Raw genomic sequence first — 69,883 nt, forward strand, 5'->3', positions numbered from 1 at the left:
TCCAGGAGGTTGCAAGCAACATGTTCACAAGTACTCACACGACTGGCTGTGTTCCCCGGAAAGCAGGTAATTGGCCAGAGGGGGAGTGTAGGTCAAACACTGTAGAACAGAGTTGAGGAAACACGTATTGCCCAGGTTGCAGAGTCCAGCTCCGACACCTTGCCCTTGCCGCCAAGCCACAGAAATCTTCTCGGGTGGGAAAAGAATCCTTTGTGGCGGAGCAATTCCATCGGCAATGACTGCAAGGAAATCAGATCGTAAAAGAGACTGCCTGCCTTTGTTTTAGGAACGCAGGTTTCAGAGGCAGCGTTCTGGAGAGCAGCCCCCACAAGAACCAGCTGCCCTGGAGAACACAAGTACATAGTAGAGACGGCCCACGAAGGCTGCCGCTCATGTTGGCTGGCCAGCGCACGGTTGGGGAAGAAGAGTTTATTCCTCTGCTTTGCTTTTTCTCATGGGCAACAATTACTACCCGGCCTTCAGGAACTGCTGCTGAGTCCCTTCCATCTCGAGGCGCTCATCCGGCAGTGCAATTATTCGGTTCTTTCTCCTCATCCTAACCTTAACCCTTACCCTTAGACTTGCAATTACATGGTAATAAAGGGAAGAACAAAGACCCCCAAAGAAGCCAGCAGCCCTCCCAGGATCAGGTCTTTTTCTAGGCAATGTAGTCTTCAAGTGTCGTGCACACCTGCAGAAGTCTCTGTATTACCAGAAAACTCCCCAGCATCCACCAGAGCCTGTCAACCTATCGAAAGTCAGCCTTGCAACAAACACTAGCCACTTCCGCTGCCTTCGGGGAGTCACAAAGTTACCCTTTACTCTTGAAGTCTTTACTCACAGGAGGAGCTCCTTTCTCGGCCAGCTCCTGCAGGTGGTACCCGACCCCAGCTTGCAGAGCGTGACTCCATTTTTGGCACATACAGTTCCAAGTGGAAAAGGAATGAGCCCAGCTATCCAGAAGGCTCGCTCAGCCCACGCTCGCTCCCGCCAGCGCGTCTGCGAGCACCCGGGCAGAGAGCGCGCGAGCAGCTGCTGCGCCGCCGCCCTCTCTGCCGGAGAGTGACCCCAGCCCTGCGGGCCATTGTGATGGCGGGCAGCTCGGCCAATGAGGAGGCTCATAGCAGTCGAGTGGGCCGGTCCTGATGTGGCACAGCCAATCGGATCGCAGAGTGTCTGTGATGGGCAGCTGCCGGGGGCAGCATGGCCCTGCCCCCTTTATGACGCGAGGCCGCAGCGGAGATGCGCTCCCCTGGCGCCAGGGACCGCCGGGCACCCTCCGCAGCCTGCGGCCGCTGCGCTGCCCCACTCGTGGCGGGGGCGGGGGCTGTGCTTCCGCCAGCACAGCTCACGCCTCCTTCCCAGGCAGAAGCAGCCTACTAAGAAAAAAAGGCATGCTGCTGACACCGTACCTGTTGGGCAGTTTGCGCTGGCATGTTCACGTTGGCGCGGGGTGTCTTCTGCCCTCTTCTGGTGTCCGCCACTCTGTCCCAAAGACTTGTAGAGCACACCACCTGCTGTCCTACAGGGCCCTTCTCAAGGAATTCTGTCAAGGACAGGAGGGAAAGCAATTGGCTGATTTTGCAATACTGGCACCAGAGAAACACAGCCCTTCAACAGCCCTTACGAGCAAGCCTGCGTGAAGACCTTGGAACTCCAGAAAACTTTTAAGTCATTCTGGGAGCTTCGGCACAAGCTCACCTGTCTCCAGGAATTAGCAGAAAAGCCTGACGCTACTACGCGTTAGTATTAGCGTGCGTCCTCATCATGGCGTGCATGCTTTGACTTTCTCCCTCCAGAAGGCTTTCCCAAGAACGGGGCTGCTCTCTCCTTTTGCCCTCTGTGACGAACTTAGTGCTGGAGAATTGACGCATGATAGAGTCTTCACTGAACTAATGAAAGCAGCTGATCGACAAATACTTAGTGGGGTACGCTTTGCTAAATTTCTTTGGCAACTTCTGTGCTATGCAATTAGCACTTATGCTGTAGCTGAATAATGTTAATAATAATAATAATAATACCCTTTAAAAGCAAAAATACCTGTATATTACTGAAGTCTCCATCTTTCAGCTACGCTCCCCAAACCTCTCCAATTAGCCATGCAAGACTTGAAGAAAATTATAGGTAGAGACATGGTTTGTCAGGGCTTTTTGCATTTTAATGAGCCCCATGGTGTATTTGGTGCTGAGTCCATGAACCTCAGCTACTGAGAGGAAAGTGAACAAAACATCGAAGAAGTCAAAGTCAGAAGTAAACCCCAAAGGTTCATAGAGCATTACCGGGTCCCACTGAGGGCCATTAGCAACAAAGGCTCCACAGGACCCGATTGGAGCAGAAAACTGTAATCACTGATTACAGGTAGGCAAAGGAAATACTCAGGTTGCTGTTTCTATTTTAAGATGGGATTGCTGTTTGTTGAAACTTTACATGTAGTCCATAACCTGCTACACATCATCTCTAGTCCCTTCTGCTATCACAATGCTTTTGGTAATTAAAGGTGGGAATTAAGAGCATCCATTGTCCTATGGGCTGGAGTAAGTCATTTCTCCTGCTCTGAGGAGGTGCCTAAAAGCCATGCTGTTTTCTGTAGTAGCATCACTGGGGCTTCCCATAGCCCACCAGTGTTCTCTTAGGCTCTTCCCAAGCCCTGTATTTTTTTTAGGTTATTCCTTAGCCTGCAATTTTATGTTAACGTTCCCCTTAAGCACTGTGCACAGCACAATTATCCGAGACCAACCGCATTAACAGAGTCCTCTTGCACGCACAGAGGCTTCTAAGAGATGGCTCAGAAGAAAAGAGAGAAAAGTCTGTTTGTCATCTGCGCACCCACCCATCAACATTCTTCACCAAGAAGTGCTGTAAATTCCCTTTTCTCTAAAGTGGGACTGAGTCAAAGGGGAGACACAGATCACCCCCCATATTTATTAGAACACCTCACTGCTGTGGGCACTGGGTCTGGGAGTGGTTTTAGGATTGTTTGGGGCTAGGGAACATCAGGCTGCTGTGCCACTGCTGGAGACATCCAGACCTCTGTGCAGCATATGTGCAGCTCCCCTGTGCCTGGGGAGATGTCAGAGGCAACGGAGGTCCCATCACCACATACCGCAGTGGGGAAGCCCATGGCTTTGGGGCAGCTGTACAGGAGGGAGCAGGGCTCAGCGGGGCTTTCAGTCAACTGGTGCCCGCGTTGGCTGGTGCCCACAGTCTGTGCCTGGGGGTGGGGGAGGCCTCCAGGTGCCTGGGAGCGTCATTCTTCTATCCGTCTTCTTGCTTGCCTAGCCACAGTTCTCAAGCAAATAACCTGGGGCTGCACTAATCGTACCTGACTCAAAGTGACCTTCAATCTGCTTGGTCCAGTGGTTTTAAACCTCCTCGTGACTTACCAGCACTCTCGGGCGTGCCTGCCACAGCAGGAGCCGTCCTTCCGCCGACACCATGCCACAACCCTGCTCCGGGGCCCGCCCGCCTCCCCACTCCTCCGGGCCACATCCGCAGGGGCGAGCGCACGCCCCAGCCCGTGCTGGGGAGGAACCAGGGCCCTAAAGGACCGGGCCGCCACGGAGCGAAAACGTCGACCCTGCTTGCCGCCATGCTGCTCCCTGCCACCGCGCATGCGCTGGCCGCGAACGGAGCGTGGCCGCAGCGGCGGCCCGGCGCTCGAGCACCGCGCATGCATTGGCTACAGACCAGATCGACTGGGAGGGGCGGGGGGGTGGGGAGAGCGAGGGGAGGGCAGCGGGAGCAGGAGCGAGGCGAGACCCGCAATGGCGCCCTCACATGCTCGTGGCACGGCACTGCAGCCAGACGCCTCACGCGTGTGAACCGCAGCCTGCCGCGGCCCCGCGGGTCTCCCACCGAGCGGTGAGCGCACCCAAGGTTACTCTGCCCGTGCCCGTGCCCGTGCTGGAGAGAGCGGCGGGGCTGAAGAGAATGCCTGCTTCTTAACACTACATTAGTATTAAGGAGTTTTACTCCCGATTTCGGTGACATCTCGACTGGGCGTGTGGATTGACTTGTGGCACACCGGGTAACGAATCCCTGATTTGGGACAACATTCCTAATGCAGCCTGGGATGCTGGCAGCCTTCTGCGCCACAAGGGCACATTGATGACTCCTGGCCACTTGCTCTCCCCCAGGACCCCCAGGTCTTTCTCTGCTGAGCTGCTTTCCAGCTGCTTAGCCCCTAGCCTGTAAGGTTGCTTTTTTTTTTTTAATTATTATTATTTTTTTAATTTAAGAAAGGAATGCCTTTACCTTCCCAGGGGTCTTGTTCAGAGCTCTTTGGTCTGGGGATCGGAGGTTCTCCCTTAGAATACCTCGGTGCCGGCTGGAGGTCCTGCGGTCCCGCAGATCTGTCGAGATTCAGAAGCAGAGTCCCACCTGGGTCGCCAAAACTGTCACCAAAATTGGGAGTAAAACTCCTTAACACCAATGTAGCATTAAGAAGCAGGCATTCTCTTTATTACGGCACCAGATGCATGGGGAAACACTCCTCCCAACATGCATGCTGTCTGTTGCATTAGCCAAAGTTTATATTGCTTTGTTGCATACATATGCATTAAATTTCCTGGAATGATTAAACATATTCATTCTATTTCCTGGAACTAATTATCATATTTACATAGTCATTACGCATGCGGTCTGAGTCTCCAGGAGGCTTCTATGGGGTTCACTGGTGGTCCCTGGTGGTCCGTAGTGGTTACTGAAGAGATGCCTTTTCCATGAACTCTGAGCTCCTTTTCCATATATGGTCTTGGCTTGGTTCATTTCTTTGCTTGAGAAAGCTGTCTTCCTCCTAACCTTGGTTTCACCTGGTTTCTGCAGGTTTCTCTGTACTCCTTTAGGATGCATCAGTTACAGTTGCGAGAATTGTGTCCTTGGGTGCACTCTTGTCTGAAGATCCTGGTAACAGTTCCCCCCTTTCCCACCCCCTTTTGAAAAGCTGCCTGAGGCCCCTGGTAACAGTTGCCTGAGAGCTGCCTCTTGTTCCACCCCTATTACATGATTGGTTAAATTATTTGCATATTGCTTACACTGCAATTCTCACTTCTGCATGCCCAGTGGGGAAGGGTCTCCCCACAATTAGGGGTCTTCAGCCTAGCGGGTGTGATTTTTAGTATTATAATGAGGATAGTAGACTTTAGGGTAGAGCTCGTTACTGTTTTTTGCTGACTGATTAGATATATACATATTTCCAGGATGTTCCTAACTTGAAGGATGAACATCGTTGCCAAACACTGATTAGGAGTTCCTCCCCTGCTCATTCTTGGCAACTTCAAGGATAGGTCATCTGGCCCTAAGTCTTAAACATTAAAATTCCTTCCAAAGTAAAAACTTGCGAGCTCAGTTAATAATTCTCCTAACTCAGATAACAATTCCCCCCTTTGAGACATGAGAAATATATATACATATCTTCGCAAGTCTCACCATTCAGTACTTACTTAAAGTATGAATAGCTAAATTTTTTACACAACTTAAAGTGATACATATTATAACGAGGATTATTGTTACAACAATTAGGGATTGTAATAAGCTAGCTAGCCAACCAGTCAGGGAGAATCTGGATTGAAGGATCTGAATTATCTTGTTTTTTTAATTTCCCCCACCAGTTACCGTCCAGAGGTCTCTTTCTCCACAGAGGACATAAGGTTAACATTCCCAAAGTCCCTTGTTTGATTTTACCTGCTACGCGCAGTTCAGTTGTCCAGTCTCCATCTTCGCTTACCCAAACTAAATGATCCATAGTAGGTAGGGCAAGTTTCTCACAATCGAGTCCATCTATCAGATCTTCAACGGTTCTCCCCGTCCAGGTATTCTTTATACTACTAGTCAGATTCCTGCACGTACACCCAAGCCTTAACGCTCGTGCGACCGGAGCCAAAACCTGTATTGATTTTTCAGTTGATTGGCAATCAAATATCCGGGTACAATTCCATTGGGGCATCCTGTTTACTTTCCCAGAATCAGTTACATCTCGTAATAATTTCAACTTGTCGTCAATTCCGCCTGTCTTTGTACCATTCCATGAAATGCACCAGGAAGTGGGTTGAACATGCGTCCACCTTCTGTCAACAGATTCCTTCCATATCAAAGGGAGGGTTTCACCCCAGGGGAAATTTTCACATCCCTCTTGTGGCTTTATAGTTAGAGTCTTTTCCCCTCTTTCTTCTACGTGGCAATATCCCATTTGTTTGGGTGTCCAATGTCCATGGCCTACCACCTTTGTTTTATTATATTTCATAATTAATACTCCCGTTTGGCTAACCATTGATGCCAAAGTTTCATTCAAGTCTATTGTTAAAACTCCCCAGTCTATCAGATTTTCAGCTGATTTAGGTAAGGGGAGACAGGCAGTAATACTACTTGAATTGTGAATTCTCCCAAATGACTGGATTCGTTTCAATACTAGGTTAGTATCTTCAGTTCGTAAGTGAATTAACAAGTACCAAAGGGGTATTACCTTCCCTCGGACTCCCATGTTTTGACTTCAGGTAATCAGTACATCGGCATAAACAAAACAGTGATGCTGAACAAAATAATCATCCTATTAACACTAGTACAACAAGTCCTTGTTTACAGTCTAGTTCAAAGTATGTTTCTGGTACAGCCAGACTGCACCGCATTAGTTAGCTTCTGGAAATCTTCAGTTTTAATGGACTTCCTCAGATATCCAGTTCCCTTTTGGAGCAAATTTTACTCGGGTATAGTGAATTCAGGAGTTCACACCTCGACCCTTAGCAGCAGTACAAGTAGTCAACAATACTAGATAAGGTCCCTTCCAGCGTTCCTTTCAAGGTTCATCCTTCCATGTTCAGATAAGAACCGTGTCTCCTGGCCGAAATGAATGCACCGGGGTGTCCAGAGGTACAGGAGCTCTTTCATTCAAATATCTCTCCTTGCAAAGTCACCACTGCATATCCGGCCTTCCGTTCTCCCCTTACTGCAAAGCTGCTTCCATCCGTAAACAGTTCCCATTCAGGATTTGTCAGGGGCTCCTCTTTCAGGTCAGGCCGGCTGGAATAAACTTGCTCAATAACCTGCCAACGCTCATGTTCCAATTTTCCTTCCTGGTTTGTCGGGAGCAATGTAGCAGGATTCAAAACGGAAGATACCTTTAAAGAACCATCATCCTGTTCAATGAAGGCGGCTTGGTATTGAATCAATCTACTTGGTGAAAGCCAGGGATGTCCTTTTTGTTCTAATACTGCTAAAACGGCATGAGGTACCTATACGGTGATGGGTTGTCCTAAGGGCAATTTCCGTGCCTCTTTAATCAATAATACTGTTGCACCGACTGCTCTGAGGCATGCTGGCCATCCTTTACTCACATCATCTGGTTGTTTAGAAAAGTAGGCTGCTGGTCTCTTCCATTCTCCCAAGGTCTGTGTCAGAACTCCTAATGCTGCATGTTGTTGCTCATGCACATCTAATGAGAAAGGCTTATTCAGCTTTGGCAAGCCCAATGCGGGCGCTCTCATTAATTCAGTCTTTATAGTGCCAAAACTTTTACGGCACTCAGGGGTCCATTCTAAGACCTCTCCAGGTCCCTTCATAGCATCGTACAATGGTTTAGCAGTCAGACTGAAATTCGGTATCCACAGCTGGCACCATCCGGCCATTCCTAGGAAGCCTCTCAATTCTCGTTTTGAGGTCGGCAGAGCAATTCTACATATGGCTTCTTTTCTTTCCATCCCCAATTTTCTTTTTCCTTGAGACATTTCAAAACCTAGATAAGTTACCGTAAGCTGCACCACCTGAGCTTTCTCCTGGACACCCAATATCTGGCTAATCCCAAGAAATTCAGCGGGTCTATAGTAGCCATTTTACATTCTCGTTTTCTCTCAGATCCCAATAGTATATCATCCACATACTGCAACAAAGTAACAGAAGGATTCCTACCTTGCCAGTCCTCCACTTCCTTAGCAAGTACATTACCCCGTGTTGTACTCCATACAGGATCAATCGTTGATATTGTTTAATCATTGCTTTCCCAGCACTGCTATTAGGATCCCATTCTGGTTCTGGTTTGGGCATGTGTCTTTCAGGCTTATTATCAACACTTTGCCATTCATTTTCCTCCCTAGCCTTTTCCAATATTAAACGTTTCTCCTCCGTGGAGAAGAAAGTATTTAGTAAGGCCTCGACATTGCTCCAATTTGGATTATGCGTAAGCATAATTGTTTCTAACAATTGATACGTTTTCTCGATAAGACCCTACAGATTGCTTCCAATTTAGCAAAGCTGAGGTTGTAAAAGGCACGTGCACAATGTCACATGCAGAACAACATTCCGGTCTCCGTTTCTTCTGCCCCTTTTCAGCCAAGACATATCTACCATTAGAGTCATTATCCATCAATTTACATTTTTTTTCTCGCCTCATAATCGTTTCGTAAAGTGAGAAACAAATCCACATATGGTACTTCATCTCATTTTCCCAACCTTCTACAAAACAACATTAACTGCAAAATAGTATTATAATTCAAAGTTCCATTTTCAGGCCATTTTCCTCATAATCTAATTTATACATGGGCCACCATTGGTTACAATACCGTTTCAATTGTATTTTCATTAGGAGATCCCCACCAATTTTTTTCCAGTTTTCCACGATGCATCCTAAGGGAGAACAAGGGGAGTATCTCAGTGAAGGAAGCCGACCCCATGGGATAATTATTTTCCAGAATTCCTTAACCAAGACTTCATACACTCGGCTATTTAGGAAGAGAGCCTCCTGCTTCTCCTTCCTCCGCGTCTATGGGTAGAAGCCAATTTATGCTACTGCTGCGGTCCTTCAATGGGGCGACTTATGTAGAGCTACAGAAACAAATTTTCCTACTCATCGATCTCCCCTTTGTTCCCTCTATCGATATCTCTCTTCCAGCGTTGCACCACTGTGTCGCTCACCGTCCAGCCGCGGAGCCCGAGCCACCGGAGTCCCCAATCAAAAGGTCGGTGCGCGCTGGAGTCCACGCAGCTCTTGGGCTCCCCGGCAAGCGCAGCGAGTCAAGCCGGGCAAGGCTAGTCCCACCTGGGTCGCCAGAAAATGTTGTCCCAAATCTGGAATTCGTTACCGGTGTGCAACAAGTCAAGCTACACACAGAGTCAAGATATCATTTTTTATGTCCAGATTGCGCAAAATGGGGTTCTAGGTGGTAAATCCACAAAGCTAGCACACCAAGTATTTCTCTCTTATTCTATTTATACAGTCTTTCTCAGCCAAAAGCTGCCTCTTAGCTAAGGCTTAAACATTAAAATTCCTTCTGAAGTAAAAATTCGCAAGCTCAGTTAATAATTCTCCTAACTCAGATAACACCATCAGATGTTCTACACATTGATAAGATCCCCTGCCCCTGCCCCTGCCCCGAGCCTTCTCTTCTCCAGGTTGAACAATTCCAGCTTGCTCAGCCTCTCGCCATATGACACATGCCCCAAGCCCTTAATCAGTCACCTTTGGTGGCTGGGCTCGCTCCACTAGGCCCATGCCTTTTTGTTCTGCTGGGAAGGCCGGAATGGGGCAAAGCACTCCAGAGGTGGCCTCATCAGTGCTGAGCACAGGGGAAGGAACACCTGCCTCGACCTGCAGCTCACACCCTTCCTGTTATCTGAATTAGGAGAAATTATTAATTGAACCTGCAAATTTTACTTTGGAAGGAATTTTAATGGTTAAGATTTAGGACCGGGGGACCTATCCTTCAAGTTGCCAAGAATGAGCAAGGAGGAATTCCTAGTCAGTGTCGGAGACGATGTTCCTCCTTCAAGTTCGGAACATCCTGGGAACATGTATATAGCTAATCAGTCAGCAAAAAAAGAATAACTAGCTCTGACTGAGAGTAATCTATCTTCATTATAATATCATTACAATGCTAAAAATCACACCCCTAGGTTGAAGACCCCTAATTGTGGGGAGACCCTTCCCCACTGGGCATGCAGAAGTGAGAATTGCAGTGTAAGTAATATGCAAATAATTTAACCAATCATGTAATAGGGGCGGAACAAGAGGCAGCTCTTGGCTGAGAAAAGCTGTATAAATGGAATGATAAAGAAATACCTGGTGTGCTAGCTTTGTGGATTTACCACCTAGCACCCGACTTCGCGCTATCTCAAAATAAAAACGGTATCTAGACTCTGTGTGTAGCTTGATTTTCTGCACACCGTGTAACGAATCCCCGACTGGGGACAACAGAACTAGCTGTATAACCGACATGAGAAAACATCACAGGACCTGGAACTCCCCATTGTCAAAAATGTGCTTTGGTATACATATTTCAGCTGCTGTGAGTACATTGCTTTCTTGACAAAACATGAGCAGAGGATAAAGCAGCAGTTGTGTGAACCTGGCCCCGCAGGAACAGCGGAAGGGAAGCCCTGAAGCAAGAGAGCAATCCCGGTTCCTGGGGGCAAACAACACAAACCTTTCCCTGCACTCCCATCTTTAAAGCACAGTGCAACCCCGTTCCTCTGGCATTTTCCACTTCACAGGACTCCAAGAGCCAAAACCTGCTTTCAGCAGCCCCCATTGCTGCTGCAGCCTTTGCCCGGGGAAGAATTTTTGGGTAAAGTCCATCAGATTCCAGCTCGGTTCTAGTCCTTGTTTTGTCTCCTGGTAAAATACTCTTTTGCAGAGAAAAGAGACAGTATACCCACAGAACGTGCATTTACATTAGAAACAATCCCATTTCAGCAAAGGGAGTTTTTCCTTTGCTGAAAAGCAAGGCCCAATGGTTTGCAAGGGCCCACTATCGTTCGGGTTTGGAGATCGTTTTGCCACTGAAATCGGGAGAAAAACTCCTTAACACCAACGGAGCATTAAGAAGCAGGCATTCTCTTTATTATGGTGCCGGGTGCACAGGGTAAAGCTCCACCCAACGTGCACACCGTGTGTCGCATCATCTAAAGTTTATATTGCTCTATCACATACATATGCATTAAATTTCCAGGAATGATTATACATATTCATTCTATTTCCTAGAACTAATTATTACATTTACATAATCATTACGCATGCGGTCTGAGTCTCTGGGGGGGGGGTCTTCTGTGGGGGTCTCTGGTGGTCTCTGGTGGTCCCTAGTGGTGTCAGAAGAGGTGTCACTCAGCGTCTTGCCATGAACTTTGCTCGATTTTTCCATACATGGTCTCAGCTTGGCTTGCTTCCTTGTTTGAGAAAAGCTGTCTTGGTCCTAATTTTGGCTCCAGCTGGCTTCTGCTGGTTTATCACAGAATCACAGAATCGCTGAGGTTGGAAGGGACCTCTGGAGATCATCTAGTCCAACCCCCCTGCTCAAGCAGGGTCACCTAGAGCACATTGCACAGGATTGCATCCAGGCACGTTTTGAATATCTCCAGAGAAGGAGACTCCACAACCTCTCTGGGCAACCTGTTCCAGTGCTCTGTGTCACCCTCACAGTGAAAAAGTTTTTCCTCATGTTAAGATGGAAGTGTCTGTGTTTCAGTTTGTGCCCGTTGCCTCGTGTCCTGTCGCTTGGCACCACTGAAAAGAGTCTGGTCCCATCCTCTCGACACCCTCCCTTCAGATACTTGTACACGTTGATAAGATCTCCTCTCAGCCTTCTCTTCTCCAAGCTAAACAGGCCAAGCTCTCTCAGCCTTTCCTCATAAGAGAGATGCTCCAGTCCCCTAATCATCTTTGTGGCCCTTCGCTGGACTTGCTCCAGTAGTGCCACATCCCTCTTGTACTGGGGAGCCCAGAACTGGACGCAGTACTCCAGATGGGGCCTCACCAGGGCTGAGTAGAGGGGGAGAATCACCTCCCTCGACCTGCTGGCAACACTCTTCCTGAGGCACCCCAGGATACCATTGGCCTTCTTGGCCACAAGGGCACATTGCTGCCTCATGCTTAACTTGGTGTCCACCAGCACTCCCAGGTCCTTCTCCGCAGAGCTGCTTTCCAGCAGGTCAACCCCCAACCTGGACTGGTGCATGGGGTTATTCTTCCCCAGGTGCAGGACCCTGCACTTGCCTTTGTTGAACTTCAGGAGGTTCCTCTCTGCCCACCTCTCCAACCTGTCCAGGTCTCTCTGAATGGCAGCACAGCCCTCTGGCGTATCAGCCACTCCTCCCAGTTTTGTATCGTCAGCAAACTTGCTGAGGGTGCACTCTGTCCCTTCATCCAGGTCATTGATGAAGAAGTTGAACAAGACTGGACCCAGGACTGACCCCTGGGGGACACAGCTAGCTACAGGCCTCCAACTAGACTCTGCGCCACTGATCACAACTCTCTGAGCTCTGCCATTCAGCCAGTTCTCAATCCACCTCACTGTCCACTCATCTAACCCACACTTCCTGAGCTTGTCTATGAGGATGCTATGGGAGACAGTGTCGAAAGCCTTGCTGAAGTCAAGGGAGACAACATCCACTGCTCTCCCCTCATCTACCCAGCCAGTCATTCCATCATAGAAGGCTATCAGGTTGGTTAGGCATGATTTCCCCTTGGTGAAGCCATGCTGACTACTCCTGATCACCTTCTTTTCCTCCACATGCTTGGAAATGGCCTCCAGGATGAGCTGCTCCATCACCTTTCCAGGGATGGAGGTGAGGCTGACTGGCCTGTAGTTCCCTGGGTCCTCCTTCTTGCCCTTTTTGAAGACTGGGGTGACACCGGCTTTCTTCCAGTCTTCAGGCACCTCTCCTCTTCTCCATGACCTTTCAAAGATGATGAAGAGTGGCTTAGCAATAATGTCCGCCAGCTCCCTCAGCGCTCGTGGGTGCATCCCATCAGGGCCCATGCATTTGTGGGTGTCAAGTTTGCTTAAATGATCTCTAACCCACTCCTCCTCCACCAAGGGAAAGTCATCCTTTCTCCAGACTTTCTCTCTTGCCTCCAGGATCTGGGGTTCCTGAGGGCTGGCCTGAGCAGTAAAGACTGAAGCAAAGGCGGCATTCAGTAACTCTGCCTTCTCTGTATCCTTCGTCACCCAGGCACCCACCCCATTCAGCAAAGGGCCCACATTTTCCCTAGTCTTCCTCTTGCTGCTGATGTATTTGAAGAAGCCCTTCTTGCTGTCCTTGACATCTCTAGCCAGATTTAATTCCAAACGGGCCTTAGCCTTCCTCGTCGCATCCCTGCATACTCTGACAACGTTCCTATATTCCTCCCAAGTGGCCTGTCCCTCTTTCCACTTTCTGTATACTTCCTTTATCTGTACTTTTTCAGAATGTATCAGTCCCAGCTGCACCTGTGTCCTTGGGTATGTTTATCTGAGGCTCCTGTTGAGACTCCTTCTTGTCTGAGCTGGTAACCGTTCCCCCATCCCCCCACCCCTTTGAGACTCTTTGTTGTCTGGGGCCTTTTGGTAACAATAGGACAGTACTGGTCATGTGGCTGCTGTTTGTGCTTGTGAGGTCACTTGTGCCTCAGGGCCTGAAGGCCAGTGCTGGTCATATGGGTGCAGTTTGTGGTTGTGAGGTCACTTGTGCCTGAGTGCCTGATAGGCCAGCGCTGGTGATGTGGGTGCAGTCTGTGGTTGTGAGGTCACTTGTGCCTCTCTGCCTGATAGACGAGTGCTGGTGGTGTGCCTGCAGTTTCTCATTATGAGGCAGAAGTGACCTCACAACCACTAACAGCAGCCACATGAACAACACTGGCCTATCAGGCACTGAGGCACAAGTGACCTCACAACCACTAACAGCAGCCACATGACCACCACTGGCCTATCAGGTCCTGAGGCACAAGTGACCTCACAACCACAAACTGCACCCACATGACCAGCACTGGCCTATCAGGCACCGAAGCAGAACTGTCCTCACAACCACAAACTGCAGACATGGGCCTAACCCTGGCCTATCAGGCACTGAGGCACAAGTGACCTCACAACCACTAACGGCAGCCACACGACCAGCACTGGCCTATCAGGCATTGAGGCACATGCGACCTCACAAGCACAAAAGCAGCAATGTGCTTGATGCAGTCTAATCAGGTACTGAAGCAACTTCACCTCACAAGTACAAAAATGAGCACTGTGGCTGCTCATGGCCTAGCAGATACTCAGGCCGAATGACTCCACAAACACAAACAGCAGCAATATGCATCGAGCTGGACTGTCAGGTGCTGAGGCTGAAGTGACCTCACAGGCAGCCACGAAGCCATATATCTATCTGCTCCTGGCCTCTTCGGAAATGAGGCACAACTGACCTAAACAAGCACAAACAGCAGCAATGTGCATGCTGATCGCCAGTCACATACTGATGCACAACTGACCGCAAAAGCACAAACAGCAGCAAGGGCCTGCTCACCCTTTAGGAGGCACTGAGACACAAGGGACCTCACCAGCATCACCAAAGCTATGGGCATGCTGTTGGCCTACCAGCTTCAGAGGCACAACTCACCTCACAAGCACAAATGGCATCAACGTGCCTGCTGCTGCCCTATCTGGGACCGAGTCACAAGGGAGCTGAAAAGTGCAAGCTCACCTGGGCCACTCTCACGTCCCTTGATTACGCTGTTATCACTCCATACAGAACAGTCTTCTGCAAACAGCTTTCATCTCCTGGCAAGACTCTCTCCAAATCATGGCACAGCGCCACTCTGTCACCCTGCACACAAATCACAAAAGGGAACAACTGGTCTTGCTTTTTCTTTAGTACCATCAAATCTGAGCTGGGAGCCTTTGCACTGCAGCACCTACACAATGACAGCAGGATGCCACTTCCATTTCCAGTGCATTTCTAGGTACAGAGACCAGCTGAGGGAGCAGCTCCATGGGAAAGGGGTTCTGACACTCTCAGATCAACTCAGCGCTGCAACAGCCATCAACCTGATGCCAGACCACTGCTGTGTCAGCTAGTCTACAAGCACACTGCCTCTGCCCCACAGAGCTGCCTCTTCTGCTAGATACAACCAAGTGCCAGCAAGAAGAGATGCCTGCAGGACACTCGCCACTTGCATGCTCCCCAGCCACTGCTTTGTTCCCTGCCTTCCCTTGGCTCCTCAACCCAGACACAGGCAAGCTCTTGCGATAACACCACAAGGTGACCAAGGCACTCTAGGCTCACAAGGCCTGTGCAAATGATCAGCACAAGATCAGGCACAGAGCTTGCTCCTTGCGCGATGCTGTTCTTTTCAGAGGGAAGGATCCTGCTTTCTTTGGGCACAGCAGGCTGCTGCTTTCCACCTCCATCCCCTCAGGAACCTCCAGCTAGGGATGGGCGGATGCAGATTCTGTTTAGTAATACAAAAGGTACACATACAATGTAGAATCATTTGAGAGTCCTGAAGGCCTCCTGAGCCCAAAGTAACCTCGGGTCCTTTCCTTTAGTTACTTGCACAAGGAGCCCCTCTGAAGGGGAAAAGGGTGCAGAGGCTTTGAAATGAGGCCCAAGCAATGAGACAGCCCCAGACTGGACGTCTGCTGAAATGACAGCTGTCCTGCCTGTGCAGGCTCTGCAGCAGCCATCTGGGCTCCACCGCTGGCTTCACAGAGCACTGAGGGCTGGGTGCCACGGGCAGCCTGGCCCTGGGCACATCTTACCCCTCGCAGAGCCAGCAGCCCAAGAGCTCTGAGACTTCCTCAGGTCAAGCTACTCACACTCACACAAGCACTCACACAAAGGCCCTCAAGACATGCTGGCATTTATTATAAGGGTCCTGCACTCGTCCTGTATGGCCCCACAACCTCATAGGAAAAGGAGGGGGCACAAGAGCATTTGCTGAGCGGGCTGGCAGTAACAGAAGTTGTGGGAGGAGGAACCTGCAGCACAGCAGAGGTACGAGGAGGTGAAGCCACACCCCAAGTCACCCATGGAAGCCAGGTGCATTTATGGAAGCCTTCGCATCCACACGTACCCTCAGCTCATTCACTTGCAGCTGCTTTCACAGAGGGCTCACAATGCTGGCAAAGATGTCGACAGGTACACGGACACATCCTGGCATCCCGCCTCCAGCCTCAGGGGCTCTACGACTGCACTGGGAGCCTCCATGAGTGGAGCAACCTAGAAAGAAAGAAAGAAAGAAAGAAAGAAAGAACCGGCGTGTTACTATCAGTCCTGCTGGTCTTACATAGTCGCGACAGCGGCAAATGTCTCCCCTCGATGCTGAGCTGTATTGGTGAGAGCACAGCCAGCAGGGCCACCGAGACGGTCTACCCCACTTTTTGGCACAGGGGAGACCATGTCTATATACCGGCTCCTGTCTGGGCCCTCCAGTTCTGCAAAGGCACTAACACACAGCAGGGAGTCCAGCACAGGGACACCAAGACGGTCAGCGGCTGGAGCGTGGGGCATACAAGGAGAGGCTGCGAGAGCTGGCTTTGTTCAGCCTAGACAAGAGAAGGCCAAGGGAAATCTTCATGCTGTGCACAGCTACCTTAAGGAGGGTACAGAGAAGACGGAGCTGGATTTTCTTGGAGGTGCACACTAATAGCATGAGAGGCAACCGGGACAAATTGCACAATGAGAAATTCTTCTTCGATGTTAAGAAGAAACCTTTTTCTCCGGGACAATGGCTGCACTGTGGCACAGGGATCCAGAGAGGCTTCTCAGATCTCCAAGATAATCAAAGACTGGAGATAATCAAAACTGCACTGCAAAAGGCCCAGAGGTACCTCCCCTACTGCGACCTGCTTTGACCAGGGCGTTGGATCCCTACCTCCACATGTCTCCCCCATTGCAGCCTCAAGGAATCTGCTAGTCTGAGACTCTTTCCAAAGGTGCCAGCGGCTCTGCAGCTGCCCCCTCCACTGCTGACCAAGGACAGCTGTCTCAGAGCCACCCATCGTCCTCAGAGGCCTGACTTCTTGTGACGTGGCCATCTCCCCTCTCTGCAAGGGTCTGCATAGACACAAACTGAAGAAATGCCTCCGACCGCTTTGATTAACTACCCATCTCTCTGAGGGATCGGAATGCATTAGGGTCTGAGATGGGAAGATGCAATGACGGTCCAGCTTCAACAGAAAGCCTTTAAGCAGGGAGAAGACAACTTTCTCCAGGGCAGTCAGTAAAATCCCAAAGACTCACGGAAGCATCAAGACCTTCAGAAACTCCAAGCTTGAACCGCAGCTAACAGAAACCACCAAACTGCGAGCATGCTCCAAGGAGGGAACACAGTCACCAACAATCCTCACCCACGTCTCCCAGAAGGACACTGTGATGGCATGCTGGGCTCTAGGAGCAGAGCACTGCTCTCTCCAGCCACCTCCTCCCATGCTGAGCAGCAAAGCACTGGCGCCACCACCTGGCTCCACCACAGGGCATCTCGCACTGCAACGTGCTGCTCACAGAGGCTTCGCAGTCAACACGTGCCTCTGCATCAGCAACACACAGGCCACAGCACTACACATGGCAGCACACAGCGCACCCCAAGCGCCCCACAACACACAAAGCCCAACTCTCCAGCCCCTCCATTCCCTTCTAGTCCTCCAAGGCCTTGCAACAGGCACTGCCTCTGAACAGCCACTCACAACCTGGGGCCTGCTCACTTCCTACCTCCAGGAAGCAGAGAACAAGTGCCCTCACAGCGGCTGATCAGGCCACCTCTTGCTTCTCGCTTGTGCCTCAACTTCTCTGAACAAGAAATCTCTTTGAAAACATAGCACATACCATTTTTGGCAGAGTGACATTCCTTCTGTCTCCTCCAACTGCCTTTGCACCCATTCTCCAATGACTGCGTATGCGGACAGAAAATCAGAGACCTCTAACGTGGTACACTTCCAAACGTGTCATAAAAGCAGGTGGACACCTCAAAGACAGAGATGGCATTCAGACCTTGCAGGAAAATCTCACAAGCTCCCTGTTCTTTTGACAGGGGCAATTTCTAAAGCACACACCCCCTGGCAATAAGAGATTACTAACACCACTGCTCACACCAGCACTAGATGAATTTAGCAGCTGAAAAAGGCTACTTGCACTCCCTAGCTGACCGGCAGGAGGCTGCAAGCTTCTACTTAGCAACAAGTGGAAAGGACAACTCCATGCCCGTGTTCACCACAGAACATCAGCCGCATTTTCAATAGAGCAGTACTAACTCATGATGAAGGAATGGAAGAAAATTTGTGTCAGATGATGTGAAACATCTACTCCTGCTTGATTGATTAGTTGCATTTCTGTATTGCTGTAGAGCTCTGCAGGGGTCAAGCCCTCCTCTGAGCACACACAACAAACCCAGAAGTGACCTCACCACCAGCATCCAAGCCATGTGTCTTCTCCTCACCTAGCAGCTGCTCACATAGAGGAGACCTCACAAGCGCATACTCCCACCACATACCTACTGCTGGCCTATGGGCTTCAGAGGCAGAAGTTTCCGCAAAGTAACTTCCCCAGCCATCAGCTACTGCTGGCCTACCAGGCACTCTGACAAAAGGGACCTCACAATCAACGCCCGTGCCTAACTGCCTGCTGCTGGCCTAGCAGGGACTCAGAAAGACAGGACCTCACACTCACCTTCACGGACATGTCTCTGTCACTGGCCTAGAAGCCTCTAAGACAGAAATTGCCTCACTAGAACTTCCCCAGCCATGAGACAAATCCTGCCTTAGCAGCAAGCACCTCATGCACAAATAAGCTCAAAAACACAGATCCCAGCCACGGACCTGCTGCTGCCCTATCAACTGCTCAGGCAGGAATGACCTCACAGTCACCTTTCCAGCCACATCTCTGCTGCTCTCCAATCAGTTCAGCAGTCAGAAGGGACCTCATAATCAACAGCCAAGCCTTGTTCCTCCAGCTGCCCTATCACGTACTCTGGCAGAAGTGACCTCATCAGCAATGGCCGACTCACGTGCCTCCTCCAGGCCTATCGGCAACTTTTACACAGAATTCATTTGACACTGGGGATTTTCTGGCATGGCTCTCATAGACACCCATGACCTCACTACCCACACCCTGACCATGTGCCTGTTGCCACCTGCAGCTCCCCATGCCCTCCCCCAAGGCTGAGCCACCTACTGAATGGCCACCCTCACTCACTTCGTGCTCCTCTCAATGCTCATAGTGCAGCAAAACACCCATTACGGACCAGTTTCTACCCCAAAAAAAGATGAGCTTTGGCCTAGGTGACACCTACACCTAGTCTAGGACACTTAGGAATGGCAGAAAGGCCTACCAGTAATTCTTAGCAACATTTTCTAGTGGCAGGATTGCATGAGAGCAGCAATTACGAACCTGAAGACAGCAGGGCCTCATGGCCCAGTCAGAGGGAGAAGACTTCCTGCAACCCAGAAGTCTAGCTCCTTCCCCAGTGCTGAACAAACCCAGAAAATCCTCTACGCGTCGAGGGCGTCGAGGACAACCAGCATGCTCCTATTTTATGCCCTGACAGCTTGAGACATGCGGAAGGACTCAGGCCAGGGCATCCTGGCCCGGCTTGGGGAAACCAGCAAAGCCACAATTCACCAACTCTTCACCCTGACCTAGCAGTACGGAAACAACAATGGCAAGTGCAAGCACTGGTCGTTCATCAACTTTCAAGGCCCTTCACAAGCAAAACAGCTCACACTTACAGAGCTGTTCTCGAAACACCCTTCAGGCTGCTGCCAGGCTCACAGGTCTCGGGGCGAAGCAAGAGGCCTGCAGCAAAAACAACGGCTAAGGCACGGCATCACACGCGGGACAGCCTCTCTCAGAGCCACTCGGAAGTGCACTTTTCAGAACAAAAGACGCCCTTGGGAAGGGCACCTCGTGACGACACCAGCAGCCTGCTCACACTTGGCCCAGCAGCTCCCAAACGCAGCTCGCAGCAGCACCTGGGGCTGCGGTGGCAGCAGCAGCTCAGGGAAACACTTTAACATGGATCCCAGACCCACCACAGGGCCAAAGGTTCCTGCACCCAGAACCCCACCGAGCCACCCCGGCCCAGCTGCTCACGGCAGGCCGGCACCTCTGGCTGCAGGGCAGCTCCCCCCTCTGGCCCAGGTCACTCTGTGCCATGCTCACGGCCCCACCAGCCCCTGATGCAGCTCCTGCAGCAAAGCAGCCCCGTCACCAGCACCGCGGCATCCGCCAGCAGCTGAACGCGCCCGCAGCCCCCACCAAACGCCCTCGCCACCACTCTCTCTCCCGCTCGCCTCTCGCCTGCTTTGCTCCAGCTCCTCTTTCACGTCGCTTTTTTTTCCCATGGTGGGCTCCAATTGGCTGGCAGAGCCATCAGTGAAATCCATCCCCGCCCTCCTCCTCATGCCAGCCAATAGACAGCCAAGGGCTGCACTGGGCGGTGCCATGGCAACGCTGGGCCCTCCTGCCCTGGCGGCCCTCTCTGCCCCCTCCCCCCGCGGTCGGGCGCCATCTTGTGGGCGGCAGCGCGGGGCCGGGGCGTGGCGGGGCCTGGGGGCAGTGCGGCGCCATGTGGCCGGGCAGTGCGGGGCCCCGGGGCGCAACTGCTGCTCCGCCGGGGCTGGGATCTCCCGCAGGGGCCCTGCGGGGCTGCTCGCTGCCCTGCGCCCTGGGGGCCGTGGCGGGCGTGGGGGGGGCAGCGCTGGGGCCTGTGCTGGTGGCAGCCCTGGTGCCGGCGTGGGGGCCCTGGGCATGGCCGGGGCGCCGGAGCCCGCAGGCAGCGTCCTGCTGCCCCCAGGGCAGGGCGGTGTCCTCTCACCCCTCCTGCCCCGCTTGGGGGCTCTTCTTTACAAGGTGAAGAATCCGTTTCCAACAAAGGCATTTGCAGCAGGCTCTGGAGAGCCCCGCTTGGCTGCAGGACACCCCAGCCTCTGGGATGCAGGCCCCTTTCCTCCCAGAGCCACATCCCAAAGGGGGACCCATTCCCAGGGAAACCTGGCTATGGATTGCCCCCAACGCCACAGAAGCCTTGGGGCTCAGGGCAGCCCCAGCCCCACAACCCAGGAGTCCCAGCTGCCACATCGTCCCCCGAGCCAGAGGGGACCCTCAGGCAGGGCTCTCGCAGCAGCCCCAGCCCTGTCCAGCCACCCCCACAGCCCGGGAACCACAGCAGTTTTTGCAGTTAACAGTCTCTGTGCGACACCTCGGGAAGGAGCTCCCGAAGCCCTTACCCTTGGTGGAGAGCCGCACGAGCACTGGGAACAAGGAACTGCTGTCCTGGCTGATGGTATGGGTCCAGCAGTCCTCCATCTTGCTTGCCCCTTTGCCCTTGTCTTGCCTCTCCAGCTGGGGAAGAAGGATGCTCTTCCCATCTCATCACCCAAAACTGCTCTCAGACATGCTCCTGCTGCTGTGCGTGTTGGCGAGGGGCCACAGTGTGGCCCTGCTGCCTCCTGTCCCCACTGCTTGCCGTGGAGCAGCTCCAAAGGGCAGCTGTGGGAAGGGAGGGCATCACTGCAGCAGCAGGGAGACCTCCCTGTGATGCGGCACATCCCACTGTGACCTCATCTCATGCCATCTGGGGTCTCAGTTGGTCACTGCCATGGAGATGGAAGGTCCAGAGAAAGAGCAGAGAGATTTCCCTTCAGCCCCCTTATGTCCCCATTTCTGGAGTCATCCCATCACAGAAGGCAGTCAGGTTGGTCAGGCACAACGTGCCCTTGATGACTTCCTGCTGCCTGTTCCCAACCCCTTCATGTGGCTGGAACTAGCTTCCGGGAAGATTTGCTTCCCAGGGACCGAGGTGATGCTGACCAGCCTGTCATTCCCCAGATCCTCTTTCCTGTCCTTCTTGAAGACGGATACAATGTTTGGGGAGGGCTAGGGGCCAGGCAGTGGGGGAGTGGAGACGGCCAAAGGGCACTGCCAAGGCTGAAGGGTCCTGACAGAACTGAGGTCTCTGTGCTCTTGGCTATGGCTGTTGTCTCTGCCACCGAGGCCTACGAGTACACACTGGGGGGGGCCTCATTGACCCCTGGCCCCCCAAGGGGCCCTGAGAGGTGTCATATCATTGTCCTGCACTTGGCACTGCACGTCCCCACCCTCACACTGCCCTCAGGAGGAGCCTTGGGCAACGCATGGGGCAAAGGGTCTCCTTTCCCAGGGGCCTGGTGTCAGCGCTTGGCTTTTTTGCTTGCTAAAACACATGAAGGCTTTACATGGCATCAGAGCCACCTGCACATTTCCTCTGTCTACCTGTAATCAGTGATTACAATGAAGGCCTAATGGAGGCAAATCTGGGATGTGGCAGTGCCCCTATGACCCCTCCAGCTCCCAGCCGAAGGGTCCAGGAAGGTCACTGGGAAGAGCAGTGGGTTTGGTGTGGGTGGGATGGGTTTCTCTTGGCATCCATAAGTCCTCCCTGGGTCTTTCTGAGCACTTAGGGAAATCCCTTCTGCCTATGGACTTGCATCAAAGCTTTCAAAGCTGTGGCCCTCACAGTAGAGAGCTGCCAGAGCACATTTGAAACAGCCACGTAACACCCCCATCAAGTTCAAATTTCCCACGTCACACCCACGACACATTTGAATTTCCAATGTCACACCCACGACTCGTTTGAAACACCCACGTCACACCCACATCACACTCACATCACGTTCGAATTTCCCACGTCACGTTCAAATCAACCACATCACACCACCATCCTTCCTTGCAGCAGCATGACAGTCCTAGTGGTAAGGTGTGAGGACACCTGGTGTAGGCCTGTGGAGGTAAGGCAAGAGAGCCGTGCACTTGTTGTGGGGCTGCCCTAGGCATGCGGAAGCAAGCTCTGCCTTCCCAGTGCTCTTGCCTCTGAGCCCTGGTTGGTGGGGGAACATTTGCAGTAGGGTGGCACACCCACGTCACCTTCGAACCACCCACGTCACACCCACGTCAAAACCACGTGACGTTTGAATTTCCCACATCACACCCACGTCTTGCTCGAATCACCCACGGCACACCCACGGCACCTTCGAATTTCCCAGGTCACACCCACGTCACGTTCGAATCACCCACATCACACCCACATCACGTTCGAATCGCCTATGTCACACTCAAGCCACGTTCAAATTTCCCACGTCACACCCACATCACCTTCGAATCACCCACAGCACATGCACATCGCCTTTGAACCACCCACGTCACCCCCACGTCACCTTCGAATCACCCACGACACAATCACAGTCGTCCCTTGCAGCAGCATCACAGTCCTAGTGCTAAGGTGTGAGGACACCTGGTGTAGGCTTGGGGAGGGGAGGCAAGGGAGCCAGGCACTTGTGGAGGGACTGCCCTAGGCATGCAGAGGCAAGCTCTGCCTTCCCAGTGTTCTTGCCTCTGAGCCCTGGTGGGTGGGGGAGCATCTGCAGCAGGGTGGCACACCTACTCCACCTCGAAACCACCCACGTCACACCCACGTGACGTTCGAATTTCCCACGTCACACCCACGTCACACCCATGTCACCTTCGATTTTCCCACGTCACACAAGCATCACTTTCAAACCACCCACGTCACACCCTAAGCGTTGTGCTAGGCAGTGACATGACACGGAGCTTTCCTAGGCAGCGAGGCAGCCAAGGGAGATGGTGCTTTGCTAGGCAGCAAGGCGTCAAAGGCTCTCAGTGCTTTGCTAGATGGAGAGGGGGAAAGGGGACACAGCGGTGTGCTAGGCGCCGAGGCGCTGAGGCACCAACCGGACGCAGCGCTTTTCTAGGTGTCGAGGCAGCGAAGGCACGCAGGGCTTTGCTAGGCGGCGAGGCATCGAACGCAGGCAGTTCTTTGCTAGGTGCCGAAGGAACACAGTGCTTTCCTTGGCAGTGACGGGACACGGAGCTTTGCTAGTCGGCGAAGGGAGACGATGCTCTGCTAGGCAGTGAGGCGGCAAAAGGATGAAGCGATTTGGGAGGCAGCGAAGGGACTCGGCGCTTTGCTAGAAGGTGAGGCGGCGAAGGGAGACGGGGCTTTGTTGGCGGCGAGGAGGTGAAAGGACAGGGCGCTTTGCTAAGTGGGAAGTGACGAAAGCATGCAGCAATTTGGTCGGCGGCAAAGGGACGCGGCGATTTGCTAGGAGGCAAGGTGGCAAAGGGACACTTTGCTTTGCTAGGTGGCAAAGGACAAGGCGCTTTGCTTGGCGGGGAGGTAGCAAATGCATGCAGTTCTTTGCTAGGCAACGAAGGTATGCAGTGCTTTGCTTGGCGGTGACAGGACGGGGAGTTTTCCTAGGCGGCGAAAGGAGACGGCGCTTTGCTAGGCAGCGAGGCGGTGAAGTGAGGCAGCGCTTTGCTAGGCTGCCAGGGGGTGAACGGACAAAGCGATTTGCTATGCGGTGATTTGCTGCCTCGCAGAATAACTAACCACTGTGGATGTTGGCTGTCTCACAAACAAGCACACCGCTCCATCTCTTCACCGCCTCCTGAAAATACAAACCGCTGGTCTCTTTGCTGCTTCGCAAACTTACTGACCTCCACATCTGTTCACTGCCTCGCCAGCTAGCAAAGTGCTGCCTCGCTTCACTTCCACGCAAAAAAGCAAACCACGATGCCACTATGCCACCTGGTGGACGAGCAAAGTGCTGCATCTCTTCGCTGCCTCACGGAATGAGTAACCATTTAGGATGTTCGCTGTCTCACAAACAAGCAGATTAATGAACCAGTTTGCTCTCTGGCGAACAAGCATACCACTGCGCCTTTTCACTGCCTCGTGAAAAAGCAAACCGCTATATCTGTTCACCGCCTCACGAACATAAAATCCGCTGCGCCTGTTCACTGCCTCGCAAACAAGCAAATACCTGTGCCTGTTCACTGCATTGCGAAAAAGCAAACCGTCGAGTCTGTTCGCTGCCTCACAAATAACGAAACGCTGCGTCTCTTCGCTACCTGGCAACACGCAGACCACTGCGTCTGTTCGCCACATCACAACCTAACTAACCACTGAGTCTCTTCCCGGCCTGGCAAACTAACTAGCCCATACATCTGCACGCTGCCTGGCAAACAAGCAGGCTGCTGCATCTCTTCGCCGCCTCGCAAACTAAATGCTGCATGTGTTCAGTGCCTCGCAAAAAAGCAGACCGCTGCGTGTATTCGCTGACTGGCAGAAAGCAAAGCACGGCGGCTGTTCCCTGCCTGACCAACAAGCAAACCACCATAGCTGTTCGCTGCCTGGCAAACTAAGGAAACGCTGCGTCCCTTCGCCGCCTAGCAAAGCAGCGCGTGCCTTCACCGCCTTGCCGCCTAAGAAAGTGCTGCGTCCCTTTTCACCCTCGCCGCCTAGCAAAGCACCGTGTCCCTTCGCCGCCTCACTGCCTACCAAAGCACTGTGTCCCTTTGCTGCCTCCCAAATCGCTTCGTCCCTTCGCCGCCTCGCCGCCTAGCAAAGCATCGTCACCCTTCGCTGCCTAGCAAAGCTCCACGTGCAGTCACTGCCTAGCAAAGCACTGTGTGCCCTCGCTGCCTCGCACACCGCTGCATCCCTTCGCCGCCTGGCATAGCACTGCCTGCCTTCGCCGCCTCGCCGCCAGGCAAAGCACCGTGTCCCCTTGCCTCCTGGCAAAACACTGTGTGCCCTCACCGCCTTGCACACCGCTGCGTCCCTTCGCCGCCTGGTAAAGCGCTGAGTGCCTTTGCCAACTCGCCTCCAAGCAAAGCGCCGTGTCCCCTCGCCACCTGGCAAAGCACTCTGCGCTCTCGCCGCCTCGCACATCGCTGCGTCCCTTCACCGCCTAGTAAAGCAGTGCGGGCCTTCGCCGCCTTGCCGCCTAAGAAAGCAGTGCGTCCCTTTTCACCCTCACCGTCAAACAAAGCGCCGCATCCCGTTGCCGCCTCGCTGCCTAGCAAAGCTCCGCGTCCTGTTGCTGCCAAGCAAAGTGCCGTGTTCCTTTGCTGCCTACCAAAGCACTGCGTGCCTTCACCGCCTCGCCACCTAGCAAAGCACCGTCTCCTTTCTCCGCCTAGCAAAGGGCCCAGTCCCTTTGCAGCCTGGCCGTCTAGCAGAGCTCCGCCTCCTATCCTCGCCTAGCAAAGCGCCGTGTTCCTTCAGCACCTAGCAAAGCGCTGCGTGCCTTCGCTGCCTCGCTGCCTAGCAAAGCGTTGTCTCCCTTCACCGCCTAGCAAAGCTCCGCATACTGTGGCCAACAAGCAAAGCGCCGTGTTCCTTCGGCTCCTAGCAAAGCCTTCGACTCCTCAACGCCTAGCAAGGCACTGTATGCTGTCAACGACTACCAAATTGCTTCATGGCTTCGCTGCCTCGTGCCTTAGCAAAGTGCCACGTGCCTTCACTGCCTAGAAAAGCGCGGTGTTCCTTCAGCGCTACTACGGCGTTTGCTAAGCGGTGAGGCGGCGAAGGTACGCAGCGGTGTGTGAGGCGGCGAAGGCAAGCAGCGCTTTGCTAGGCGGCGAGGCGGCGAAGGGCCGAAGCGATTGGGGAGGCGGTGAAGGGACAGGGCGCTTTGTTGGGCGGCGAGGGCGAAAGGGACGCAGCGCTTTCTTAGGCGGCGAGGCGGCGAAGGCACGCGCTGCTTTGCTAGGCGCCGAAGGAACACGGCGCTTTGCTAGGCGGCGACGGCACGCGCAGCTTTGCTAGGCGGCGAGGCGGTGAAGGGACACGGCGCTTTGCTAGGCGGCGAGGGCGAGAAGGCACGCAGCGCTTTCCTAGGCGGCGAGGCGGCGAAGGCACGCGCTGCTTTGCTAGGCGCCGAAGGAACACGGCGCTTTGCTAGGTGGCGACGGCACGCGCAGCTTTGCTAGGCGGCGAGGCGGTGAAGGGACACGGCGCTTTGTTAGGCGGCGAGGGCGAAAAGGGACGCAGCGCTTTCCTAGGCGGCGAGGCGGCGAAGGCACGCGCTGCTTTGCTAGGCGCCGAAGGAACACGGCGCTTTGCTTGGTGGCGACAGGACGCAGAGCTTTGCTAGACGGCAAGGCAGCGAAGGGATACGGCGCTTTGCTAGGCGGCGAGGGCGAGAAGGCACACAGCGCTTTCTCAGGCGGCGAGGCGGCGAAGGCATGCGCTGCTTTGCTAGGCGCCGAAGGCACGCAGCAGTGTGCGAGGTGGCGAAGGCACGCAGTGCTTTGCCAGCCGGCGAAGGCACGCAGCGCTTTGCTAGGCTGTGATGCGGCGAGGCGCCGAACGCAGGCACTTCTTTGCTAGGCGAAAAAAGAACATGGCGCTTTGCTTGACGGCGACGGCACACGGAGCTTTCCTAGGCGCCGAAGGGAGACGATGCTTTGCTAGGCAGCGAGGCGGCGAAGGGACAAAGTGATTTGCTCTGCAGTCATTCGCTGCCTCGCACAATAACTGACCACTGTGGATGTTGGCTGTCTCACAAACAAGCAGACTGCTGCGTTTCTTCGCTGCCTGCCCAACAAGCAAACCGCTGCGTCTCTTCACTGCATCGCCAAAAGCAAAGCGTCGCGTCTCTTCGCCACATGGCCAACTAACTAGCTGCTGCGTCCCTTCGACGCCTCACAAACGAGCACACCGCTGCATCTCTTGCATGCCTCGCAAACTAAGGAAACGCTGCGCCTCTTCGCTGCCTCGCCAAGAAGCAAACCGCCGCGTCTCTTCGCTGCCTCGCAAACTAAACACTGCATCTGTACAGTGCCTCGACAACAAGCAGACCGCTGCGTGTATTCGCTGAGTGGCAGAAAGCAAAGCACAGCGCCTGTTCGCTGCCTGGCCAACAAGCAAACCGCTCCATCTCTTCGCTGCCTCGCAAACGAAGGAAGCGCTGCGTGCCTTCGGCGCCTAGCAAAGCAGCGTGTGCCTTCGCCGCCTCGCCGCCTAAGAAAGCGCTGCGTGCCTTCTCGCCCTCGCCGCCTGGCAAAGCGCCGTGTCCCTTTGCCGCCTCCCAAATCACTTCGTGCCTTCGCCACCTAGCAAAGCGCCTAGCAAAGCGTCCTCAGCCTTCGCTGCCTAGCAAAGCTGCACGTCGGCTCGCCGCCTAGCAAAGCACTGTGTGCCCTCGCCGCCTCCTAGAGCGCTGCGTGCCTTCGGCGCCTGGCAAAGCGCTGAGTGCCTTCAACACCTGGCAAAGTACTGCGTTGTTGGAGTGGGAGACGGACCCGGAGTAACGATGAGTCTCAATGTGAGTATGATCGTTCTCCCTTTATTCAAGTTCTCACAGAGTATATAAAGACAGGCAATAAGAACATGTGCTAGCGATAGCTATATGATTGGCTCACAATCTCCGTTCACGCGCCTAAAGCGGGTATACGATTGGTGCAGGATTGCTGTTCACGTGGAGAAGTCTGTCGACATTTATGGAACCTGGTTCCGCTTTGACTTGTTTACCAGTTTGTGAATGCCTTCTTTTGTAGTGCTCAAGGCCACTTCAAGGACTGCTCGCATAGATGTGGGGCCCTCCTTCCATCGTGAAGACAGGATTGCTCACTTCTAAGAGATCATGCCCCTTTTCACTTAACCATTCTTCCACAATTCCCCCTTCTTGTTTTTGAGCAATCCAGGCTTGGTTCACTACTTTCAGCAGAGCTTTCTTAATACAGCTTAATACTACACATAAACACAAACCTATAACTACAAGGATTATTAAGATGCGTAAGCCTTCAGTAAGCAACCCTATTAGCCGCTGTGGTAGATTTCCAAACAGGTTAGTTAGCCATTCGTCTAATAGCCCATGGTTCTGACGGATTTTACTTCCGTGCTCCTTCAACCACTGCAACTGTTTGTGAATGGATTTACCATGATCAGACAAATTCATGCAACACATACCTTCAAAATCCTCACAACCATGACCTTGAGCTAATAACAAAAAATCAATTGCAGCCCTATTTTGCAGAACGGCATGAAGCAGACTACTTTGATCCTCTAACAGGCTCTCTATTACCTCAGTGGTGATGTTAGCTTGCTTCTCTGCCCAACAAGCCAATCGACCTATTTGGTTTAAGGTGTTGCCTGCTGCTGCCCCAGGCATGAAGAGAGACAAAAACACTCTTTCAGTAGGACTGAGTAGGGTAACCTTATCATTACAATCTGGTGAAAGCCCTACGGCCGCCCGTTTACTACGGGTGGCGGTCCTGTTCCCTGTTATATTTTTCCACCAATTTTTATCTGGTGCCAGCAGTGTCAATTTGCCAAGATAACAGGGACCACCCATTACGTTTTTTGGAATTCCCTGCCAGGCCCTGTCACCACATATCAAAAAGACGTCTGGTGGCAAGGCCTTCGGGGTATCATTGTTCCATACGTGAGGCCCCTGTCCGGACCAGCCTCCCCCGTAGGCCCCGAGGGCCGTGGGAACCAGGACAGGTACCTCATTACGGTATTTAGCCGAATCATTGGTGCCGCAAAAGGGGTTCCTTCCCTGATAGGTATAGTATCCTGCGGTGGGGGTAACATTCGTCCATGCTGACCAATTACGTGGGTCATACGCCCCTGCGCCCCGGAGGTAAGCTCCTGCAAAGTATATACAGGTTTGTGTCCAATTCTTTGTAGAGTTCCCAATTCTCATTGATCCCAACAAATTTAGTTCTTGAGGATCCCAAGGCAGTGTAACATTTAAGGCATTAATAAGCATGGCACTACAATTACTGGCAGGGATGCCCTCGCTGCAGTTTGCTCTACTATACTTGCCAAACGCTTCTGCGCGAAAGCCAGGTATTCCCATTAAACAGGTTCTAAAGGGTTGGGTAGCAGAAGCTAGCGATAAGCAAAAGGCGCGTTGCCCTGTTTCATTCGCCCAGGTAACCCACATATTTTGTCTGGGCTCAATCTTGTGGAGAGTCATTACCACTGGGAACAGTATCCCCAGAATCAGGATCCTCATCTTTCGGTTTGCTGGATGAGCCATGGTGAGGCAAGGCAGGCTTCACGTTCTTGCTGGGTACCCACACTGGACCACGATCTGTGGAGACACACATATAACCTCGACCATTAAAGACAACAGGGGCGGGCCCAATCCATATTCCAGAGACTGGGTCCCTTTACATTACTTTAAACTGCGGTAACGTTGTTGTGTTATTAAACTTAAGATTTTGGTGGTGGATTATCACCGGGGGTTCCTCACGATCGCCCATGAGACAGAGATAATTCAGGGTGAAGAGCGCACGGTGCAGCCTCTGCTGTACGTCCGTCTCCTCACCCTTTTGCTTCCTGAGGTAGTCCTTTAATACTTGGTGGGTGCGTTCCACTAGCCCTTGCCCGGTAGGTAGGCGTGGAATTCCCGTAACGTGATCAATCCCCCATTGAGATAAAAATGCCCTAAGCCTTTGGCTGACATAGGCAGGTCCATTATCCGTTTTTATGCGCTCAGGCACGCCTAACACGGCAAAGCAGGCCAACAGGTGTTTACACACATGATGTGCCTTTTCACCGGGTAATGCAGTTGCCCATATCATCTTCGAGAAGGTATCAACGGTTACATGTACATATTTTAATCACCCGAACTCTGGGATGTGTGTGACATCCATTTGCCATAATTCTAGAGCCTTCAACCCTTTTGGATTTACTCCTAGCCCAATACCCGGGCCATGGTTCCCACATCTTGGGCAGGCCTGTGCAATACCTCGGGCCTCACTCTCTGTCAAGCCAAATTGTCTTCTTAAACCCTTGGCGTTTTGATGGAACGTGTCGTGACTTTGCCTAGCTTGCTGAAACTTATCCATAGGAGGTAAATGACACACTGAGCTAACCAGGCTGTCAGCGAGCTGATTGCCTTGGCCTAGCCCCACGTCTAGCTGGTGACTACGAATGTGGATAACACAGCAAGCCGCTGTTCGTTGACCAAGCACAGACCGCAATGTGATAAACAGACTTCTCAATCTCGGGTTAGCTGTCTCCCTTATTAAAGCGTCCTCCAATCATGGCACTATCCCTGCTACATACATCGAGTCAGTCACTACGTTTAGAGGGGTATTTAACCAATTAGTTAGAGCCCAAACTACTGCAGTTAATTCCAGGGTCTGAAGAGAGTCCCGGGGCTGTCCTTCCATAATATGTTGTTTCCATTGGTTACTTTCCCTCCACACGCACGCTGCGCGCCGCAAGCGCTTGCCTGCGTCCGTGTAGACGGTGACACCATCTGGGAGTGGTTTCTCACTTACTTTGGATTTTTCTAGCCACTGATTTCTCTTTAAGACTTGCCACAGCTTTCCCTGTGGTTGTCGTGAGTGTATCTTACCGCTGTAGCCTAACAGAGCATCTTGGATGGCTATATCATTCTGAAGCCACCATTCTATATCAGCGGCGCCAACGGGTATACTAATATTATCTGGCTCCTGACCGCTGATCTCTATGATTCTTGATCGTCCCTTGCGTACCAACTCGCCAACTGCCTCGGTTCGCGTCTGGATACTCGTTTTTGGTTGTACGCTTAAAAACACCCATTCCAAAACATTAAATACATCCCTTTGACTTTTGCTTTTGGCAGTGGCATCGACCAGAATAGGAAGGAGAGGTTCCCCACTTCTGTTTTGCCACTGACAGATGACTGCATATGGTGAATCTTTCCCATTACATATGATCAAGGATACGGGTAAGCTTATGAGACGTTGAGAAGACCATGACAAATGTAATTTTTGTGTAATACGCTGTAACACCACATGTTGCCCAGGGGTCAGGGTAATTTTGTTAGCAGGATTTGTGCCTCGCAATAGAGCCGTTAGGGGTGCGATATCAGTGTTGGAGATACCAACACAATGCCGCACCCATTGAATATCCCCAAGTAAGGTTTGGACATCATGCAAGGTACATAATTGAGTCGTGAGCTCTGTTTTCTGGGGTCGAATTTTAGACTCTGCAATGGACCATCCAAGATATTTCCATGGAGCCGTGCGTTGGATCTTTTCTGGTGCAATGATAAGTCCCTTTGTAGATAGAATGTCGCTTAGCTGTTGTAATGACTCTTCCGTAAAAGACTTTTCCTGACAACAGAGAATGTCATCCATATAATGATAGATTATGGTGTCCGGCCATTGGTTTCGAAGTGGCTGCAATGCCCATGCAACATAAAGTTGGCACAATGTCGGTGAGTTTTTCATTCCTTGCGGCAAAACAACCCACTCATAACGCTCCGCGGGTGCAGCCTTGTTTATTGTTGGCACAGAAAAGGCAAAGCGTTGTGTTTCTTGAGGGTGTAAAGGAATGGCAAAAAAGCAGTCCTTCAAATCGACTATCAGTATGTGCCATCCGTCTGGTAGCATACTAGGTGATGGCATCCCGGGTTGCAACGTTCCCATAGATTGCATTTGTTCATTGACTTTGCGGAGGTCATGCAAGAGTCGCCACTTTCCATTCTTCTTTGGGATGACAAAAATGGGTGTATTCCATGGACTAACAGAAGGCTTGATGTGTCCGGAGGTGAGCTGTTCGGCGACCAGTTGTTTGGTGATTTGCAATCGCTCTTCAGTCATGGGCCACTGGTCAACCCACACGGGTTCATTGGTACTCCAAGTCAGCGGCGGGTTGGGCGACTGCTCCCCAGTGCCCAGGACTAAAAAGGCTTCGTAGTTAACACTGCTCCAATCTGACTCAAAACATCTCGGCCAATTAAGGCCTCCAATGTCCCAGGTAGAGGTAATATATACACCTTAAGACTGGCTTGTTGACCCTCTGGAAATTGCAAATGTACTGGTTGTTTGCTAATATGAGGGGTAGACTGTCCTCCAACGCCCGCAATGGACGACGTTGGCAGTTCTACCGGCCAACCTACAGGCCATATGGTTCGGCTGATGATTGTAACATCAGCCCCGGTATCCAGCATTGCTTCAACTCACGTTGATATACCATGTTGTGAGATGACAACACTCATTGTGGGACGTCGGTCCATTCTTGTAGTGAAGCAGACGGCAGGACCAGTAGATCCAAAACCACGGTCACCTCGATAGAGGTGGGGTTGCGGCGAACGGCCCAATGGATTGCTAAAAGTGACTATTTGCATGATCTTGCTACCTTTAGGAATGAAAACAGGCAGGCAAACAGTGTAGACCATGATATGAACGCGACCCGTGTAATCAGCATCGATTACTCCAGGTAACACAATAAGTCCTCGGATACTGGCGGAAGACCGGCCTAACAACAATCCTCCAATGGAACTGTTCTGATGGAAGAGAGGCCCTATCGCATTGCTGGGGATTTTCTGGACAGTGGAGTCAATGAGAGTGACATCTACTGTGGTCTCCATGTCGACTCCCAAGCTCCCTCGGGTTGCGGGTTGGTGTTGTTGTAGAAAACCTGCGCCCCTCTTTGAGGATTCATTTGTGTCCGCGCGCAGCCTCCTTCCGCGCTCGGTTTCCAGTTTCCCGCACAGGCTTTCATGGCGTGTGTGTTCTTCTGGCAGTGATCACACCAGACGGCAGAGCGACAAGTGGATCTCACATGTCCTAAATCCCCACAGCGAAAACACTTCGCACAGAAGGGTTGTCCCGGCGCTTGTCCAGGCCTTCTGGGCTCTCGGGTCCGCTTCTGCTGCACCACCGCAGCTAGCGGTTGTATTACTTCTCGGACTGCTCCCTGGACCGCAGCAGCAACTGTGTTCCCTTGTCATTGTGCCTCAGCCCGCTCAACCCTCAGGAGCATTTCTTCTACTCCAGCTCCCTTGGGCAAGCTGGCCAACGTTTGTTTCGTGGTCTTGTTAGCATTGTCAAAGGCCAACACCTTGAACATTTGATTCTTGCTGTCCTCAGACAAATCAGGGTGCTGCATGACTGCTTCCCACAGTCGGTCTATGAAATTGCTATATTTCTCTGTAGCCCCTTGGAGCAGATTGCCAAACGATGGAGCACTTGATCCTGGTAGACCAAGAAATGCGTCTAACACGAACCGAGCGGACAGCTGCAACATGTTCGGCGGGAACGTTATTTGCACTTGTAGGTCACCGTAAAGTCCTTCCCCTACAAGCATCTCAGTCCTTATTCCACGGAGAGGATCCCCTTCCATCTGCCTGCGAGCTGCCTCACTGGCAGCTCGCTGATGCCATGACGAGGCCCATAGGAGATATTGCGTCGGGGTGAGTAACAGTCTCATTAAGTTCTTGCAGTCCTGAGGACACATGAGGTCGGCGGAGAAGATCCAACTCACTATCTGCCTCGTTGCCTCGGATTTTACTCCGTAGGTCGAGACGGTAGTGCGAGCTTGTTGCAAGATTTTCCAATCATGTGGCTCCCATTTCCCTTGGCCATTCTGTTGTATCACAGGGAATGCCAACGCTGTGCGACCCTCAGCCCCTCCGAGAGGTTTCCATTGTCCTTCTATAATGGCGTCTTTGATAACGCCGCTCAAACGCGCAGGCACGGGAGGCGCAGTCGCGGATGGTGTAGAGGGGCTCAGGAAGCATGGAGGAACGCTTCCCCCTTTGTGCTTTGTCTGCAGCTCCAATTCCTCAAGGCGCTTTAAAACTGTTTGCAACATTTTTGCAGTGACATCTGGGGCTGCTTGCAACATTTTTGCAGTGGCATCTGGGGCTGGCAGCGACTTTGCCCTGGCGACTGGAGTGGTATCACCAGAGGACTCGCTGAAGGACGGCAGTGGGGGGTACAACGACGGTGCGGCGGGCGGTGGAAGAGGAGGGGCAGAAGGGGGAGGTCGGACCTCTCCCCGCCCAAACCTATGAGGTCGGCAAGAGGCGCGGCCTCCGCCCCTCTCGGGGCCTCCTCCGGGTGCACTTCCGCTTTTGCTTCAGAGCTTGCACCAGCCTTTCCCGTAGAAACTTCTGCATTTTCGGGTGCCTGTTCGGGCTCCGGTAGCACTACTTTCCCCGTTCCCGAGGGGTCGAGACCCTCCTCTCTCTTCCGCAGCTCGTCAACGCTTTTACAGATAGTCCCAGACATACCCCTTACGGGAGGCAGACCGAAGAACCGCGCGACAGGTCCCGGCTTACTTCGGGGCTTATCGACAGGGACCCCCGGACCCAGCATTTGTGCAGCTGCACAAGCTACTTCTCTCTCTGCCTTCATTGATGTTAAAGTCTCTAACACAGTGTTCCAAAGCGTACGAACGGCTTTTATCTCCTTTTCCTCCTTTTCGTCCCCCTCAATTGACTTCTGCCACATTGTTCCCCCAAAGTCTCGCCATTCCGATACGGAAAATAACAGGTGGGTGTCAGAAAAATGACCCCAACGCTGCCCCAGTTTAATCAAGTTACATAGTAGCTTCGCCGGTGTGTCTATCCCTCTCTTAGAGAGGATTCCAGCGAGCAGTGTGGCCGCAGCTTCAGTTTCCATCACTGCACCTGAGAGTTGGGGAGCGACCCCACACCAGCGTCTGCTCCGCTTCTGCCCCAAGCAGCGCCTCTCTCAGCCGTGGTTTCCCACTCCCCTCCTCTAGCTGCTTACTGCAGTCTCGGAGATCTTAGTTGAGCACAACCATCCTCTGCTACCAGATGTCGGAGTGGGAGACGGACCCGGAGTAACGATGAGTCTCAATGTGAGTATGATCGTTCTCCCTTTATTCAAGTTCTCACAGAGTATATAAAGACAGGCAATAAGAACATGTGCTAGCGATAGCTATATGATTGGCTCACAATCTCCGTTCACGCGCCTAAAGCGGGTATACGATTGGTGCAGGATTGCTGTTCACGTGGAGAAGTCTGTCGACATTTATGGAACCTGGTTCCGCTTTGACTTGTTTACCGGTTTGTGAATGCCTTCTTTTGTAGTGCTCAAGGCCACTTCAAGGACTGCTCGCATAGATGTGGGGCCCTCCTTCCATCGTGAAGACAGGATTGCTCACTTCTAAGAGATCATGCCCCTTTTCACTTAACCATTCTTCCACACTGCGTGCCCTCACCGCCTCGCACAGCGCTGTGTCCTTGGGCGCCTGGCAAAGTGCTGCGTGCCTTCGCCGCCTCGCCGCCTAGCAAGGCGCCCGACCCCATCGATCACGATCAAATCGCTGCGTGCCTTCGCTGCCTCAGTGCTTAGCAAAGCACCACGTGCCTTCGGTGCGTACAAAAGCGCCGTGTCCCTTTGGCGCTACTACGGCGTTTGCTAAGCAGCGAGGTGGCGAAGGTACGCAGCGGTGTGTGAGGTGGCGAAGGCAAGCAGCGCTTTGCTAGGCGGCGAGGCAGCGAAGGGCCGAAGCGATTGGGGAGGCGGTGAAGGGAGACGGCGCTTTGTTGGGCGGCGAGGGCGAAAAGGGACGCAGCGCTTTCCTAGGCGGCGAGGCGGTGAAGGCACGCGCTGCTTTGCTAGGCGCCGAAGGAACACGGCGCTTTGCTAGGCGGCGATGGCACGCGGAGCTTTGCTAGGCGGCGAGGCGGTGAAGGGACACGGCGCTTTGCTAGGCGGCGAGGGCGAGAAGGCACACAGCGCTTTCTTAGGCGGCGAGGCGGCGAAGGCACGCACTGCTTTGCCAGGCGGCGAAGGCACGCAGCGCTTTGCTAGGCTGCGATGCGGCGAGGCGCCCAACGCAGGCACTTCTTTGCTAGGCGCCGAAGGAACACGGCGCTTTGCTTGACGGCGACGGCACGCGCAGCTTTGCTAGGCGCCCAAGGCAGACGACGCTTTGCTAGGCAGCGAGGCGGCGAACGCACAAAGCGATTTGCTCTGCGGTCATTCGCTGCCTCGCACAATAGCTAACCACTGTGGATGTTGGCTGTCTCACAAGCAAGCAGACTGCTGAATGTCTTCGCTGCCTCGCCAACTAGCAAAGTGCTGCCTCGCTTCGCCTCCATGCCAAAAAGCCATCCGCGATGCCACTGCGCCACCTGGTGCACAAGCAAAGTGCTGCATCTCTTCGCTGCCTCGCACAATGAGCAACCACTGTGCATGTTGGCTGTGTCAAAAACAAGGAGACTGCTGAATGTCTTCGCTGCCTCGCCAACAAGCAAACCACTCGATCTGCTCGCTATCTCGCCAGCATGCAAACCGCCGCGTCTCTTGGCCGCCTCGCAAACTAAACGCTGCATCTGTTCAGTGCCTCGCCAAAAAGCAGAGCGCTGCGTGTATTCGCTGAGTGGCAGAAAGCAAAGCACAGCGCCTGTTCGCTGCCTGGCCAACAAGCAAAGCGCTCCATCTCTTCGCTGCCTCGCAAACGAAGGAAGCGCTGCGTGTCTCTGGTGCCTGGCAAAGCAGCGTGTGCCCTCGCCACCTCGCCTCCTAAGAAAGCGCTGCGTGCCTTCTCGCCCTCGCCACCTAGCAAAGCGCCGTGTCCCTTCGCACCCTCGCCGCCTAGCAAAGCACCGTGTCCCTTCACCGCCTCGCCGCCTAGCAAAGCTCCGCGTGCCTTCGCCGCCTAGCAAAGCGCCGTGTTCCTTCGGCGCCTAGCAAAGCAGCGCGTGCCTTCGCCGCCTCGCCGCCTAGCAAGGTGCTGCGTCCCTTTTCGCCCTCGCTGCCTAGCAAAGCGCCATGTGCCTTCGCCGCCTCCCCAATCGCTTCGTGCCTTCGCCGCCTAGCAAAGCGCCTAGCAAAGCGTCCTCAGCCTTCGCTACCTAGCAAAGCTCCATGTCGGCTCGCCACCTAGCACAGCGCTGTGTGCCCTCACCGCCTCGCACAGCGCTGCGTCCTTGGGCGCCTGGCAAAGCGCTGAGTGCCTTCGCCGCCTCGCCGCCTAGCAAGGCGCCCTAGCCCGTCCACCACGATCAGATCGCTGCGTGCCTTCGCTGCCTCGGTGCTTAGCAAAGCGCCACGTGCCTTCGGCGCCTACAAAAGCACCGTGTGCCTTCGGCACTACTACGGCGTTTGCTAAGCGGCGAGGCGGCGAAGGGACGCAGCGGTGTGTGAGGCGGCGAAGGCAAGCAGCGCTTTGCTGGGCGGCGAAGGGCCGAAGCGATTGGGGAGGCGGTGAAGGGACAAGGCACTATGTTGGGCGGCGAGGGCGAAAGGGACGCAGCGCTTTCTTAGGCGGCGAGGCGGCGAAGGCACGCGCTGCTTTGCTAGGCGCCGAAGGAACACGGCGCTTTGCTAGGCGGCGAGGCGGTGAAGGGACACGGCGCTTTGCTAGGAGGCGAGGGCGAGAAGGCACGCAGCGCTTTCTCAGGCGGCGAGGCGGCGAAGGCACGCGCTGCTCTGCCAGGCGGCGAAGGCACGCCGCGGTGTGTGAGGCGGCGAAGGCACGCACGGCTTTGCCAGCCGCCGAAGGCACGCAGCGCTTTGCTAGGCTGCGATGCGGCGAGGCGCCCAACGCAGGCAGTTCCTTGCTAGGCGCCCAAGGAACACGGCGCTTTGCCTGACGGCGACGGCACGCGCAGCTTTGCTAGGCGCCCAAGGCAGACGACGCTTTGCTAGGCAGCGAGGCGGCGAACGCACAAAGCGATTTGCTCGGCGGTCATTCGCTGCCTCGCACAATAGCTAACCACTGGGCATGTTGGCTGTCTCACAAACAAGCAGACTGCTGCGTCTCTTCGCTGCCTCGCCAACTAGCAAAGTGCTGCCTCGCTTCGCCTCCACGCCAAAAAGCCATCCGCGATGCCACTGCGCCACCTGGTGCATAAGCAAAGTGCTGCATCTCTTCGCTGCCTCGCACAATGAGCAAGCACTGTGCATGTTGGCTGTCTCACAAACAAGGAGACTGCTGAATGTCTTCGCTGCCTCGCCAACAAGCAGAGCGCTGCGTGTATTCGCTGAGTGGCAGAAAGCAAAGCACGGCGCCTGTTCGCTGCCTGGCCAACAAGCAAACCGCTCCATCTCTTCGCTGCCTCGCAAACGAAGGAAGCGCTGCGTGCCTTCGGCGCCTAGCAAAGCAGCGCGTGCCTTCGCTGCCTCGCCGCCTAAGAGAGCGCTGCGTGCCTTCTCGCCCTCGCCGCCTAGCAAAGCGCCGTGTGCCTTCGCCGCCTCCCCAATCGCTTCGTGCCTTCGCCGCCTAGCAAAGCGCCTAGCAAAGCGTCCTCAGCCTTCGCTGCCTAGCAAAGCTGCACGTCCGCTCGCCGCCTAGCAAAGCACTGTGTGCCCTCGCCGCCTCCTAGAGCGCTGCGTGCCTTCGGCGCCTGGCAAAGCGCTGCGAGCCTTCGGCGCCTGCCAAAGCACTGCGTGCCCTCGCCGCCTCGCACAGCGCTGCGTCCTTGGGCGCCTGGCAAAGCGCTGCGTGCCTTCGCCGCCTCGCCGCCTAGCAAGGCGCCCTAGCCCGTCCACCACGATCAGATCGCTGCGTGCCTTCGCTGCCTCGCTGCTTAGCAAAGCGCCACGTGCCTTGGGCGCCTACAAAAGCGCCGTGTGCCTTCGGCGCTACTACGGCGTTTGCTAAGCGGCGAGGCGGCGAAGGGACGCAGCGGTGTGTGAGGCGGCGAAGGCAAGCAGCGCTTTGCTGGGCGGCGAGGCGGCGAAGGGCCGAAGCGATTGGGGAGGCGGTGAAGGGACAGGGCGCTTTGTTGGGCGGCGAGGGCGAAAGGGACGCAGCGCTTTCTTAGGCGGCGAAGGCACGCGCTGCTTTGCTAGGCGCCGAAGGAACACGGCGCTTTGCTAGGCGGCGACGGCACGCGCAGCTTTGCTAGGCGGCGAGGCGGTGAAGGGACACGGCGCTTTGCTAGGCGGCGAGGGCGAGAAGGCACGCAGCGCTTTCTCAGGCGGCGAAGGCACGCGCTGCTCTGCCAGGCGGCGAAGGCACGCCGCGGTGTGTGAGGCGGCGAAGGCACGCACGGCTTTGCCAGCCGCCGAAGGCACGCAGCGCTTTGCTAGGCTGCGATGCGGCGAGGCGCCCAACGCAGGCAGTTCCTTGCTAGGCGCCCAAGGAACACGGCGCTTTGCCTGACGGCGACGGCACGCGCAGCTTTGCTAGGCGCCCAAGGCAGACGACGCTTTGCTAGGCAGCGAGGCGGCGAACGCACAAAGCGATTTGCTCGGCGGTCATTCGCTGCCTCGCACAGTAGCTAACCACTGTGCATGTTGGCTGTCTCACAAACAAGCAGACTGCTGCGTCTCTTCGCTGCCTCGCCAACTAGCAAAGTGCTGCCTCGCTTCGCCTCCAGGCGAAAAAGCCATCCGCGATGCCACTGCGCCACCTGGTGCACAAGCAAAGTGCTGCATCTCTTCGCTGCCTCGCACAAGGAGCAAGCACTGTGCATGTTGGCTGTCTCACAAACAAGGAGACTGCTGAATCTCTTCGCTGCCTCGCCAACAAGCAAAGCACTCGATCTGCTCGCCGCCTCGCCAGCATGCAAAGCGCCGCGTCTCTTGGCCGCCTCGCAAACTAAACGCTGCATCTGTTCAGTGCCTCGCCAAAAAGCAGAGCGCTGCGTGTATTCGCTGAGTGGCAGAAAGCAAAGCACAGCGCCTGTTCGCTGCCTGGCCAACAAGCAAAGCGCTCCATCTCTTCGCTGCCTCGCAAACGAAGGAAGCGCTGCGTGCCTTCGGCGCCTAGCAAAGCAGCGCGTGCCTTCGCTGCCTCGCCGCCTAAGAGAGCGCTGCGTGCCTTCTCGCCCTCGCCGCCTAGCAAAGCGCCGTGTGCCTTCGCCGCCTCCCCAATCGCCTCGTGCCTTCGCCGCCTAGCAAAGCGCCTAGCAAAGCGTCCTCAGCCTTCGCTGCCTAGCAAAGCTCCACGTCGGCTCGCCGCCTAGCAAAGCACTCTGTGCCCTCACCGCCTAGCACAGCGCTGCGTGCCTTCGGCGCCTGCCAAAGCGCTGCGTGCCTTCGGCGCCTGCCAAAGCACTGCGTGCCCTCGCCACCTCGCACAGCGCTGAGTGCCTTCGGCGCCTGGCAAAGCACTGCGTGCCCTCGCCGCCTCGCACAGCGCTGCGTCCTTGGGCGCCTGGCAAAGCGCTGCGTGCCTTCGCCGCCTCGCCGCCTAGCAAGGCGCCCTAGCCCGTCCACCACGATCAGATCGCTGCGTGCCTTCGCTGCCTCGGTGCTTAGCAAAGCGCCACGTGCCTTGGGCGCCTACAAAAGCGCCGTGTGCCTTCGGCGCTACTACGGCGTTTGCTAAGCGGCGAGGCGGCGAAGGGACGCAGCGGTGTGTGAGGCGGCGAAGGCAAGCAGCGCTTTGCTGGGCGGCGAGGCGGCGAAGGGCCGAAGCGATTGGGGAGGCGGTGAAGGGACAGGGCGCTTTGTTGGGCGGCGAGGGCGAAAGGGACGCAGCGCTTTCTTAGGCGGCGAGGCGGCGAAGGCACGCGCTGCTTTGCTAGGCGCCGAAGGAACACGGCGCTTTGCTAGGCGGCGACGGCACGCGCAGCTTTGCTAGGCGGCGAGGCGGTGAAGGGACACGGCGCTTTGCTAGGCGGCGAGGGCGAGAAGGCACGCAGCGCTTTCTCAGGCGGCGAGGTGGCGAAGGCACGCGCTGCTCTGCCAGGCGGCGAAGGCACGCAGCGCTTTGCTAGGCTGCGATGCGGCGAGGCGCCGAACGCAGGCAGTTCCTTGCTAGGCGCCCAAGGAACACGGCGCTTTGCCTGACGGCGACGGCACGCGCAGCTTTGCTAGGCGCCCAAGGCAGACGACGCTTTGCTAGGCAGCGAGGCGGCGAACGCACAAAGCCATTTGCTCGGCGGTCATTCGCTGCCTCGCACAATAGCTAACCACTGGGCATGTTGGCTGTCTCACAAACAAGCAGACTGCTGCGTCTCTTCGCTGCCTCGCCAACTAGCAAAGTACTGCCTCGCTTCGCCTCCACGCCAAAAAGCCATCCGCGATGCCACTGCGCCACCTGGTGCACAAGCAAAGTGCTGCATCTCTTCGCTGCCTCGCACAAGGAGCAAGCACTGTGCATGTTGGCTGTGTCACAAACAAGGAGACTGCTGAATCTCTTCGCTGCCTCGCCAACAAGCAGACTGCTGAAGCTCTTCGCTGCCTCGCCAACAAGCAAACCACTCGATCTGCTCGCCGCCTCGCCAGCATGCAAAGCGCCGCGTCTCTTGGCCGCCTCGCAAACTAAACGCTGCATCTGTTCAGTGCCTCGCCAAAAAGCAGAGCGCTGCGTGTATTCGCTGAGTGGCAGAAAGCAAAGCACAGCGCCTGTTCGCTGCCTGGCCAACAAGCAAACCGCTCCATCTCTTCGCTGCCTCGCAAACGAAGGAAGCGCTGCGTGCCTTCGGCGCCTAGCAAAGCAGCGCGTGCCTTCGCTGCCTCGCCGCCTAAGAGAGCGCTGCGTGCCTTCTCGCCCTCGCCGCCTAGCAAAGCGCCGTGTGCCTTCGCCGCCTCCCCAATCGCCTCGTGCCTTCGCCGCCTAGCAAAGCGCCTAGCAAAGCGTCCTCAGCCTTCGCTGCCTAGCAAAGCTCCACGTCGGCTCGCCACCTAGCACAGCGCTGTGTGCCCTCACCGCCTCGCACAGCGCTGCGTGCCTTCGGCGCCTGGCAAAGCGCTGAGTGCCTTCGGCGCCTGCCAAAGCACTGCGTGCCCTCGCCACCTCGCACAGCGCTGCGTGTCTTCGGCGCCTGGCAAAGCGCTGAGTGCCTTCGGCGCCTGGCAAAGCACTGCGTGCCCTTGCCGCCTCGCACAGCCCTGCGTCCTTGGGCGCCTGGCAAAGCGCTGCGTGCCTTCGCCGCCTCGCCGCCTAGCAAGGCGCCCTAGCCCGTCCACCACGATCAGATCGCTGCGTGCCTTCGCTGCCTCGGTGCTTAGCAAAGCGCCACGTGCCTTGGGCGCCTACAAAAGCGCCGTGTGCCTTCGGCGCTACTACGGCGTTTGCTAAGCGGCGAGGCGGCGAAGGGACGCAGCGGTGTGTGAGGCGGCGAAGGCAAGCAGCGCTTTGCTGGGCGGCGAGGCGGCGAAGGGCCGAAGCGATTGGGGAGGCGGTGAAGGGACAGGGCGCTTTGTTGGGCGGCGAGGGCGAAAGGGACGCAGCGCTTTCTTAGGCGGCGAGGCGGCGAAGGCACGCGCTGCTTTGCTAGGCGCCGAAGGAACACGGCGCTTTGCTAGGCGGCGACGGCACGCGCAGCTTTGCTAGGCGGCGAGGCGGTGAAGGGACACGGCGCTTTGCTAGGCGGCGAGGGCGAGAAGGCACGCAGCGCTTTCTCAGGCGGCGAGGTGGCGAAGGCACGCGCTGCTCTGCCAGGCGGCGAAGGCACGCAGCGCTTTGCTAGGCTGCGATGCGGCGAGGCGCCGAACGCAGGCAGTTCCTTGCTAGGCGCCCAAGGAACACGGCGCTTTGCCTGACGGCGACGGCACGCGCAGCTTTGCTAGGCGCCCAAGGCAGACGACGCTTTGCTAGGCAGCGAGGCGGCGAACGCACAAAGCCATTTGCTCGGCGGTCATTCGCTGCCTCGCACAATAGCTAACCACTGGGCATGTTGGCTGTCTCACAAACAAGCAGACTGCTGCGTCTCTTCGCTGCCTCGCCAACTAGCAAAGTGCTGCCTCGCTTCGCCTCCACGCCAAAAAGCCATCCGCGATGCCACTGCGCCACCTGGTGCACAAGCAAAGTGCTGCATCTCTTCGCTGCCTCGCACAAGGAGCAAGCACTGTGCATGTTGGCTGTCTCACAAACAAGGAGACTGCTGAATCTCTTCGCTGCCTCGCCAACAAGCAGACTGCTGAAGCTCTTCGCTGCCTCGCCAACAAGCAAACCACTCGATCTGCTCGCCGCCTCGCCAGCATGCAAAGCGCCGCGTCTCTTGGCCGCCTCGCAAACTAAACGCTGCATCTGTTCAGTGCCTCGCCAAAAAGCAGAGCGCTGCGTGTATTCGCTGAGTGGCAGAAAGCAAAGCACAGCGCCTGTTCGCTGCCTGGCCAACAAGCAAAGCGCTCCATCTCTTCGCTGCCTCGCAAACGAAGGAAGCGCTGCGTGCCTTGGGCGCCTAGCAAAGCAGCGCGTGCCTTCGCTGCCTCGCCGCCTAAGAGAGCGCTGCGTGCCTTCTCGCCCTCGCCGCCTAGCAAAGCGCCGTGTGCCTTCGCCGCCTCCCCAATCGCCTCGTGCCTTCGCCACCTAGCAAAGCGCCTAGCAAAGCGTCCTCAGCCTTCGCTGCCTAGCAAAGCTCCACGTCGGCTCGCCACCTAGCACAGCGCTGTGTGCCCTCGCCGCCTCGCACAGCGCTGCGTCCTTGGGCGCCTGGCAAAGCGCTGCGTGCCTTCGCCGCCTCGCCGCCTAGCAAGGCGCCCTAGCCCGTCCACCACGATCAGATCGCTGCGTGCCTTCGCTGCCTCGCTGCTTAGCAAAGCGCCACGTGCCTTGGGCGCCTACAAAAGCGCCGTGTGCCTTCGGCGCTACTACGGCGTTTGCTAAGCGGCGAGGCGGCGAAGGGACGCAGCGGTGTGTGAGGCGGCGAAGGCAAGCAGCGCTTTGCTGGGCGGCGAGGCGGCGAAGGGCCGAAGCGATTGGGGAGGCGGTGAAGGGACAGGGCGCTTTGTTGGGCGGCGAGGGCGAAAGGGACGCAGCGCTTTCTTAGGCGGCGAGGCGGCGAAGGCACGCGCTGCTTTGCTAGGCGCCGAAGGAACACGGCGCTTTGCTAGGCGGCGACGGCACGCGCAGCTTTGCTAGGCGGCGAGGCGGTGAAGGGACACGGCGCTTTGCTAGGCGGCGAGGGCGAGAAGGCACGCAGCGCTTTCTCAGGCGGCGAGGTGGCGAAGGCACGCGCTGCTCTGCCAGGCGGCGAAGGCACGCAGCGCTTTGCTAGGCTGCGATGCGGCGAGGCGCCGAACGCAGGCAGTTCCTTGCTAGGCGCCCAAGGAACACGGCGCTTTGCCTGACGGCGACGGCACGCGCAGCTTTGCTAGGCGCCCAAGGCAGACGACGCTTTGCTAGGCAGCGAGGCGGCGAACGCACAAAGCCATTTGCTCGGCGGTCATTCGCTGCCTCGCACAATAGCTAACCACTGGGCATGTTGGCTGTCTCACAAACAAGCAGACTGCTGCGTCTCTTCGCTGCCTCGCCAACTAGCAAAGTACTGCCTCGCTTCGCCTCCACGCCAAAAAGCCATCCGCGATGCCACTGCGCCACCTGGTGCACAAGCAAAGTGCTGCATCTCTTCGCTGCCTCGCACAAGGAGCAAGCACTGTGCATGTTGGCTGTGTCACAAACAAGGAGACTGCTGAATCTCTTCGCTGCCTCGCCAACAAGCAGACTGCTGAAGCTCTTCGCTGCCTCGCCAACAAGCAAACCACTCGATCTGCTCGCCGCCTCGCCAGCATGCAAAGCGCCGCGTCTCTTGGCCGCCTCGCAAACTAAACGCTGCATCTGTTCAGTGCCTCGCCAAAAAGCAGAGCGCTGCGTGTATTCGCTGAGTGGCAGAAAGCAAAGCACAGCGCCTGTTCGCTGCCTGGCCAACAAGCAAACCGCTCCATCTCTTCGCTGCCTCGCAAACGAAGGAAGCGCTGCGTGCCTTCGGCGCCTAGCAAAGCAGCGCGTGCCTTCGCTGCCTCGCCGCCTAAGAGAGCGCTGCGTGCCTTCTCGCCCTCGCCGCCTAGCAAAGCGCCGTGTGCCTTCGCCGCCTCCCCAATCGCCTCGTGCCTTCGCCGCCTAGCAAAGCGCCTAGCAAAGCGTCCTCAGCCTTCGCTGCCTAGCAAAGCTCCACGTCGGCTCGCCACCTAGCACAGCGCTGTGTGCCCTCACCGCCTCGCACAGCGCTGCGTGCCTTCGGCGCCTGGCAAAGCGCTGAGTGCCTTCGGCGCCTGCCAAAGCACTGCGTGCCCTCGCCACCTCGCACAGCGCTGCGTGTCTTCGGCGCCTGGCAAAGCGCTGAGTGCCTTCGGCGCCTGGCAAAGCACTGCGTGCCCTTGCCGCCTCGCACAGCCCTGCGTCCTTGGGCGCCTGGCAAAGCGCTGCGTGCCTTCGCCGCCTCGCCGCCTAGCAAGGCGCCCTAGCCCGTCCACCACGATCAGATCGCTGCGTGCCTTCGCTGCCTCGGTGCTTAGCAAAGCGCCACGTGCCTTGGGCGCCTACAAAAGCGCCGTGTGCCTTCGGCGCTACTACGGCGTTTGCTAAGCGGCGAGGCGGCGAAGGGACGCAGCGGTGTGTGAGGCGGCGAAGGCAAGCAGCGCTTTGCTGGGCGGCGAGGCGGCGAAGGGCCGAAGCGATTGGGGAGGCGGTGAAGGGACAGGGCGCTTTGTTGGGCGGCGAGGGCGAAAGGGACGCAGCGCTTTCTTAGGCGGCGAGGCGGCGAAGGCACGCGCTGCTTTGCTAGGCGCCGAAGGAACACGGCGCTTTGCTAGGCGGCGACGGCACGCGCAGCTTTGCTAGGCGGCGAGGCGGTGAAGGGACACGGCGCTTTGCTAGGCGGCGAGGGCGAGAAGGCACGCAGCGCTTTCTCAGGCGGCGAGGTGGCGAAGGCACGCGCTGCTCTGCCAGGCGGCGAAGGCACGCAGCGCTTTGCTAGGCTGCGATGCGGCGAGGCGCCGAACGCAGGCAGTTCCTTGCTAGGCGCCCAAGGAACACGGCGCTTTGCCTGACGGCGACGGCACGCGCAGCTTTGCTAGGCGCCCAAGGCAGACGACGCTTTGCTAGGCAGCGAGGCGGCGAACGCACAAAGCCATTTGCTCGGCGGTCATTCGCTGCCTCGCACAATAGCTAACCACTGGGCATGTTGGCTGTCTCACAAACAAGCAGACTGCTGCGTCTCTTCGCTGCCTCGCCAACTAGCAAAGTGCTGCCTCGCTTCGCCTCCACGCCAAAAAGCCATCCGCGATGCCACTGCGCCACCTGGTGCACAAGCAAAGTGCTGCATCTCTTCGCTGCCTCGCACAAGGAGCAAGCACTGTGCATGTTGGCTGTCTCACAAACAAGGAGACTGCTGAATCTCTTCGCTGCCTCGCCAACAAGCAGACTGCTGAAGCTCTTCGCTGCCTCGCCAACAAGCAAACCACTCGATCTGCTCGCCGCCTCGCCAGCATGCAAAGCGCCGCGTCTCTTGGCCGCCTCGCAAACTAAACGCTGCATCTGTTCAGTGCCTCGCCAAAAAGCAGAGCGCTGCGTGTATTCGCTGAGTGGCAGAAAGCAAAGCACAGCGCCTGTTCGCTGCCTGGCCAACAAGCAAAGCGCTCCATCTCTTCGCTGCCTCGCAAACGAAGGAAGCGCTGCGTGCCTTGGGCGCCTAGCAAAGCAGCGCGTGCCTTCGCTGCCTCGCCGCCTAAGAGAGCGCTGCGTGCCTTCTCGCCCTCGCCGCCTAGCAAAGCGCCGTGTGCCTTCGCCGCCTCCCCAATCGCCTCGTGCCTTCGCCACCTAGCAAAGCGCCTAGCAAAGCGTCCTCAGCCTTCGCTGCCTAGCAAAGCTCCACGTCGGCTCGCCACCTAGCACAGCGCTGTGTGCCCTCGCCGCCTCGCACAGCGCTGCGTCCTTGGGCGCCTGGCAAAGCGCTGCGTGCCTTCGCCGCCTCGCCGCCTAGCAAGGCGCCCTAGCCCGTCCACCACGATCAGATCGCTGCGTGCCTTCGCTGCCTCGCTGCTTAGCAAAGCGCCACGTGCCTTGGGCGCCTACAAAAGCGCCGTGTGCCTTCGGCGCTACTACGGCGTTTGCTAAGCGGCGAGGCGGCGAAGGGACGCAGCGGTGTGTGAGGCGGCGAAGGCAAGCAGCGCTTTGCTGGGCGGCGAGGCGGCGAAGGGCCGAAGCGATTGGGGAGGCGGTGAAGGGACAGGGCGCTTTGTTGGGCGGCGAGGGCGAAAGGGACGCAGCGCTTTCTTAGGCGGCGAGGCGGCGAAGGCACGCGCTGCTTTGCTAGGCGCCGAAGGAACACGGCGCTTTGCTAGGCGGCGACGGCACGCGCAGCTTTGCTAGGCGGCGAGGCGGTGAAGGGACACGGCGCTTTGCTAGGCGGCGAGGGCGAGAAGGCACGCAGCGCTTTCTCAGGCGGCGAGGTGGCGAAGGCACGCGCTGCTCTGCCAGGCGGCGAAGGCACGCAGCGCTTTGCTAGGCTGCGATGCGGCGAGGCGCCGAACGCAGGCAGTTCCTTGCTAGGCGCCCAAGGAACACGGCGCTTTGCCTGACGGCGACGGCACGCGCAGCTTTGCTAGGCGCCCAAGGCAGACGACGCTTTGCTAGGCAGCGAGGCGGCGAACGCACAAAGCCATTTGCTCGGCGGTCATTCGCTGCCTCGCACAATAGCTAACCACTGGGCATGTTGGCTGTCTCACAAACAAGCAGACTGCTGCGTCTCTTCGCTGCCTCGCCAACTAGCAAAGTACTGCCTCGCTTCGCCTCCACGCCAAAAAGCCATCCGCGATGCCACTGCGCCACCTGGTGCACAAGCAAAGTGCTGCATCTCTTCGCTGCCTCGCACAAGGAGCAAGCACTGTGCATGTTGGCTGTCTCACAAACAAGGAGACTGCTGAATCTCTTCGCTGCCTCGCCAACAAGCAGACTGCTGAAGCTCTTCGCTGCCTCGCCAACAAGCAAACCACTCGATCTGCTCGCCGCCTCGCCAGCATGCAAAGCGCCGCGTCTCTTGGCCGCCTCGCAAACTAAACGCTGCATCTGTTCAGTGCCTCGCCAAAAAGCAGAGCGCTGCGTGTATTCGCTGAGTGGCAGAAAGCAAAGCACAGCGCCTGTTCGCTGCCTGGCCAACAAGCAAACCGCTCCATCTCTTCGCTGCCTCGCAAACGAAGGAAGCGCTGCGTGCCTTCGGCGCCTAGCAAAGCAGCGCGTGCCTTCGCTGCCTCGCCGCCTAAGAGAGCGCTGCGTGCCTTCTCGCCCTCGCCGCCTAGCAAAGCGCCGTGTGCCTTCGCCGCCTCCCCAATCGCCTCGTGCCTTCGCCGCCTAGCAAAGCGCCTAGCAAAGCGTCCTCAGCCTTCGCTGCCTAGCAAAGCTCCACGTCGGCTCGCCACCTAGCACAGCGCTGTGTGCCCTCACCGCCTCGCACAGCGCTGCGTGCCTTCGGCGCCTGGCAAAGCGCTGAGTGCCTTCGGCGCCTGCCAAAGCACTGCGTGCCCTCGCCACCTCGCACAGCGCTGCGTGTCTTCGGCGCCTGGCAAAGCGCTGAGTGCCTTCGGCGCCTGGCAAAGCACTGCGTGCCCTTGCCGCCTCGCACAGCCCTGCGTCCTTGGGCGCCTGGCAAAGCGCTGCGTGCCTTCGCCGCCTCGCCGCCTAGCAAGGCGCCCTAGCCCGTCCACCACGATCAGATCGCTGCGTGCCTTCGCTGCCTCGGTGCTTAGCAAAGCGCCACGTGCCTTGGGCGCCTACAAAAGCGCCGTGTGCCTTCGGCGCTACTACGGCGTTTGCTAAGCGGCGAGGCGGCGAAGGGACGCAGCGGTGTGTGAGGCGGCGAAGGCAAGCAGCGCTTTGCTGGGCGGCGAGGCGGCGAAGGGCCGAAGCGATTGGGGAGGCGGTGAAGGGACAGGGCGCTTTGTTGGGCGGCGAGGGCGAAAGGGACGCAGCGCTTTCTTAGGCGGCGAGGCGGCGAAGGCACGCGCTGCTTTGCTAGGCGCCGAAGGAACACGGCGCTTTGCTAGGCGGCGACGGCACGCGCAGCTTTGCTAGGCGGCGAGGCGGTGAAGGGACACGGCGCTTTGCTAGGCGGCGAGGGCGAGAAGGCACGCAGCGCTTTCTCAGGCGGCGAGGTGGCGAAGGCACGCGCTGCTCTGCCAGGCGGCGAAGGCACGCAGCGCTTTGCTAGGCTGCGATGCGGCGAGGCGCCGAACGCAGGCAGTTCCTTGCTAGGCGCCCAAGGAACACGGCGCTTTGCCTGACGGCGACGGCACGCGCAGCTTTGCTAGGCGCCCAAGGCAGACGACGCTTTGCTAGGCAGCGAGGCGGCGAACGCACAAAGCCATTTGCTCGGCGGTCATTCGCTGCCTCGCACAATAGCTAACCACTGGGCATGTTGGCTGTCTCACAAACAAGCAGACTGCTGCGTCTCTTCGCTGCCTCGCCAACTAGCAAAGTGCTGCCTCGCTTCGCCTCCACGCCAAAAAGCCATCCGCGATGCCACTGCGCCACCTGGTGCACAAGCAAAGTGCTGCATCTCTTCGCTGCCTCGCACAAGGAGCAAGCACTGTGCATGTTGGCTGTCTCACAAACAAGGAGACTGCTGAATCTCTTCGCTGCCTCGCCAACAAGCAGACTGCTGAAGCTCTTCGCTGCCTCGCCAACAAGCAAACCACTCGATCTGCTCGCCGCCTCGCCAGCATGCAAAGCGCCGCGTCTCTTGGCCGCCTCGCAAACTAAACGCTGCATCTGTTCAGTGCCTCGCCAAAAAGCAGAGCGCTGCGTGTATTCGCTGAGTGGCAGAAAGCAAAGCACAGCGCCTGTTCGCTGCCTGGCCAACAAGCAAAGCGCTCCATCTCTTCGCTGCCTCGCAAACGAAGGAAGCGCTGCGTGCCTTGGGCGCCTAGCAAAGCAGCGCGTGCCTTCGCTGCCTCGCCGCCTAAGAGAGCGCTGCGTGCCTTCTCGCCCTCGCCGCCTAGCAAAGCGCCGTGTGCCTTCGCCGCCTCCCCAATCGCCTCGTGCCTTCGCCACCTAGCAAAGCGCCTAGCAAAGCGTCCTCAGCCTTCGCTGCCTAGCAAAGCTCCACGTCGGCTCGCCACCTAGCACAGCGCTGTGTGCCCTCGCCGCCTCGCACAGCGCTGCGTCCTTGGGCGCCTGGCAAAGCGCTGCGTGCCTTCGCCGCCTCGCCGCCTAGCAAGGCGCCCTAGCCCGTCCACCACGATCAGATCGCTGCGTGCCTTCGCTGCCTCGGTGCTTAGCAAAGCGCCACGTGCCTTGGGCGCCTACAAAAGCGCCGTGTGCCTTCGGCGCTACTACGGCGTTTGCTAAGCGGCGAGGCGGCGAAGGGACGCAGCGGTGTGTGAGGCGGCGAAGGCAAGCAGCGCTTTGCTGGGCGGCGAGGCGGCGAAGGGCCGAAGCGATTGGGGAGGCGGTGAAGGGACAGGGCGCTTTGTTGGGCGGCGAGGGCGAAAGGGACGCAGCGCTTTCTTAGGCGGCGAGGCGGCGAAGGCACGCGCTGCTTTGCTAGGCGCCGAAGGAACACGGCGCTTTGCTAGGCGGCGACGGCACGCGCAGCTTTGCTAGGCGGCGAGGCGGTGAAGGGACACGGCGCTTTGCTAGGCGGCGAGGGCGAGAAGGCACGCAGCGCTTTCTCAGGCGGCGAGGTGGCGAAGGCACGCGCTGCTCTGCCAGGCGGCGAAGGCACGCAGCGCTTTGCTAGGCTGCGATGCGGCGAGGCGCCGAACGCAGGCAGTTCCTTGCTAGGCGCCCAAGGAACACGGCGCTTTGCCTGACGGCGACGGCACGCGCAGCTTTGCTAGGCGCCCAAGGCAGACGACGCTTTGCTAGGCAGCGAGGCGGCGAACGCACAAAGCCATTTGCTCGGCGGTCATTCGCTGCCTCGCACAATAGCTAACCACTGGGCATGTTGGCTGTCTCACAAACAAGCAGACTGCTGCGTCTCTTCGCTGCCTCGCCAACTAGCAAAGTACTGCCTCGCTTCGCCTCCACGCCAAAAAGCCATCCGCGATGCCACTGCGCCACCTGGTGCACAAGCAAAGTGCTGCATCTCTTCGCTGCCTCGCACAAGGAGCAAGCACTGTGCATGTTGGCTGTCTCACAAACAAGGAGACTGCTGAATCTCTTCGCTGCCTCGCCAACAAGCAGACTGCTGAAGCTCTTCGCTGCCTCGCCAACAAGCAAACCACTCGATCTGCTCGCCGCCTCGCCAGCATGCAAAGCGCCGCGTCTCTTGGCCGCCTCGCAAACTAAACGCTGCATCTGTTCAGTGCCTCGCCAAAAAGCAGAGCGCTGCGTGTATTCGCTGAGTGGCAGAAAGCAAAGCACAGCGCCTGTTCGCTGCCTGGCCAACAAGCAAACCGCTCCATCTCTTCGCTGCCTCGCAAACGAAGGAAGCGCTGCGTGCCTTCGGCGCCTAGCAAAGCAGCGCGTGCCTTCGCTGCCTCGCCGCCTAAGAGAGCGCTGCGTGCCTTCTCGCCCTCGCCGCCTAGCAAAGCGCCGTGTGCCTTCGCCGCCTCCCCAATCGCCTCGTGCCTTCGCCGCCTAGCAAAGCGCCTAGCAAAGCGTCCTCAGCCTTCGCTGCCTAGCAAAGCTCCACGTCGGCTCGCCACCTAGCACAGCGCTGTGTGCCCTCACCGCCTCGCACAGCGCTGCGTGCCTTCGGCGCCTGGCAAAGCGCTGAGTGCCTTCGGCGCCTGCCAAAGCACTGCGTGCCCTCGCCACCTCGCACAGCGCTGCGTGTCTTCGGCGCCTGGCAAAGCGCTGAGTGCCTTCGGCGCCTGGCAAAGCACTGCGTGCCCTTGCCGCCTCGCACAGCCCTGCGTCCTTGGGCGCCTGGCAAAGCGCTGCGTGCCTTCGCCGCCTCGCCGCCTAGCAAGGCGCCCTAGCCCGTCCACCACGATCAGATCGCTGCGTGCCTTCGCTGCCTCGGTGCTTAGCAAAGCGCCACGTGCCTTGGGCGCCTACAAAAGCGCCGTGTGCCTTCGGCGCTACTACGGCGTTTGCTAAGCGGCGAGGCGGCGAAGGGACGCAGCGGTGTGTGAGGCGGCGAAGGCAAGCAGCGCTTTGCTGGGCGGCGAGGCGGCGAAGGGCCGAAGCGATTGGGGAGGCGGTGAAGGGACAGGGCGCTTTGTTGGGCGGCGAGGGCGAAAGGGACGCAGCGCTTTCTTAGGCGGCGAGGCGGCGAAGGCACGCGCTGCTTTGCTAGGCGCCGAAGGAACACGGCGCTTTGCTAGGCGGCGACGGCACGCGCAGCTTTGCTAGGCGGCGAGGCGGTGAAGGGACACGGCGCTTTGCTAGGCGGCGAGGGCGAGAAGGCACGCAGCGCTTTCTCAGGCGGCGAGGCGGCGAAGGCACGCGCTGCTCTGCCAGGCGGCGAAGGCACGCCGCGGTGTGTGAGGCGGCGAAGGCACGCACGGCTTTGCCAGCCGCCGAAGGCACGCAGCGCTTTGCTAGGCTGCGATGCGGCGAGGCGCCGAACGCAGGCAGTTCCTTGCTAGGCGCCCAAGGAACACGGCGCTTTGCCTGACGGCGACGGCACGCGCAGCTTTGCTAGGCGCCCAAGGCAGACGACGCTTTGCTAGGCAGCGAGGCGGCGAACGCACAAAGCGATTTGCTCGGCGGTCATTCGCTGCCTCGCACAATAGCTAACCACTGGGCATGTTGGCTGTCTCACAAACAAGCAGCCTGCTGCGTCTCTTCGCTGCCTCGCCAACTAGCAAAGTGCTGCCTCGCTTCGCCTCCACGCCAAAAAGCCATCCGCGATGCCACTGCGCCACCTGGTGCACAAGCAAAGTGCTGCATCTCTTCGCTGCCTTGCACAAGGAGCAAGCACTGTGCATGTTGGCTGTCTCACAAACAAGGAGACTGCTGAATCTCTTCGCTGCCTCGCCAACAAGAAAACCACTCGATGTGCTCGCCGCCTCGCCAGCATGCAAAGCGCCGCATCTCTTGGCCGCCTCGCAAACTAAACGCTGCATCTGTTCAGTGCCTCGCCAAAAAGCAGAGCGCTGCGTGTATTCGCTGAGTGGCAGAAAGCAAAGCACAGCGCCTGCTCGCTGCCTGGCCAACAAGCAAACCGCTCCATCTCTTCGCTGCCTCGCAAACGAAGGAAGCGCTGCGTGCCTTCGGCGCCTAGCAAAGCAGCGCGTGCCTTCGCTGCCTCGCCGCCTAAGAGAGCGCTGCGTGCCTTCTCGCCCTCGCCGCCTAGCAAAGCGCCGTGTGCCTTCGCCGCCTCCCCAATCGCCTCGTGCCTTCGCCGCCTAGCAAAGCGCCTAGCAAAGCGTCCTCAGCCTTCGCTGCCTAGCAAAGCTCCACGTCGGCTCGCCGCCTAGCACAGCGCTGTGTGCCCTCACCGCCTCGCACAGCGCTGCGTCCTTGGGCGCCTGGCAAAGCGCTGAGTGCCTTCGGCGCCTGCCAAAGCACTGCGTGCCCTCGCCACCTCGCACAGCGCTGCGTGTCTTCGGCGCCTGGCAAAGCGCTGAGTGCCTTCGGCGCCTGGCAAAGCACTGCGTGCCCTCGCCGCCTCGCACAGCGCTGCGTCCTTGGGCGCCTGGCAAAGCGCTGCGTGCCTTCACCGCCTCGCCGCCTAGCAAGGCGCCCTAGCCCGTCCACCACGATCAGATCGCTGCGTGCCTTCGCTGCCTCGGTGCTTAGCAAAGCGCCACGTGCCTTGGGCGCCTACAAAAGCGCCGTGTGCCTTCGGCGCTACTACGGCGTTTGCTAAGCGGCGAGGCGGCGAAGGGACGCAGCGGTGTGTGAGGCGGCGAAGGCAAGCAGCGCTTTGCTGGGCGGCGAGGCGGCGAAGGGCCGAAGCGATTGGGGAGGCGGTGAAGGGACAGGGCGCTTTGTTGGGCGGCGAGGGCGAAAGGGACGCAGCGCTTTCTTAGGCGGCGAGGCGGCGAAGGCACGCGCTGCTTTGCTAGGCGCCGAAGGAACACGGCGCTTTGCTAGGCGGCGACGGCACGCGCAGCTTTGCTAGGCGGCGAGGCGGTGAAGGGACACGGCGCTTTGCTAGGCGGCGAGGGCGAGAAGGCACGCAGCGCTTTCTCAGGCGGCGAGGCGGCGAAGGCACGCGCTGCTCTGCCAGGCGGCGAAGGCACGCCGCGGTGTGTGAGGCGGCGAAGGCACGCACGGCTTTGCCAGCCGCCGAAGGCACGCAGCGCTTTGCTAGGCTGCGATGCGGCGAGGCGCCCAACGCAGGCAGTTCCTTGCTAGGCGCCCAAGGAACACGGCGCTTTGCCTGACGGCGACGGCACGCGCAGCTTTGCTAGGCGCCCAAGGCAGACGACGCTTTGCTAGGCAGCGAGGCGGCGAACGCACAAAGCCATTTGCTCGGCGGTCATTCGCTGCCTCGCACAATAGCTAACCACTGGGCATGTTGGCTGTCTCACAAACAAGCAGCCTGCTGCGTCTCTTCGCTGCCTCGCCAACTAGCAAAGTGCTGCCTCGCTTCGCCTCCACGCCAAAAAGCCATCCGCGATGCCACTGCGCCACCTGGTGCACAAGCAAAGTGCTGCATCTCTTCGCTGCCTCGCACAAGGAGCAAGCACTGTGCATGTTGGCTGTGTCACAAACAAGGAGACTGCTGAATCTCTTCGCTGCCTCGCCAACAAGAAAACCGCTGCATCTCTTCGCTGCCTCACCAACAAGCAAAGCACTCGATCTGCTCGCCGCCTCGCCAGCATGCAAAGCGCCGCGTCTCTTGGCCGCCTCGCAAACTAAATGCTGCATCTGTTCAGTGCCTCGCCAAAAAGCAGAGCGCTGCGTGTATTCGCTGAGTGGCAGAAAGCAAAGCACAGCGCCTGTTCGCTGCCTGGCCAACAAGCAAAGCGCTCCATCTCTTCGCTGCCTCGCAAACGAAGGAAGCGCTGCGTGCCTTCGGCGCCTAGCAAAGCAGCGCGTGCCTTCGCTGCCTCGCCGCCTAAGAGAGCGCTGCGTGCCTTCTCGCCCTCGCCAACTAGCAAAGCGCCGTGTGCCTTCGCCGCCTCCCCAATCGCCTCGTGCCTTCGCCGCCTAGCAAAGCGCCTAGCAAAGCGTCCTCAGCCTTCGCTGCCTAGCAAAGCTCCACGTCGGCTCGCCGCCTAGCACAGCGCTGTGTGCCCTCACCGCCTCGCACAGCGCTGCGTCCTTGGGTGCCTGGCAGAGCGCTGAGTGCCTTCGGCGCCTGCCAAAGCACTGCGTGCCCTCGCCACCTCGCACAGTGCTGAGTGCCTTCGGCGCCTGGCAAAGCACTGCGTGCCCTCGCCACCTCGCACAGCGCTGAGTGCCTTCGGCGCCTGGCAAAGCACTGCGTGCCCTCGCCGCCTCGCACAGCGCTGCGTCCTTGGGCGCCTGGCAAAGCGCTGCGTGCCTTCGCCGCCTCGCCGCCTAGCAAGGCGCCCTAGCCCGTCCACCACGATCAGATCGCTGCGTGCCTTCGCTGCCTCGGTGCTTAGCAAAGCGCCACGTGCCTTGGGCGCCTACAAAAGCGCCGTGTGCCTTCGGCGCTACTACGGCGTTTGCTAAGCGGCGAGGCGGCGAAGGGACGCAGCGGTGTGTGAGGCGGCGAAGGCAAGCAGCGCTTTGCTGGGCGGCGAGGCGGCGAAGGGCCGAAGCGATTGGGGAGGCGGTGAAGGGACAGGGCGCTTTGTTGGGCGGCGAGGGCGAAAGGGACGCAGCGCTTTCTTAGGCGGCGAGGCGGCGAAGGCACGCGCTGCTTTGCTAGGCGCCGAAGGAACACGGCGCTTTGCTAGGCGGCGACGGCACGCGCAGCTTTGCTAGGCGGCGAGGCGGTGAAGGGACACGGCGCTTTGCTAGGCGGCGAGGGCGAGAAGGCACGCAGCGCTTTCTCAGGCGGCGAGGCGGCGAAGGCACGCCGCGGTGTGTGAGGCGGCGAAGGCACGCACGGCTTTGCCAGCCGCCGAAGGCACGCAGCGCTTTGCTAGGCTGCGATGCGGCGAGGCGCCGAACGCAGGCAGTTCCTTGCTAGGCGCCCAAGGAACACGGCGCTTTGCCTGACGGCGACGGCACGCGCAGCTTTGCTAGGCGCCCAAGGCAGACGACGCTTTGCTAGGCAGCGAGGCGGCGAACGCACAAAGCCATTTGCTCGGCGGTCATTCGCTGCCTCGCACAATAGCTAACCACTGGGCATGTTGGCTGTCTCACAAACAAGCAGACTGCTGCGTCTCTTCGCTGCCTCGCCAACTAGCAAAGTGCTGCCTCGCTTCGCCTCCACGCCAAAAAGCCATCCGCGATGCCACTGCGCCACCTGGTGCACAAGCAAAGTGCTGCATCTCTTCGCTGCCTCGCACAAGGAGCAAGCACTGTGCATGTTGGCTGTGTCACAAACAAGGAGACTGCTGAATCTCTTCGCTGCCTCGCCAACAAGCAAACCGCTGCATCTCTTCGCTGCCTCACCAACAAGCAAACCACTCGATCTGCTCGCCGCCTCGCCAGCATGCAAAGCGCCGCGTCTCTTGGCCGCCTCGCAAACTAAACGCTGCATCTGTTCAGTGCCTCGCCAAAAAGCAGAGCACTGCGTGTATTCGCTGAGTGGCAGAAAGCAAAGCACAGCGCCTGTTCGCTGCCTGGCCAACAAGCAAAGCGCTCCATCTCTTCGCTGCCTCGCAAACGAAGGAAGCGCTGCGTGCCTTCGGCGCCTAGCAAAGCAGCGCGTGCCTTCGCTGCCTCGCCGCCTAAGAGAGCGCTGCGTGCCTTCTCGCCCTCGCCGCCTAGCAAAGCGCCGTGTGCCTTCGCCGCCTCCCCAATCGCCTCGTGCCTTCGCCGCCTAGCAAAGCGCCTAGCAAATCGTCCTCAGCCTTCGCTGCCTAGCAAAGCTCCACGTCGGCTCGCCGCCTAGCACAGCGCTGTGTGCCCTCACCGCCTCGCACAGCGCTGCGTCCTTGGGCGCCTGGCAAAGCGCTGAGTGCCTTCGGCGCCTGCCAAAGCACTGCGTGCCCTCGCCACCTCGCACAGCGCTGAGTGCCTTCGGCGCCTGCCAAAGCACTGCGTGCCCTCGCCACCTCGCACAGCGCTGAGTGCCTTCGGCGCCTCGCAAAGCACTGCGTGCCCTCGCCACCTCGCACAGCGCTGCGTGCCTTCGGCGCCTGGCAAAGCGCTGAGTGCCTTCGGCGCCTGCCAAAGCACTGCGTGCCCTCGCCGCCTCGCACAGCGCTGCGTCCTTGGGCGCCTGGCAAAGCGCTGCGTGCCTTCGCCGCCTCGCCGCCTAGCAAGGCGCCCTAGCCCGTCCACCACGATCAGATCGCTGCGTGCCTTCGCTGCCTCGGTGCTTAGCAAAGCGCCACGTGCCTTGGGCGCCTACAAAAGAGCCGTGTGCCTTCGGCGCTACTACGGCGTTTGCTAAGCGGCGAGGCGGTGAAGGGACGCAGCGGTGTGTGAGGCGGCGAAGGCAAGCAGCGCTTTGCTGGGCGGCGAGGCGGCGAAGGGCCGAAGCGATTGGGGAGGCGGTGAAGGGACAGGGCGCTTTGTTGGGCGGCGAGGGCGAAAGGGACGCAGCGCTTTCTTAGGCGGCGAGGCGGCGAAGGCACGCGCTGCTTTGCTAGGCGCCGAAGGAACATGGCGCTTTGCTAGGCGGCGACGGCACGCGCTGCTCTGCCAGGCGGCGAAGGCACGCCGCGGTGTGTGAGGCGGCGAAGGCACGCACGGCTTTGCCAGCCGCCGAAGGCACGCAGCGCTTTGCTAGGCGGAGAGGCGCCGAGGCGCCGAACGCAGGCAGTTCCTTGCTAGGCGCCCAAGGAACACGGCGCTTTGCCTGACGGCGACGGCACGCGCAGCTTTGCTAGGCGCCCAAGGCAGACGACGCTTTGCTAGGCAGCGAGGCGGCGAACGCACAAAGCCATTTGCTCGGCGGTCATTCGCTGCCTCGCACAATAGCTAACCACTGGGCATGTTGGCTGTCTCACAAACAAGCAGACTGCTGCGTCTCTTCGCTGCCTCGCCAACTAGCAAAGTGCTGCCTCGCTTCGCCTCCACGCCAAAAAGCCATCCGCGATGCCACTGCGCCACCTGGTGCACAAGCAAAGTGCTGCATCTCTTCGCTGCCTCGCACAAGGAGCAAGCACTGTGCATGTTGGCTGTCTCACAAACAAGGAGACTGCTGAATCTCTTCGCTGCCTCGCCAACAAGCAAACCGCTGCATCTCTTCGCTGCCTCACCAACAAGCAAACCACTCGATCTGCTCGCCGCCTCGCCAGCATGCAAGCGCCGCATCTCTTGGCCGCCTCGCAAACTAAACGCTGCATCTGTTCAGTGCCTCGCCAAAAAGCAGAGCGCTGCATGTATTCGCTGAGTGGCAGAAAGCAAAGCACAGCGCCTGTTCGCTGCCTGGCCAACAAGCAAACCGCTCCATCTCTTCGCTGCCTCGCAAACGAAGGAAGCGCTGCGTGCCTTCGGCGCCTAGCAAAGCAGCGCGTGCCTTCGCTGCCTCGCCGCCTAAGAGAGCGCTGCGTGCCTTCTCGCCCTCGCCGCCTAGCAAAGCGCCGTGTGCCTTCGCCGCCTCCCCAATCGCCTCGTGCCTTCGCCGCCTAGCAAAGCGCCTAGCAAAGCGTCCTCAGCCTTCGCTGCCTAGCAAAGCTCCACGTCGGCTCGCCGCCTAGCACAGCGCTGTGTGCCCTCACCGCCTCGCACAGCGCTGCGTCCTTGGGCGCCTGGCAAAGCGCTGAGTGCCTTCGGCGCCTGCCAAAGCACTGCGTGCCCTCGCCACCTCGCACAGCGCTGAGTGCCTTCGGCGCCTGCCAAAGCACTGCGTGCCCTCGCCACCTCGCACAGCGCTGAGTGCCTTCGGCGCCTCGCAAAGCACTGCGTGCCCTCGCCACCTCGCACAGCGCTGCGTGCCTTCGGCGCCTGGCAAAGCGCTGAGTGCCTTCGGCGCCTGCCAAAGCACTGCGTGCCCTCGCCGCCTCGCACAGCGCTGCGTCCTTGGGCGCCTGGCAAAGCGCTGCGTGCCTTCGCCGCCTCGCCGCCTAGCAAGGCGCCCTAGCCCGTCCACCACGATCAGATCGCTGCGTGCCTTCGCTGCCTCGGTGCTTAGCAAAGCGCCACGTGCCTTGGGCGCCTACAAAAGCGCCGTGTGCCTTCGGCGCTACTACGGCGTTTGCTAAGCGGCGAGGCGGTGAAGGGACGCAGCGGTGTGTGAGGCGGCGAAGGCAAGCAGCGCTTTGCTGGGCGGCGAGGCGGCGAAGGGCCGAAGCGATTGGGGAGGCGGTGAAGGGACAGGGCGCTTTGTTGGGCGGCGAGGGCGAAAGGGACGCAGCGCTTTCTTAGGCGGCGAGGCGGCGAAGGCACGCGCTGCTTTGCTAGGCGCCGAAGGAACATGGCGCTTTGCTAGGCGGCGACGGCACGCGCTGCTCTGCCAGGCGGCGAAGGCACGCCGCGGTGTGTGAGGCGGCGAAGGCACGCACGGCTTTGCCAGCCGCCGAAGGCACGCAGCGCTTTGCTAGGCGGAGAGGCGCCGAGGCGCCGAACGCAGGCAGTTCCTTGCTAGGCGCCCAAGGAACACGGCGCTTTGCCTGACGGCGACGGCACGCGCAGCTTTGCTAGGCGCCCAAGGCAGACGACGCTTTGCTAGGCAGCGAGGCGGCGAACGCACAAAGCCATTTGCTCGGCGGTCATTCGCTGCCTCGCACAATAGCTAACCACTGGGCACGTTGGCTGTCTCACAAACAAGCAGACTGCTGCGTCTCTTCGCTGCCTCGCCAACTAGCAAAGTGCTGCCTCGCTTCGCCTCCACGCCAAAAAGCCATCCGCGATGCCACTGCGCCACCTGGTGCACAAGCAAAGTGCTGCATCTCTTCGCTGCCTCGCACAAGGAGCAAGCACTGTGCATGTTGGCTGTCTCACAAACAAGGAGACTGCTGCGTCTCTTCGCTGCCTCACCAACAAGCAAAGCACTCGATCTGCTCGCCGCCTCGCCAGCATGCAAAGCGCCGCGTCTCTTGGCCGCCTCGCAAACTAAACGCTGCATCTGTTCAGTGCCTCGCCAAAAAGCAGAGCGCTGCGTGTATTCGCTGAGTGGCAGAAAGCAAAGCACAGCGCCTGTTCGCTGCCTGGCCAACAAGCAAACCGCTCCATCTCTTCGCTGCCTCGCAAACGAAGGAAGCGCTGCGTGCCTTCGGCGCCTAGCAAAGCAGCGCGTGCCTTCGCTGCCTCGCCGCCTAAGAGAGCGCTGCGTGCCTTCTCGCCCTCGCCGCCTAGCAAAGCGCCGTGTGCCTTCGCCGCCTCCCCAATCGCCTCGTGCCTTCGCCGCCTAGCAAAGCGCCTAGCAAATCGTCCTCAGCCTTCGCTGCCTAGCAAAGCTCCACGTCGGCTCGCCGCCTAGCACAGCGCTGTGTGCCCTCACCGCCTCGCACAGCGCTGTGTCCTTGGGCGCCTGGCAAAGCGCTGAGTGCCTTTGGCGCCTGCCAAAGCACTGCGTGCCCTCGCCACCTCGCACAGCGCTGCTTGCCTTCGGCGAGTGGCAAAGCGCTGCGTGCCTTCGGCGCCTGCCAAAGCACTGCGTGCCCTCGCCACCTCGCACAGCGCTGCGTCCTTGGGCGCCTGGCAAAGCGCTGCGTGCCTTCGCCGCCTCGCCGCCTAGCAAGGTGCCCTAGCCCGTCCACCACGATCAGATCGCTGCGTGCCTTCGCTGCCTCGGTGCTTAGCAAAGCGCCACGTGCCTTGGGCGCCTACAAAAGCGCCGTGTGCCTTCGGCGCTACTACAGCGTTTGCTAAGCGGCGAGGCGGCGAAGGGACGCAGCGGTGTGTGAGGCGGCGAAGGCAAGCAGCGCTTTGCTGGGCGGCGAGGCGGCGAAGGGCCGAAGCGATTGGGGAGGCGGTGAAGGGACAGGGCGCTTTGTTGGGCGGCGAGGGCGAAAGGGACGCAGCGCTTTCTTAGGCGGCGAGGCGGCGAAGGCACGCGCTGCTTTGCTAGGCGCCGAAGGAACACGGCGCTTTGCTAGGCGGCGACGGCACGCGCAGCTTTGCTAGGCGGCGAGGCGGTGAAGGGACACGGCGCTTTGCTAGGCGGCGAGGGCGAGAAGGCACGCAGCGCTTTCTCAGGCGGCGAGGCGGCGAAGGCACGCACGGCTTTGCCAGCCGCCGAAGGCACGCAGCGCTTTGCTAGGCTGCGATGCGGCGAGGCGCCCAACGCAGGCAGTTCCTTGCTAGGCGCCCAAGGAACACGGCGCTTTGCCTGACGGCGACGGCACGCGCAGCTTTGCTAGGCGCCCAAGGCAGACGACGCTTTGCTAGGCAGCGAGGCGGCGAACGCACAAAGCCATTTGCTCGGCGGTCATTCGCTGCCTCGCACAATAGCTAACCACTGGGCATGTTGGCTGTCTCACAAACAAGCAGACTGCTGCGTCTCTTCGCTGCCTCACCAACTAGCAAAGTGCTGCCTCGCTTCGCCTCCACGCCAAAAAGCCATCCGCGATGCCACTGCGCCACCTGGTGCACAAGCAAAGTGCTGCATCTCTTCGCTGCCTCGCACAAGGAGCAAGCACTGTGCATGTTGGCTGTCTCACAAACAAGGAGACTGCTGAATCTCTTCGCTGCCTCGCCAACAAGCAAACCGCTGCATCTCTTCGCTGCCTCACCAACAAGCAAACCACTCGATCTGCTCGCCGCCTCGCCAGCATGCAAGCGCTGCATCTCTTGGCCGCCTCGCAAACTAAACGCTGCATCTGTTCAGTGCCTCGCCAAAAAGCAGAGCGCTGCGTGTATTCGCTGAGTGGCAGAAAGCAAAGCACAGCGCCTGTTCGCTGCCTGGCCAACAAGCAAAGCGCTCCATCTCTTCGCTGCCTCGCAAACGAAGGAAGCGCTGCGTGCCTTCGGCGCCTAGCAAAGCAGCGCGTGCCTTCGCTGCCTCGCCGCCTAAGAGAGCGCTGCGTGCCTTCTCGCCCTCGCCGCCTAGCAAAGCGCCGTGTGCCTTCGCCGCCTCCCCAATCGCCTCGTGCCTTCGCCGCCTAGCAAAGCGCCTAGCAAAGCGTCCTCAGCCTTCGCTGCCTAGCAAAGCTCCACGTCGGCTCGCCGCCTAGCACAGCGCTGTGTGCCCTCACCGCCTCGCACAGCGCTGCGTCCTTGGGCGCCTGGCAAAGCGCTGAGTGCCTTCGGCGCCTGCCAAAGCACTGCGTGCCCTCGCCACCTCGCACAGCGCTGCGTGCCTTCGGCGCCTGGCAAAGCACTGCGTGCCCTCGCCGCCTCGCACAGCCCTGCGTCCTTGGGCGCCTGGCAAAGCGCTGCGTGCCTTCGCCGCCTCGCCGCCTAGCAAGGCGCCCTAGCCCGTCCACCACGATCAGATCGCTGCGTGCCTTCGCTGCCTCGGTGCTTAGCAAAGCGCCACGTGCCTTGGGCGCCTACAAAAGCGCCGTGTGCCTTCGGCGCTACTACGGCGTTTGCTAAGCGGCGAGGCGGCGAAGGGACGCAGCGGTGTGTGAGGCGGCGAAGGCAAGCAGCGCTTTGCTGGGCGGCGAGGCGGCGAAGGGCCGAAGCGATTGGGGAGGCGGTGAAGGGACAGGGCGCTTTGTTGGGCGGCGAGGGCGAAAGGGACGCAGCGCTTTCTTAGGCGGCGAGGCGGCGAAGGCACGCGCTGCTTTGCTAGGCGCCGAAGGAACACGGCGCTTTGCTAGGCGGCGACGGCACGCGCAGCTTTGCTAGGCGGCGAGGCGGTGAAGGGACACGGCGCTTTGCTAGGCGGCGAGGGCGAGAAGGCACGCAGCGCTTTCTCAGGCGGCGAGGCGGCGAAGGCACGCACGGCTTTGCCAGCCGCCGAAGGCACGCAGCGCTTTGCTAGGCTGCGATGCGGCGAGGCGCCCAACGCAGGCAGTTCCTTGCTAGGCGCCCAAGGAACACGGCGCTTTGCCTGACGGCGACGGCATGCGCAGCTTTGCTAGGCGCCCAAGGCAGACGACGCTTTGCTAGGCAGCGAGGCGGCGAACGCACAAAGCCATTTGCTCGGCGGTCATTCGCTGCCTCGCACAATAGCTAACCACTGGGCACGTTGGCTGTCTCACAAACAAGCAGACTGCTGCGTCTCTTCGCTGCCTCGCCAACTAGCAAAGTGCTGCCTCGCTTCGCCTCCACGCCAAAAAGCCATCCGCGATGCCACTGCGCCACCTGGTGCACAAGCAAAGTGCTGCATCTCTTCGCTGCCTCGCACAAGGAGCAAGCACTGTGCATGTTGGCTGTCTCACAAACAAGGAGACTGCTGAATCTCTTCGCTGCCTCGCCAACAAGCAAACCGCTGCATCTCTTCGCTGCCTCGCCAACAAGCAAACCACTCGATCTGCTCGCTGCCTCGCCAGCATGCAAAGCGCCGCGTCTCTTGGCCGCCTCGCAAACTAAACGCTGCATCTTTTCAGTGCCTCGCCAACAAGCAAACCACTCGATCTGCTCGCCGCCTCGCCAGCATGCAAAGCGCCGCGTCTCTTGGCCGCCTCGCAAACTAAACGCTGCATCTGTTCAGTGCCTCGCCAAAAAAGCAGAGCGCTGCGTGTATTCGCTGAGTGGCAGAAAGCAAAGCACAGCGCCTGTTCGCTGCCTGGCCAACAAGCAAAGCGCTCCATCTCTTCGCTGCCTCGCAAACGAAGGAAGCGCTGCGTGCCTTGGGCGCCTAGCAAAGCAGCGCGTGCCTTCGCTGCCTCGCCGCCTAAGAGAGCGCTGCGTGCCTTCTCGCCCTCGCCGCCTAGCAAAGCGCCGTGTGCCTTCGCCGCCTCCCCAATCGCCTCGTGCCTTCGCCGCCTAGCAAAGCGCCTAGCAAAGCGTCCTCAGCCTTCGCTGCCTAGCAAAGCTCCACGTCGGCTCGCCGCCTAGCAAAGCACTGTGTGCCCTCACCGCCTCGCACAGCGCTGAGTGCCTTTGGCGCCTGGCAGAGCGCTGAGTGCCTTCAGCGCCTGCCAAAGCACTGCGTGCCCTCGCCACCTCGCACAGCGCTGAGTGCCTTCGGCGCCTGGCAAAGCACTGCGTGCCCTCGCCGCCTCGCACAGCCCTGCGTCCTTGGGCGCCTGGCAAAGCGCTGCGTGCCTTCGCCGCCTCGCCGCCTAGCAAGGCGCCCTAGCCCGTCCACCACGATCAGATCGCTGCGTGCCTTCGCTGCCTCGGTGCTTAGCAAAGCGCCACGTGCCTTGGGCGCCTACAAAAGCGCCGTGTGCCTTCGGCGCTACTACGGCGTTTGCTAAGCGGCGAGGCGGCGAAGGGACGCAGCGGTGTGTGAGGCGGCGAAGGCAAGCAGCGCTTTGCTGGGCGGCGAGGCGGCGAAGGGCCGAAGCGATTGGGGAGGCGGTGAAGGGACAGGGCGCTTTGTTGGGCGGCGAGGGCGAAAGGGACGCAGCGCTTTCTTAGGCGGCGAGGCGGCGAAGGCACGCGCTGCTTTGCTAGGCGCCGAAGGAACACGGCGCTTTGCTAGGCGGCGACGGCACGCGCAGCTTTGCTAGGCGGCGAGGCGGTGAAGGGACACGGCGCTTTGCTAGGCGGCGAGGGCGAGAAGGCACGCAGCGCTTTCTCAGGCGGCGAGGCGGCGAAGGCACGCGCTGCTCTGCCAGGCGGCGAAGGCACGCCGCGGTGTGTGAGGCGGCGAAGGCACGCACGGCTTTGCCAGCCGCCGAAGGCACGCAGCGCTTTGCTAGGCTGCGATGCGGCGAGGCGCCCAACGCAGGCAGTTCCTTGCTAGGCGCCCAAGGAACACGGCGCTTTGCCTGACGGCGACGGCACGCGCAGCTTTGCTAGGCGCCCAAGGCAGACGACGCTTTGCTAGGCAGCGAGGCGGCGAACGCACAAAGCCATTTGCTCGGCGGTCATTCGCTGCCTCGCACAATAGCTAACCACTGGGCACGTTGGCTGTCTCACAAACAAGCAGACTGCTGCGTCTCTTCGCTGCCTCGCCAACTAGCAAAGTGCTGCCTCGCTTCGCCTCCACGCCAAAAAGCCATCCGCGATGCCACTGCGCCACCTGGTGCACAAGCAAAGTGCTGCATCTCTTCGCTGCCTCGCACAAGGAGCAAGCACTGTGCATGTTGGCTGTCTCACAAACAAGGAGACTGCTGAATCTCTTCGCTGCCTCGCCAACAAGCAAACCGCTGCATCTCTTCGCTGCCTCACCAACAAGCAAAGCACTCGATCTGCTCGCCGCCTCGCCAGCATGCAAAGCGCCGCGTCTCTTGGCCGCCTCGCAAACTAAACGCTGCATCTGTTCAGTGCCTCGCCAAAAAGCAGAGCGCTGCGTGTATTCGCTGAGTGGCAGAAAGCAAAGCACAGCGCCTGCTCGCTGCCTGGCCAACAAGCAAAGCGCTCCATCTCTTCGCTGCCTCGCAAACGAAGGAAGCGCTGCGTGCCTTCGGCGCCTAGCAAAGCAGCGCGTGCCTTCGCTGCCTCGCCGCCTAAGAGAGCGCTGCGTGCCTTCTCGCCCTCGCCGCCTAGCAAAGCGCCGTGTGCCTTCGCCGCCTCCCCAATCGCCTCGTGCCTTCGCCGCCTAGCAAAGCGCCTAGCAAAGCGTCCTCAGCCTTCGCTGCCTAGCAAAGCTCCACGTCGGCTCGCCGCCTAGCACAGCGCTGTGTGCCCTCACCGCCTCGCACAGCGCTGTGTCCTTGGGCGCCTGGCAAAGCGCTGAGTGCCTTTGGCGCCTGCCAAAGCACTGCGTGCCCTCGCCACCTCGCACAGCGCTGCGTGTCTTCGGCGAGTGGCAAAGCGCTGAGTGCCTTCGGCGCCTGCCAAAGCACTGCGTGCCCTCGCCGCCTCGCACAGCGCTGCGTCCTTGGGCGCCTGGCAAAGCGCTGCGTGCCTTCGCCGCCTCGCCGCCTAGCAAGGCGCCCTAGCCCGTCCACCACGATCAGATCGCTGCGTGCCTTCGCTGCCTCGCTGCTTAGCAAAGCGCCACGTGCCTTGGGCGCCTACAAAAGCGCCGTGTGCCTTCGGCGCTACTACGGCGTTTGCTAAGCGGCGAGGCGGCGAAGGGACGCAGCGGTGTGTGAGGCGGCGAAGGCAAGCAGCGCTTTGCTGGGCGGCGAGGCGGCGAAGGGCCGAAGCGATTGGGGAGGCGGTGAAGGGACAGGGCGCTTTGTTGGGCGGCGAGGGCGAAAGGGACGCAGCGCTTTCTTAGGCGGCGAGGCGGCGAAGGCACGCGCTGCTTTGCTAGGCGCCGAAGGAACACGGCGCTTTGCTAGGCGGCGACGGCACGCGCAGCTTTGCTAGGCGGCGAGGCGGTGAAGGGACACGGCGCTTTGCTAGGCGGCGAGGGCGAGAAGGCACGCAGCGCTTTCTCAGGCGGCGAGGCGGCGAAGGCACGCGCTGCTCTGCCAGGCGGCGAAGGCACGCCGCGGTGTGTGAGGCGGCGAAGGCACGCACGGCTTTGCCAGCCGCCGAAGGCACGCAGCGCTTTGCTAGGCTGCGATGCGGCGAGGCGCCCAACGCAGGCAGTTCCTTGCTAGGCGCCCAAGGAACACGGCGCTTTGCCTGACGGCGACGGCACGCGCAGCTTTGCTAGGCGCCCAAGGCAGACGACGCTTTGCTAGGCAGCGAGGCGGCGAACGCACAAAGCCATTTGCTCGGCGGTCATTCGCTGCCTCGCACAATAGCTAACCACTGGGCACGTTGGCTGTCTCACAAACAAGCAGACTGCTGCGTCTCTTCGCTGCCTCGCCAACTAGCAAAGTGCTGCCTCGCTTCGCCTCCACGCCAAAAAGCCATCCGCGATGCCACTGCGCCACCTGGTGCACAAGCAAAGTGCTGCATCTCTTCGCTGCCTCGCACAAGGAGCAAGCACTGTGCATGTTGGCTGTCTCACAAACAAGGAGACTGCTGAATCTCTTCGCTGCCTCGCCAACAAGCAAACCGCTGCATCTCTTCGCTGCCTCACCAACAAGCAAAGCACTCGATCTGCTCGCCGCCTCGCCAGCATGCAAAGCGCCGCGTCTCTTGGCCGCCTCGCAAACTAAACGCTGCATCTGTTCAGTGCCTCGCCAAAAAGCAGAGCGCTGCATGTATTCGCTGAGTGGCAGAAAGCAAACCACAGCGCCTGCTCGCTGCCTGGCCAACAAGCAAACCGCTCCATCTCTTCGCTGCCTCGCAAACGAAGGAAGCGCTGCGTGCCTTCGGCGCCTAGCAAAGCAGCGCGTGCCTTCTCTGCCTCGCCGCCTAAGAGAGCGCTGCGTGCCTTCTCGCCCTCGCCGCCTAGCAAAGCGCCGTGTGCCTTCGCCGCCTCCCCAATCGCCTCGTGCCTTCGCCGCCTAGCAAAGCGCCTAGCAAAGCGTCCTCACCCTTCGCTGCCTAGCAAAGCTCCACGTCGGCTCGCCGCCTAGCAAAGCACTGTGTGCCCTCACCGCCTCGCACAGCGCTGCGTCCTTGGGCGCCTGGCAAAGCGCTGAGTGCCTTCGGCGCCTGCCAAAGCACTGCGTGCCCTCGCCACCTCGCACAGCGCTGCGTCCTTGGGCGCCTGGCAAAGCGCTGAGTGCCTTCGGCGCCTGCCAAAGCACTGCGTGCCCTCGCCACCTCGCACAGCGCTGCGTGCCTTCGGCGCCTGGCAAAGCACTGCGTGCCCTCGCCGCCTCGCACAGCCCTGCGTCCTTGGGCCCCTGCCAAAGCGCTGCGTGCCTTCGCCGCCTCGCCGCCTAGCAAGGCGCCCTAGCCCGTCCACCACGATCAGATCGCTGCGTGCCTTCGCTGCCTCGGTGCTTAGCAAAGCGCCACGTGCCTTGGGCGCCTACAAAAGCGCCGTGTGCCTTCGGCGCTACTACGGCGTTTGCTAAGCGGCGAGGCGGCGAAGGGACGCAGCGGTGTGTGAGGCGGCGAAGGCAAGCAGCGCTTTGCTGGGCGGCGAGGCGGCGAAGGGCCGAAGCGATTGGGGAGGCGGTGAAGGGACAGGGCGCTTTGTTGGGCGGCGAGGGCGAAAGGGACGCAGCGCTTTCTTAGGCGGCGAGGCGGCGAAGGCACGCGCTGCTTTGCTAGGCGCCGAAGGAACACGGCGCTTTGCTAGGCGGCGACGGCACGCGCAGCTTTGCTAGGCGGCGAGGCGGTGAAGGGACACGGCGCTTTGCTAGGCGGCGAGGGCGAGAAGGCACGCAGCGCTTTCTCAGGCGGCGAGGCGGCGAAGGCACGCGCTGCTCTGCCAGGCGGCGAAGGCACGCCGCGGTGTGTGAGGCGGCGAAGGCACGCACGGCTTTGCCAGCCGCCGAAGGCACGCAGCGCTTTGCTAGGCTGCGATGCGGCGAGGCGCCGAACGCAGGCAGTTCCTTGCTAGGCGCCCAAGGAACACGGCGCTTTGCCTGACGGCGACGGCACGCGCAGCTTTGCTAGGCGCCCAAGGCAGACGACGCTTTGCTAGGCAGCGAGGCGGCGAACGCACAAAGCCATTTGCTCGGCGGTCATTCGCTGCCTCGCACAAGAGCTAACCACTGGGCATGTTGGCTGTCTCACAAACAAGCAGCCTGCTGCGTCTCTTCGCTGCCTCGCCAACTAGCAAAGTGCTGCCTCGCTTCGCCTCCACGCCAAAAAGCCATCCGCGATGCCACTGCGCCACCTGGTGCACAAGCAAAGTGCTGCATCTCTTCGCTGCCTCGCACAAGGAGCAAGCACTGTGCATGTTGGCTGTGTCACAAACAAGGAGACTGCTGAATCTCTTCGCTGCCTCGCCAACAAGCAAACCACTCGATCTGCTCGCCGCCTCGCCAGCATGCAAAGCGCCGCGTCTCTTGGCCGCCTCGCAAACTAAACGCTGCATCTGTTCAGTGCCTCGCCAAAAAGCAGAGCGCTGCGTGTATTCGCTGAGTGGCAGAAAGCAAAGCACAGCGCCTGTTCGCTGCCTGGCCAACAAGCAAAGCGCTCCATCTCTTCGCTGCCTCGCAAACGAAGGAAGCGCTGCGTGCCTTCGGCGCCTAGCAAAGCAGCGCGTGCCTTCGCTGCCTCGCCGCCTAAGAGAGCGCTGCGTGCCTTCTCGCCCTCGCCGCCTAGCAAAGCGCCGTGTGCCTTCGCCGCCTCCCCAATCGCCTCGTGCCTTCGCCGCCTAGCAAAGCGCCTAGCAAAGCGTCCTCACCCTTCGCTGCCTAGCAAAGCTCCACGTCGGCTCGCCGCCTAGCAAAGCACTGTGTGCCCTCACCGCCTCGCACAGCGCTGCGTCCTTGGGCGCCTGGCAAAGCGCTGAGTGCCTTCGGCGCCTGCCAAAGCACTGCGTGCCCTCGCCACCTCGCACAGCGCTGCGTCCTTGGGCGCCTGGCAAAGCGCTGAGTGCCTTCGGCGCCTGCCAAAGCACTGCGTGCCCTCGCCACCTCGCACAGCGCTGCGTGCCTTCGGCGCCTGGCAAAGCACTGCGTGCCCTCGCCGCCTCGCACAGCCCTGCGTCCTTGGGCCCCTGCCAAAGCGCTGCGTGCCTTCGCCGCCTCGCCGCCTAGCAAGGCGCCCTAGCCCGTCCACCACGATCAGATCGCTGCGTGCCTTCGCTGCCTCGCTGCTTAGCAAAGCGCCACGTGCCTTGGGCGCCTACAAAAGCGCCGTGTGCCTTCGGCGCTACTACGGCGTTTGCTAAGCGGCGAGGCGGCGAAGGGACGCAGCGGTGTGTGAGGCGGCGAAGGCAAGCAGCGCTTTGCTGGGCGGCGAGGCGGCGAAGGGCCGAAGCGATTGGGGAGGCGGTGAAGGGACAGGGCGCTTTGTTGGGCGGCGAGGGCGAAAGGGACGCAGCGCTTTCTTAGGCGGCGAGGCGGCGAAGGCACGCGCTGCTTTGCTAGGCGCCGAAGGAACACGGCGCTTTGCTAGGCGGCGACGGCACGCGCAGCTTTGCTAGGCGGCGAGGCGGTGAAGGGACACGGCGCTTTGCTAGGCGGCGAGGGCGAGAAGGCACGCAGCGCTTTCTCAGGCGGCGAGGCGGCGAAGGCACGCGCTGCTCTGCCAGGCGGCGAAGGCACGCCGCGGTGTGTGAGGCGGCGAAGGCACGCACGGCTTTGCCAGCCGCCGAAGGCACGCAGCGCTTTGCTAGGCTGCGATGCGGCGAGGCGCCGAACG

This window comes from Apteryx mantelli, unplaced genomic scaffold, assembly GCF_036417845.1.
Source record: "Apteryx mantelli isolate bAptMan1 unplaced genomic scaffold, bAptMan1.hap1 HAP1_SCAFFOLD_91, whole genome shotgun sequence".
In the NCBI taxonomy this organism is placed as follows: domain Eukaryota; kingdom Metazoa; phylum Chordata; class Aves; order Apterygiformes; family Apterygidae; genus Apteryx; species Apteryx mantelli.